Here is a 72089-nt window from a genome sequence, read left to right as displayed (position 1 = left end):
TCTAATTTGATTGTTTTTGTAAGCTGGTGGATTGTAAAAAGTCATGTAATGCTTGTTTTATGCTGGCATATATTAAAAAAAACAACCTTCTATCAAACCAACGAAGCATTTAAAGGCCTTTTAAGTTTTATTCTGTTTTTCCCCACAGAAACACAAGAAGCAGTTCAGACTAAACAGAATAAGAACATTTACAGAGTGGCAGTCATATTGTATGATAAAAGACTCTTGCAGCAAGATTTTCCTATTAGCTGTCAAATAATCCTAATTTCACTCATGAAAGGCCTTTTTACAAATCACTTTCTGGACTTTTATGCTGGTTGACAAAAGTGGTGATGAATGTGAAATATTAAAGTACAATCAACAATGCTAAACACAATAGCTTTATCTCTGTCATTAAATTGTTTCAGTGAATTTTTTTTATTTTTATTTGAATCAATAGCTGGTGTAATTTTTTAAATGATAATGTTAATTGAAATATAGTTTAATGCTTTTAGATTTCCCCAATGCTTAAACTATAATAGATCTTTCTCCTCTCAATTACTACATTTTGTTACATCTATTTCCCCCGCTGAGTTGTAATGACCTTGAATAGATTAAATGTTTAATAAAGGCTGACATATCCAATTATCCCTGAATTTTCAAATGTTGAAAAAGGTCCATTTGACAAAGTTCACTTCGATTTTATTCATACGGTACAAATTTGTGACTTGGGTCATTTCACAGCATTACGTAGAGTGAGGTCCAGACCTTACGACATTAACAATCCACTCCTGATCATGACAGTGAGAGACAGTAGGGTAAAAAAAAAACAAAAAAACAAATCCTGTGTAATCTCTAAACAGAAGTCAGCTGATGGTTGAAGTAGGCAGTGTTGAAATCAATCATCCAAAAAATATTGAGGCCCAAACTGTGAGATGATTAAAAAAAAAACAGTGAAGAAGTGGTGAAGGTGAAGAGAGGAAAGGAAAGGAGAGGTGCAAGAGAAGCTGATGTTCCTGGTCACACTCAAACAAAGTAAAACAAGAGTGAACAAAAACAAAAGCTGAACATATTTATCCACCAATCTTCTGTACTGTTTTATGTAACTTCAGGTCTTGACTATGGGTAAAGATGTGATCGCCCTGGAACAGGTCACCAGTCCATCACAGTGCAAAAGGAACTGAAACATACACCCACCCACATTCACACCTACAAGCATTTCTTTTCTTTTTTTTTTGTTTGTATCACAACTTGACTTCAAAAGCATGGTTTTGGACTGTGGGAGGAAACCGGTACACCCGTTGAAAACTGACACATGCACAATAAGAAAACTCTAACTGAGGCTGAAACAACGTCATCCAGACAACTGTGCAATTATCATATGTATATGCGTATTACATGTCATAGATACTATATTTACAGGAGTAAATCAGTGTCTGACGCTCAGTTGTATAATTTTCAACCTGGAGGATTTGTCTCCAGCACCTGGTTGGGCATGTCTCTGCGTGGAGTTTATAAAGAAATCATGCTTTATTATTATTATTTTTTAATCCCCAAGGAAATTACTTCTCTGAAATTAACCCTGAATATAACAGCGGCAATCTGTCGACAGAAGAATTTGAATGTGTAAAAACTTTCAGCATGCTTCCCCAAACTCTAGACCACCACAGCCTGTTGTCCCAGTGCGTATACAAGGTTCCTCTCACAGTCACATGGATTTGAGTTCGTCAGCCTCACCGTTTCCTGCCTTCACTCATAGCCTGCTGGACTCGTCTCCAGCCACCCTGTGACCTCGGACTGGGTAAAACAGTATAGAAGATGTTTTGTAACAAAACATCGCCATTGACGGTGTCACATGCTAAATTGGGATCAAGGATCGATTTCATTGCTTTTGTTTGAAACAAGTTATTAATAACAAAAGCTAAAGATGCAATTTTTAATCAATTCTACACCAATCATTCTACACGCATGCCTTTTTCAAGTATTTTATAAAATCTGGAGAGAAAAAAATTCCACAGCTGCGACTGTAATATTCAAATGTATTCAAATGTATAACATCTTTAAAAAAAACAAAAACATCTATACCTTTGAGGAGGCATGAAAGACTTTTAGAAGTTTGGTTGGATAGGATTTTCAGAAACACTTCAGAATGAGTATATTCAGGCTTTAATGGCTGGGTAAGTGCCAAGACTGGCAAATACCACTCCTGCTGTGTTCTTTGCACCCCGGTCACAGCTCTCAGAGGTATTCCCAGCCTGTTGAGCTTGTGAGGGAGCGAGAGAGGACCGAATGTGAGGAGAAGGTGGAGAGAGAGAACATATGATCTGTGAGCGAGAGTGGGTAAGGGAGAGAAATGGGAGGAACGGAAGTGTAAAACAAAGAGACGAGTGACGACGCGGGACACACCTTGTGTGTTTGCGGGAGCTTCAGCTTTTAGGTTGTATTTCTTAACCCCCTCCTCCTACAGCCATTAAATCATATGATTGTGTATGATGTAAAAAAAACAAACAAAAGTGACCCCCCCCACAGCAGAATGCCACTTATTTAGTGTGTGTGTGTCTGTGTTTCTGTGTGACTCAAAAAGGCCCCTAGATGATTAGAAGATGTTTTCACTCGTTTGTAATGCCTTGTGAAATTGTTATTATTGCTTTCAGATTACCAGCGATACTGATAACACTTTCTCACAAGAAGTGAAACTGAATTGTTAATTATTTTTTTGGGATACAAGTTCAGCAACAAAGGCATCACACTGTCAAACACTGCCAGTTTGCATGCACAACCAGACGCAATCAAACTTCACTCGCGCAGGTGGTAAGTTACATGTTTTGCCACCTGTGTGTTTTATAACTCCATGCGTACATGAGTACGACTTGAATCGTCACATTTCCTCGCTCTGAATCAAGATAATGCCTTGTATCGTCTTCTATAAACTTCTGTGAACTCTGACAAAGCGTTCTGGCTTTCCATTGTGTCACTGTGCTGAACTGTAACAAAGTTGAAGTGGCCCAAGCCAAGACTGGAGGCCTCAGCTGTGGCTGAGTAGAGCCAACGCATGGTGAAGGCCTTTGCTGGGGTGACAAGAGCAGGGTGCAGGGAGCCAGTGCACGTTAGCTAGCTTGAGCGTTTGGTAAAAGTGCAGACAGCTTGGGAGGTGCTAATGAATGCCGGGCATTGCTAACTGTACTGTACCCAGGCTCCGGGCGCAGCCTGGCAGCCTCCTGTCCCTCCTGCCCGTGCAAAATGTGAAAGATCAACCGGTTGGAGGGAGCAGACGGGAGCACACACACACACACACACGCACGCACACACACGCATGCACAAATGTGCACGAGTACACGCAGCCTTCCGCAGAAACCCACAGACACACTCGGATAGACTTGAATCCATGCACACAGCAGCTCCCACACTCACAGACACACTCAGGCCTGGCTCGCTGTGGTATCACATCACGAGGGCTCCAGCCAGGCCAAGCCATGAGGCCTCAGCTGAGATGATTCAAGGCTCCCCGCTGAGTCCCCACTCAATCAGCCAGGTGGAGCCGCACATGCAGAATGACAGCAGAACTCCAACAATCCTGCGACTTCGGCTGAGAGGAAATGCAACAGAGCCAATAAAATTTCATAGAAAGATGTATTTTTAACCCATAAGTCCAAGAGACATTTATACAGTTAACAGAGGCACATTTAAATGTTCTTATCTCGCATTGTCTTAGCTCTATAAATTATTGAGATGTGTGAAGAGAACAAACTTGTTTCTTAAACTATAGGATTTATTTCTGAAACATGTTAAGCAGACAAAAATGTAATCTCTTCAAAGAACTGACATGACCACTGATGCTTAGAGTCCCTATCTGATTGCAAGGTACCTAATAGTTAGGAAATATCAACATTTTCCACACTTCTTCTAACACTGCTGAGAGGCTAAAACGTATGTGATGACTTCTTTGTCAGACCCATAAATCCTTATCTCACACAGACTGTAAACAGAAATTCAAATGAAGCCGCACAGCTCACATTCATCGTGTAAAATAAAACTGTTATCTCTGCTTGCAAACTGTATAAAAGGAGAAGTTGAACAGTTCACAAAGTGTGTAGTGTCCAACACCTTCATGTAATTTGCTTTGAGAAGAGAAGCTTCAAATAAAGTGTTAAGTATATTACATCCTGCAGTGACCCGGCTCTGAAGGGGATCACCATGAAAGCTGTGAACTCTTATCAGTCATACGCCGAGATAATGGAGAGATCAGCAGCTCAAATGTGTAAGTACATGGTGAGTTTATTTTTTCTTTTTTTTCTCCTTGGTTTTGACAACCTGACAGGAAGGCTCTGTTCTATTCTACACATTACCTCAGTGAATAATACCCAGCTGTATAGGATGAATCATATTTACCATTTTCCCCTCATGTATATTCATCATGTAAAGCCTGCATATAGCTCATCTAAATAGAAATGGATGGCTGAGAATATCAAAAAAAAAATCGCAGTTATGGTCTATAGCCCACCATCTGCAGTGTCCCTCCACATTATAGATGGACAATTTTTTAAAAACTTTTTATTCAGTGTGAAAAGCACATATTATAATTAAGTGCACAGGCAACACTGAATATGTCTGTACATGAACACCTTTACAGCAGGTCATTGAATGTATTATGTTGTATTGCATTATCAAGTTTTAATATTCGACTCCCACCTGACTTCGGCGTTCAAGATGTAATACCTCCAATTTTCTTCCTTGACTTTCTTCCTCACAGTAACAGGCGTTCTGCAGTAAGTTGAGCCTCATTAAATGCTCTTTGTGAGTTGTCTGGAGATGTATCTATTCATTAGCTTCAAAAGGGTGTCATGTGTATGAATTATGCTAACAGGATCTAATTAGCAGATGCAAATGAGGTTAGTCAAAATTGTACTGAAAAGACAGAAGAAAAGCTCCATGGGATAGTTGGAGCTCGACAGCTCACCAACCGCCCCCACGCTGGGCACCAAATGTGATGGTTCGCCCCTGCTGCTGCTCTATACAGGAGACAGGACTGAACCATAAACACAGACACGGGGAAGACAGCTGTTCAGAGGTGTTTCTCATCAAAACCAGCATTGTGTTATCGCGCGTGAACCAGGTTTTCTTGAAACGTCTAACTCGGAAGTCGCTGGATTACTCTCTCGTGTTCATGTCACGGGTGCTGATGAATGTCCGCTCGCACTGCCCTGTTCAGAGCCAAAAGTTACCCCCCCCCCCCCCCCCACCCCTACTCCTCGCACCTCCTCTCCTCCTGAACACACAGACGACCAACTCTCTCCCCGTCCCGCAAGAAACAAGTTACACAACCAGCTGATGGAACTCCAGAATCTGGCGTGAAGAGGACTCACTAATAGCAGCCGCCCACAAGCTCCTGCCATTCTGACATCAGTGCCCCCAAACTGTGGAGGAGCTGGCAGGACTCAGGGAGCATGCCTTCTGGCCTCGGCAGGGAAGGAAGGCCAGCAGACTGCAGCATCGCACACATGCGCGACACACGTACTGTACGCACACTCCGTCCTGCGGTAGGAGTCATGGCTACACTACTTCACATGCCAGGCAGGGTCAGAGGTGGGAGGTGGAAACTTCTGACCGTGTTTAAGGTAGGAATCAGAAAGCGACAGAGTTAGGATCGGGGGTTGCGTTAATTGGTATGGGTCCTGATGCATCGTCTGCGGACCCTTATGTTGAACCCTGACTCCTGTCAGCCCTGCCAAGGTGGGCAGAATGTCACAAGAGAGCCGCACAATTAGGAACATAATCGTATTGTGATGAGCAGTTTGGTAACAAAATGTCTATGTCCCGCTGTGGGATCCTTTTCTTATGTCCTCAAAAATGCCGCATTCCTTTAGAATGTATACAATATTCCTTTTATAAAGACAGAATATTTCAACTCATTCCATTTTGACAGATTGTCTTGAAACGTTGCGTCTGGGAAAATAAATGTATATACATTTTAATGCTTCACATCCCACTTGACACTGTTTAAATTACAGCATGATATAAGGGACTGACAACAGCTCTTTTTGTCTGCTGCTGGGAATTATTGAGGTTCCCTGGATTTAAGTAACAACTCCAGTTTGAGCGGGCAGCTTGAGCTCAGAAAACATTGAATGACCAGGGTCATTGATGTTGAAGCAGGTGGAGACACGTTGGATAAGACAAGGGCTCAAAGGTCGACAGGTCGGGCTGAGAACTGAGGGATGTTCTAGTTGTTTATGTCTTCACACACTTAAAATCTCAAATATGTTGCGGAGGGATGGCAGATAATAGCGATATCATTTTTCTGGTGTATGTGCAGGCCTTTCTACTCTAATGAAGTCATCCAACTATCCTTAAACATGGGTTTTTGGACTGTGGTGGAAACTCTCACACTCACAGGGAGAACGTGCAAACTACACGGAAAGACGCCATGGCTACTGGACTCAAACTGAGGATCATCTTACTCTGAGGGGAGATCGTTGAATATTTCATAACCTTTGGTTTTATTGCACCAAATTTGCTCCTGGGTTTCTGAAGTTGCCACATTGAATTACATCTGTTGGCTGTGATCTTATAGAAGGACAGTGTTTTTACTGTAACTCATGCTAAAGTTCATTATCTGATATTCAGTCAAAATATATCGGCCATTTTAATTATTTACTGTCAAAATTAGAACTACAAATGTAATTGTTTCTGATGAGAAGGTAGATGCCGTCAAATCTGATAAAAAAAATGCAACTGAAAGTGGCTTTACCTCCAATTCACAAGCTTGGATGATCTGACTGAGTCACCGCCACCACACAGGTGAAGTATACCATAGTTTTGTTCATGATATGTTTAATTGTGATATTTAAGTTATCGGTGGTTTAAATACATGTTCTATATTCCATGTTCCAAAGCAAGAGACTCTCTTGTTTAGGTTTGTTGACAGAGCCCTTAATAGCCTGTGTACCGAAAGCCGGAACGTGCTTGTATGTGGCTACAAATGTTCTTTCATTGAAGAGGCCCTGCATATTTCTGATGTTTGACAATTAATAGCTCTCGAGACAGATGCAACTAAAAAAGTCTAACAATAAACATCCTTAATTGCAATTTCACAAGGCACAAAAACAAAGCAAAAGCAATTCTCTTCTTTGTTCATTTTGACTGCAGCAGATCCCCTGTCTTCACACCTCCCACATTGGTTAACGTGTTGCATTGTCCCCCACACAGCTATTCACGTACGTACACACACACACACACACACACACACACACACACACACACAGAAGAAACACAGGGACCCACACACACGTACTCCCTCTTGAATGTATATACGAAGACCACATCAGTCCGTGTCTCCCCTTTTGTCTGCCTCTGCACTAAAGGTGTGAACGCTCAGTGTGCAAAGTGAAGAGGTGGGGGACATTCTCTAACCCGGGGTGTAAGGCCTGGTGGGTCCTCCTTTGGCCGATCATATTTTGAATTGAGGGCTAACGCCTATCAGCGCTATGAAGAACAGTCATTGTTCAGGTTTCACCAGGCAAATGTGGTTCCTTGCTATGTTGTAGGCTTCAGTCTCGCTGATTACATTGTTGCATCCTAATTCAAAATTCATACAACAAAATAAAATTATGAAAGCACTGAAAGTAGTTCTGACTTAATCCAGACTCAATTTGTTTAACTTTTTTTTTAAGGGAATTCAGAATTTTGGACATTGTTTTCCCTCAGCAGCTGAGCGATGCAGTAGATATTCATGTACTGAATCAACCTGTGCAAATAAGACTCCATATTTTGCCAGGAAGATTTGCTTTACCTTTGGACCAACAACTCTCTCAAACTCCACTATAAGAAATCCAGTAGTTCATTTGGATTTCAGGTGTAATAAAAAAAAAAAACAGAGACAGTCATACGTGCTCACGTTCACGTCTGCAGGCAATTCTGAATGACCAAGTAGCCTCAAATGCCATTTTTTGAACCGGGTGAAGAAACCAAACCCAGAGTACCAAGAGAGAACTGGGTACTGGACAGAAATGCAAACTCTGCACGGAAAGGCCTCCAAAGACAACTCAACTTAAACCAGGGATCTACTTCCTATGAGGTAAGACTGCTTATCACTACTGTGGTGCCTCAAGAAAAATATGTGCAAAATAAAAGTTTCAAACTCTTCATGACTATTCTTCAGTGTCCCAACTATTCAAGACAGAAACATTTCAATATGATTACGGATGTGAACTTGATCTGTATGGGACAGGTGTCAAATTCATTTGGGGGATAAATCTTGATCGAGAATGGGTCAAACTATTAAAATGAAAAGCAAATCAAACTTTGAAAAAAAAAATTGTTGTCGTCAATGTTTTCGTTTCATTTATCAAAAAACTTTACTGAGTTAAAAATCTGGAACAAATAGAGGTGCCATTGTAATATGTCCTTTTTTGGTACAAAATACAGTGAAATATATATATATATATAAACCATGTCCTGCATGTTTTCACACATTCACCCCCATATAGCTTTCGCGCTAATGCTACATTGCCAGTAAGGTAAACAGATAGCGTTAATAATGCATCACTGATATCTTGGAAGGATGTTCTTTGTCTGCTCGTCTTACACTGCATTCGCAAATAAACGAATCACATGTATGTTACATTTTATGGACAAACCTGAGTGAGTTTAAATTCACTCTGAGAGAAAAATCTTTTTTTTTAGGAGGGGGGCGCGGGGGGGGGGGGGGGGGGGGGGGGGGAACATGGATGAATTGAAACAGAGTGAATTGGTTCACCTTGTTCCCACCGAAACATAAATTAGTATTTTTTTTTTGTTTCAAAAGCTTCTTTCATTTCTTCCCAAAACATAAACACTGTAATAGAGTGACTGAATGAATACATTTCCAAAACATATAAAACCAGCAATTTTTTCCAAAACTTTATAAACTCCACAGCATTCTTTTTCATTTCTGAAAATCACTCACAGTGTCCACAAATTAAATTGTCCCCTTTCTGCTCAGTCCAAGTTGAATCACCTAAATTGTGCAAAGCAAAAAAAAACCACCTTGTTTTATAATTGATTCATGATGACAGTCACTTAACTCCTTCAGACGTTTCCCTGATATTCATTTCGGACTGAGCGCGCATGCACAGAACAGAAAAAAAGAAAAAAGAGCTAAAAGTCAGACATTTTTCTCGTGGCTTTATTCACTTAACAGACACCAGATTTTGTTAAATGAAGTCTGGACTGTTAACACTGGGTATGGGTCCAGCCTGTCTCGGCTGGTCCGTTCTATCAAGGTCTACAACCATCAGATGAACCTCGAAACAAGCGCTCCCTGTCAGACAGAATGTTTGGTCCATGTGTCTAGACCTCCACCATATCTGACCCGCCAGCACAGAAGGACACACAAACACTCGACAGACGATCATAAGGAACAAATACAGGCAGGCTCCTTCCCACCACCATGTGACTTGGATATGCATGCTCACTGCTGTTCATAATTTCTTATCATTGACACCCACCCCTCCACATCCACATATACACTTGTCAAATATGACACCTCTACCCACAAGGAAGAGACCAGGTTCTTCATCCTCATGTAGGAAACCTGATTAAACTGTCCCATCCAGCCTCTTGTTTTGTTTTGTTTTTTCCCCCTCATGAAGCACACACACGAGTGGGCCTTCCATTAAATGGAACAGAAAAGACGTCTGCTTCGGTCGTTAGTTCAGGGACATGGAAAGCCTTTTCCTTCATCCTTTACATCTCTCTCCTGCTTTCCAGTAAGAGAAGGAGGCCAGTCCATGGACCACGTCCATGCTATGTGGGAGTCCCTGCTGTTTCAGTGGCTGCCAGGCAGGCAGCCTCTTCCCTCTTTCTCCGGAGCGTTTGGCTCCATAACCACGGGAGCCCATCTGATGTGGTCCCCCCCATCTGACAAGCAGCTCTCTTCCCCGGGCCCAGACGGCTGGAGGGACGGAGCAGACGAGAGGGGCCGCAGATTGTTGTAGACCATTTACATGTAAATACAGAGACCAGGCCTGGGTCTGGGTTCAATATTGAAGGTGTCCGCTGCACTGAGGTCCCTCTGTGTGTGCATATATGAGTGTGTGTGCATACACGCCGGCAAGCGTATATGATTGTGTGTCAGCGCGCACGAGCACGTCTGTGTGTGTTTTCATGTATGTGCATGGCATGATCCAGTACATCTAAATTATACAGCTGCCAAATTGCTGCAAATGTTTTAATACATGACCATTCTGTGGTCTCTAATTATATCTAATGGCTGCTGGATGCATTTCTCCAGAGCAAAAATAGGAGCCTTTTCACGGAATGATTTGGCATTTCATCAATCGGTTCAATGTAGTTATACAAAAGGCGTTGTTAAGAAATACCAGAGCTGGATTATATGTGATATGTAGTCTAATAAATTGGTCGTAAAGAGCCTAGAAATTATTTCATGTTTGACACAAAGTGGATCTGAGGACCCTCTGGCACTGTGAATGTAGCCCCTGCTCCCAGACAAGTTTGAAGATGCAGAGACAACATCCCTGTTTCACTCACTAGAGGTGCGGGGGGGGTCAACCTTAAACTGTTGTTCATGTCTGCATAACCTCCCTCCCAGTAGCATATGCCTCTGGTTGGTAGACAGTAAGTCAGTTAGGGCTTTCCTCTGTGTCGCTCTAGAAGCTTTCATGGAGAGAAGTGTTAAAACTCTACATTCTCACTTCTGACTCACTGATTTAACCACATTGAGGCAGGAGCAGCAGCAGAATACTCCTGTGGTGTAAATCTGTTGTGTTCCCTGTCCCCCCCAAAAAAAAAGCAGACATGAAAAAAAAAAAAAATACAGGGTCCTCCTGAAATGCAGTTTCTGAGTCAGGGCGGGCAATGTGATAAAAGCCCAGCTTGTTTGGCAGTAATAGTGCTATGGGAAAGGACAGAGAACCAGGGGTGAGCTGGGTATGGTTGCTGCTGTATCTTGGTGGGCTGGTTGATTGGTTGACGAGCTTGTGTCCCCCCCCCCCCCCCCCCCCCCCCCATACCCAGCCAACCCCCACCCAAGCACAACCCCCCCCCCACAACTCAGGCGAGTACGCCTGTTAGAGAGGGCGTGTTATCGTGAAGGCTTAATGCCGAGTCGATACAACTCCACCACCCTCCCTTACACCTCACGTTCCAGGGAACACATATATCCAGTCTACGCTGTCAAACTTTTAGCACCTGCTATTTTGCTCTGGTCCCTCATGTCACTTCCTCTGGTGTTTCAGGAGGATGGGCTCAGAGAAGTGGGTCAACAAAGGTTGATGCTAAAACGGGGATGAGGGTGAGACTCGGGCCAACGGACCGCCGTCCACTTTTCTGCCCAAGATGATAGTGAGTGAAAGTAAAAGGGTGGATGTGTCAAATGCAGTTCAGTGATTTGTAGTCAACCCACTGTTGAATGTAATTACAAAGATGGCATTAGTAGCACCCCTCCCCTTTGAAGGATGTTAGATTTTAAATTACACAGTGACGTGACAGTTTTAATTTCAATTTTGCAAATGTTTTAATAAATTAAACTAAATTTAAACAAAACTGAATTGTGTTGACAGTAATATCTAAATGTATTTGTATGGAATGCTGAAAAGTATGGTATGGTGAGAGCATGAATACCTGAAACTCCCGCTTTTCTGTACCTGCTGTTTTTTTCCCACAGGCTCTGGATGACACTTTCTATAATGCAGTAATCCAAAAATCATGTTATCATGCCTTAGGGAATCAAATATAGCACAGCAGCATCAATCCTATTTTCCTGAATGCAACCAGTCCACCTTATTTTTCAAAGATTTGTCTTAACACAGTGGATTATCATTTCCCCCTGAAAACCCTGTGCATCACAAACGCAATGGGCTTACATATCCCCAGATACATTTCTGTAATAATCCACCGCTCCTATACCAAGCCGGGCACACAAAGCAGGCAAGAAACATGCACTGCGCATCCAACGACATGCTGACGTTGAGACTTATCCGTTGATATGACGCAGGGCATCATACAATGGTTTAACGCAATCTACTTTAATGTATTTTGAGGAATTCAAACGTGCTGCATATACAGAGGGAAGTCCCGTGGGTCTCACTCCCTGACTGGCAGCAGACAGGGGGGAAAAAAAAAATAAAAAAATTCCCATTTCATGATGATTTGTTGTGTTGGAATGACATATGAAATAACCTACATTATATTCAACATGAATACACTTTACATATTCAATCTGATCCTGTTTGAGTATAGGCAAAAATGGCATTGTAACAAAAATGTGTTTCCCAATCTGGAGGGTGAACCGTGTGCTGTTTAAATCATGAGGGGAAACTGTGGAGACAAGGAAATAAGGCAAAGACAAAGTAATTGATGTACGCAATATGCAGCCAAACGGAAAATTGATGAAGCTGTCACCTTTGTATCTTTGAAGACAGCAGCATGTCTGTAACATAAGCCTCCTCATGTAAAGACGACTGCTTTGATTAAATGTTAGCGATCCCGGCGCACTGGAAAATATACTGGGGGACATCTTTGATAAACTTGCGAGATAAATTCTTTCCAATAAAAACGTTCTTGAGGATGATGATTTGCGGAGGAGCGCGGCGCTGGCACGGTGCACATTGCACTCGGTTCTTTTCCCAGCACCCCTCCCTCCAGGGGTCTCGGTGGCGAGGATCTCTAATGAGACTTGCGTTATTAATCCTTGCAATGGGGTACATGAATTCACTCCTGAGCAAAGGCTTCAGCAGCCACCTTGGCCCATAAAACCTGGAATGTATTCCTTTCATGTGATGTGTTGATGATCTACTCTGACAACAATATGGTGAGACTTCCCTTCCCCTGTCGCGCGGGCCCTGGCCTGGGGCCAAACAGGGTCATCTCAGACACACTTGGACTTTTATAGGTGGTCAAGAAACATGCTGACAGGTCACAAGCGGGAGCTCCTTTATGAGTGGGACCTACACATCCACCTCATTTGGAATTAGCTTATTTATAGGTGGCCTATAAATCATTTTTATTTTGTTTTCTGCATTTTTCCAAATGGCAGCCAAGTCTTGGGGTCGTTTAGGAAAACCAACATGCTCTAGGAGCACGGCCGTAAACCCGATAGCATTGCGGTTGTTTTACCAGACATTTCTCTCAATGGGCTTCAAATCGTCTATGAAATAAAGCTGTAAAGTGCAATGATCAGTTGTGGAAAATACAATAATGCAAATAGAAGTTTTTTGATGGATCGGGCCTGTGCCTCAAGAGCAAAAGTTCTACTTTTCAACAAAACTTATTTCATCATTAATTAGTCATTTGCTGATGGTGCACAGAACTCCTCAAATAGGAATGGCTACACCCGCAGTATTGTACTAATGAGGTGCTGACAGTTCAGGTGTGAAATGCTCATCTTTGGTTCAAATACAAAATGCAGTTCCCTTTGAACTATAAATTTACTCTTGAACTGTTGAACCAGTCTGCAGCAACTGTTGACAGTGAAAGACAATAGAACATTCGGAGTGTGTGTGCATGTGCAAGGATCCAGGTGATGCACATTTTCTGTCTTTTTAAACATTTGTGTTTTACAAAACATCATTTGCACTTGGGATTCGTGAAAAACACGCTTTCACAACAGTATCTCAATGAGCTGACTGACAGTAACCCTTTTTCATACCCCCCCCAAAAAGAATATATATATATATAATAAATTTTTTAATAAACAAAATGCTCCACTGGCATAATTTTACAGGTGTCCCCAGGGAATTTGTGTTTGTGCAAAGAGCATTAAAAGAAAAAAGATCTGTGAAAATCAAGATTTAGTTACGCTGCAGATAAGTGACACTATCGGGAAACAGGTCAAAAATGAATAATACATGCGGTTTTCAGATGATTCTAAAAAAAAAAGCTTGATCTCAGTTGTCAAATTGTTGGCGTTATTGCGCGCAATACTTGGGGAAGGGTCTCAATCTTGATTGACGGGCTGTGTTGCTGCCGCTCGGGTCCCCCGATGGCCCAATAGCCAACATTACTGTCCCATTTATGACACTAACCAATCTGCCTCCAGCCGAGACTCTCCCTCAGCTTTTCACAGATTTGTATCCCCACTTTCCCCAAATTCATCTCACCCCCTTACACCCCCCACCCCACCCCCATTTCCCTCCAGCTTTCTTTCTTTTTTTTTTTTTGAAGACTCGCGCGTGAGCTCCTGCTGCCCACCCTCTCGCGCACACGCGCGACGGCACCACGCAGCACGCGCGCGTGTGCAGATGCGAGATGAGGATGATGTAAAGTGAGAAACCGGTGGAAAAAAAGTGAGGGTTGACGGCCTGCATGCTGATCTCTTAAAGTGTTAAAAGTTACTCCCGGTGAACTGGGGTGGGTGGAAGAAGTTACCCGGTGTGCTGATCAGTCACTAGAGAGCGCTGTCCCCGTGTCACCGCACGCGCAATAATACCTCCATCACGTGCAGGCCTGGATGTGAAAGTTTCACCGCGTCTGATGTGCGACGGCTTTATTTGTATTATTCCTGGATTCAAACGCTTCTGAGGTTTTTCACTCCCCCCTTTTACTGGTGCGTGTAGTAATATATATGATGTGACAACTTATCACAGGAAATTAAATTGTCGGTTTTATTTTTTTAATGTATACAATACACATATTTTTTTCACTCCTGCAGTTTTGCCTCATCCTGTCCTGTAAAATTTAAATATTAGCGAGTGCAGAGACGTATGTGGTGTTAGAGCATCTTTTGTCGGATGTGCGTATAATTTTTATTGAAACTTGATATCTCCCTGCTTAAACAATATGTCAATAAAAAAATCACACTAAAATACATTAAATAAAAATACAAGCAGGGTTTGTTTTAAAATATCCTTATGTTTTATTAATTTTCCGAATTTTCAAGAAACGTTGTTTTAATTATAGCCTATTCCCTAAAAATACCGGATCAACCGTAGGTTTGCTTTATTACAGTTAAAACGGAAAGGTTACATTTTATGATTAAAGTAAATACTCTAGTATTCGTCAAAAAATGCATATGTGCCTTTTTTTTCTCATTTTAGAGGAGAAAAGAAACATGTCTGCAAATATAATTTGTTAAAACTGAAAAAGAATAGAAAACATTGGGTCTATTATATACTATTGAACATGACATGAATAAAATGTCTGTTTTTATTTAGCTGATTTTTTTTAATTATCGGCCAAAAAACTGAAAGACTCGATGTGGTGAAATTATTAAAAAATATGGTCAGAATGTGGAGGCTCTCCTTGTTTTGCGAGCTGTTTGCAGGAGGAAAGGCTCTCGGATTGCTTGCTGTTTTCTGAGGAGCGCCGGGAGAGCAAAAACAAACTTGCATGACACATCCCTGTGTGTATTTTGCATTTCCAGCAGCTCTCGGCCGAAAATAAGATCCTCCTGCGTGTTGCCATCGGAAATGCGCGATCGGTCGAAATCGTAAATTGTCGTTGAGGTGAATTGTGAAGAAAACCTCGCGCGTCTTAGTTTTTAGTTGAGGGGAAAGTTATTTCCAAGTATGACTTTATTTGTACACCCGACACGGATGATGGATTTCAGCCGCCTGAATGTTTAACCATTTTGGTGAATTCTCCGCCTGAATTAAGAAATAAACTTTGTCTTGGTATTATTCCTATCTCAGACTGTCTAATTGAATTAGAGCAGCTCAGCCATTGGCTGCAGGGAGGGCTGGTGCCCCCGCATGCCCCTCCTAAAGCTCCTCCCATCGCAGCCCGTCGGGGTTTGTGCAGAACTACATCATATAAGAGCTGAACGTCCCATGTCCAGCCCACTATCCGATCTGAGAAACGATAGGTAAGGAGAGGGTTCAACCTCCCATCATTTGTCAGGGAGGGAGGCTTCAGAGACAGACTCAAGCAAGGCGCCCGGTGGCACCTCCTTGGCCGACACTCACTCCTTGGACTGTTGACTTTCTGATTTATTGCGAGAGTTTAAAAAACAATGCAGCTAGAGAATATCCTTCCCAGCGCCAGCATCAGTTTACCCAAGACCTTCTACAACCTGTCCTCGTCGGACAGCGCCAACAACAGCCCGAGGCCGTCGTCGCAGCTTGAGTACCAAGACGTGGAGCGCACGGAGTCGGAGTCCAGCGCGCCGAAGAAGTACCTGAGCGGGGTGGGCACCGGGATGCTGGGCGAAGGAGAGCAGGACACTTTCACCAAGGCCGGCCCGGATGGGAGGAAAGGTTCTCCGGTGCTGGGCGAGGACGAGCTGACGAGCGGGCGGCGGTACAACATAGACGAACTCGGTTCTGACAGATACTTCATCTCGTCGTCCCAGACGAGCTCCGACATGGCGAGCCCGTGTTCCCTCTTCCCTTACGCGGGGCAGACCGGGTCAGTGTACACCGGGTCGAGCAGCTCCAGGTACCCGGCTTCTCTACATTACGGATCCGTCTTGCCGCCCACGGGCTTCTCCTCATCGTCCGTGTGCACCGGCCGGAGCCAGTTCGGCAGCGGAGGGTACCAGTTCAGCCAGGGCCCGGGGTGTTTGTACCCGTCCTATCCCGGGACGGGGACCGGGATTGGCTCCATGTCTCTACCGGGCTCCGCCGCAGGCGCACGGGCGCAGGTTTACCTGTGCAACCGGCCTCTATGGCTGAAATTCCATCGGCACCAAACCGAAATGATCATCACCAAACAGGGCAGGTAAGCTCACGCGCCGCTGGAGAATTTAAAGGCCCAAGTTGACACATGAAACCATCTAAAAAAGCAATTTAATTATTTATTTGCGTCTAATTCTATTTTTTTTTACCCACGAGAACATATTTACGCACGCATAAAATATATCATTTTGACTTGAAGGAATTTAGAAAAATTACTTTTCGTTTCTTTTAGTTTTAAAAAAAATACCCAAACTCTGCACATCATGTACGAAAATAGCGAGGTTTTGTCAAGTGCATTACAATTGTTTGAACTATTTCGTCTCAGGAGTGTCATTGATTTTCCTGTTTATTTGTTTCTGCTTGCAGACGGATGTTTCCATTCCTCAGTTTCAACATCACCGGACTCAACCTCACGGCCCATTACAATGTCTTTGTAGAAGTTGTTTTGGCTGACCCGAATCACTGGCGCTTTCAGGGAGGAAAGTGGGTCACTTGTGGGAAAGCAGACAATAATATGCAAGGTGCGTTAACAGGATGGCCGAACACATTTTTGTTATCTTTCAATCAAATAACAGTATTTTTTTGGTTTCTTCTAAATCGAGTCGAAGGACAAAATGTGTCGTAAAATTACACAGATGTTGTATTAAAGCTCCGTGGAAAACATTTACATGAAGTTTTATGTTTATATTAGTAATAACAAAATGTATTGACACTTGGACCGTTTTAATTTATTTCCTATGCGATTTTCTTTTAGATGTAGGTGTTGAAACTGGTTAAATATCCGATTTATTTCAAATAACTTAAACTTTACAAACAATTAAGTGAAATGAAATCTCATATTTTTGCAGCATGTTGAATATTTTAGAGAAGTTTTCATATTTCTTTCTTGATAAATCAATTTGAACATTATTCCATTCAATGAGAGAAAACATCAAATATCTAAGAAATCATCATCAACAACAACAACAATAATAATAATAATAATAATAATAATAATAATAATAATAATTTAAACATTTCTTTACAGATTATAATTTTCTGAGCTGCTTCATTGGATTATAAACTGTTATCAGAAAATGAAAAGCAGAATATTCATTTGTTTCTCAATTCAGACAAACATAGTTTGCACAGATAAATGATAATTGCTTACGATTGTCATGTTGCTTATATTATTTTTTTTTAATTGCAGGCAACAAAATGTATGTTCATCCTGAATCTCCAAACACTGGTGCTCACTGGATGAGGCAAGAAATATCTTTTGGCAAGTTGAAGCTGACCAACAATAAAGGGGCAAACAACAACAACACACAGGTGAGATATTGATTTCTGACAAGCTTGAATTCAATTTTGAAACACATCTGGTGTTTTTTTTTTTTTTTTTATAATTTCTACTTTCATCTAAGTTATTTATTTCATGAATCCCTTTTTAATATTAAAGTTTAATACATTATTTTCCATTTTTAAATATATTTATCCACAAGCTCTTCTTTTTTTCGCTGAATGGATGTGGCCTTTTGAAATTTACAGTACACTCATCCCGCATTCTCCATTTTTTTAGATGATAGTCTTGCAGTCGCTTCATAAATACCAGCCACGATTGCACATTGTGGAGGTGACAGAAGATGGCGTGGAGGACATGAGCAACGAGGCCAGGACTCAAACCTTCACCTTCCCAGAGAACCAGTTTATAGCTGTCACTGCTTATCAGAACACAGATGTAAGTGATTGATTATTGTCAGTTTGATTTTCATCTTTTTGCTTTATCTGGTAAATTTAAATGACTTTCTTGATTTTTCTGTATTGAAAAGTCATTTGAAATTATTGCTCACCTTGTGTAGTTTTTTTGTTTCATTTTAAAATTGTTTTTGTTTCAAAAGTGCACATTACTGATGCAGAACTCCTTCTCATTTCAGATTACACAGCTGAAGATAGACCACAACCCCTTTGCAAAAGGCTTCCGGGATAACTATGACTCGTAAGTGTCTTGCACTTGAAGCAAGTTTCAACTTCCTGTGGTATAGATTGTTGCACGTCGCACCACACTTTGTTATTGCAAATCATTTGACACATCATGTATTTTGTTTTATTAATCAGGATGTACACAGCACCAGAGAGTGACCGGCTGACTCCATCTCCTACAGACTCCCCTCGTTCTACCCAAATTGTGCCCGGAGCCCGCTACGCCATGCAACCTTTCTTTCAGGACCAGTTTGTCAACAACCTGCCTCAGAACCGATTCTACACTGGTGAACGGGCCGTCCCTCAAACCAACAGCCTCCTTTCTCCGCAGAGCGAGGACGTCAGTGCAGCTGCTTCTGCCCAGCGCTGGTTCGTCCCCCCCGTTCAGCAGCCGGGCTCCAACAAGCTGGATCTGTCATATGAGAATGACTATTCCACCAGTAGCCTGCTGTCTTACGGAATCAAACCCCTGTCCCTGCAGACATCCCACGCCCTCAGCTACTACCCAGACTCTGCCTTTGCTTCCATGGCTGCAGGCTGGGGCACTCGAAGCTCCTACCAGCGCAAAATGACCACAGGCCTGCCTTGGTCCCCTCGTCCGAGCCCCCCGGCCTTCCCCGAGGACCAGCTGGGGGCCACTAAAGAAAAGCTGCCCGAGGAGAGCGCGCCGCCACCGTCAACCTGGATCGAGACGTCTCACTCACTGAAATCAGTGGACTCTACCGATTCTGGTGTGTACTCCATGGTGTGTAAGAGGCGCAGGATGTCCCCGGGGGGCTCAAGCACAGAGAACTCCCCAACCATCAAGTGTGAGGACTTGACCACGGAGGAGTACAACAAGGACAACCCAAAAGGCATGGGTTATTATGCATTCTACACAAGCCCCTAAGACTGTATTTATTTAAGCTAATAATTATTTGGTTTATTATTGAGTGCTCTCCATTCCTTGTTAATGTCTTTTTTCTCTTTTCTCTAAAGGTGCCAAAGCTTAGTGTTCCCCCAAGCAAGCTGCACAAGGTTATTTTCCCAAGCCAGCCCCTCTCACATACCTGAGCAGAAACATGCATAGTGATTGTTGTTTTTCTTTAAAAAAAAAAAAAAAAAAAAAATAAATAAATAAATAAAAAGCATGTCCCTTATAATTTCTTTATTTCTGAAACTTATTTTATTTTGTAAGAGCTGTGACTTTGTTTTTCCCCCTGCGTATTTAAGTCATTTCTGTTGTACAGTATTCGTGCACTTTAGAATGTGATGTATCTTGTACAAATTGTCTTCATGGAGGTGGTATTAAATGGATAATAAAACGGCTTTTCATAAAGCATTGTCTGAATGTTTTTCTGAGTATACTTCATTTATACATCATGGTGATCTTATAAGTCGCCTGTGGCAGATCTTACATTTTGACCTGGTGGAGATAAAAAATATATATATGTCCACTTTGAATATATCAAACAATGGCTGCAGGAACTAGATCTGATACACTATACGTAAACCTAATACTTATTAACTTATTAAATCTTATTGACCATCATCTATATATATATATATATTTTAAAAAAATCTGTCAAAATCTTATGCAGCGCTAACACGGCTTAAAATTCGGACAATGAATAAAATTGTGTCTCAACAAGTAGGATAGCATTTTATTTCCACTCTCAATGAAGGGTGAGGTAAAAACGCAGGGCAAATTCATCTTTATATTGAATATAAATGTAGTTAGCAAGTTGAGAATAAATGCCGATGGTTTACAAAGCTTATTCCAGCATTATGACTGTTGCTGCGTATCAAAACGTTCACAGTTTATTGCATTGACAGGTTTAATGCTATAATATTTACGTACACGTGTATGTATGGGTGTCATTTCCTACAATCAACAGTTATGATTGCCATAATAATTACTGTAGCAAACGATACATAAGGACATGGATAAAAGTTATCTTAAGGTCACGGTGAAGAAGGTTATTTGTTCTTCTTATTTGCATCTGTAAACAGTAAACACTTGAAAAGGCGAGGACCCGTGTCATATCTGTATTAAAGCGCTGAGCAATTCCTCTCATCCTTCAAATAAGTGTCAAAAGGCAACAACACAGCTCACAATTCAAGTGAGCAACGTGTGATTTAAATATGAGATTTCCAAGTCTTACATGACATGATTCACAACACACAACCAATTAGGTATAAAAAAAGGACACAAAAGCAGAAAGTCCTACTATTCCCTCTGTTGTTGCCATGGTGTTTTCACACATTTTATCATTTACCTAAGTAATGCAAATACATGTGAGACATGTATACTTAGAAAAAAATGAAAACACACTAAATGAAAAGTGGTCCACCAGCAATCCAAGGGGCCAATGTTCATCTCAACACCTCTATTTATACTGCGTGTCTGTGGCCTATCCAAAAGTGGATTAGTGAAGATAAAATTCTCGAAAAGAGAAGTCATAATATTCACACAAACCGCTTGGCTCATGTCTTCAGCACCTGTTTTTCTTCGGTGAAAATACTTCATATCCTCCCCCATAAGGACCCCAATTTGAATTGATTTACATACTTGAATTCTAATTAATTCTGTTGTCAGACTCCTTGACAAAGTGAGGAGTCTGACTAACTCCAATTAACACCTCCTAACAAGGTAGAGTGCTTGATTGCCCCAGCCTCTCAGGAAAGCTGTAAGAAAAAGGCTCTTGGGGGGGGGGTTCGGGCATGGAGAATAAAAATGTTTGCACTTGTGCACGTCAGCAAATTGTATTTTCGAGCATCTGATGATGTTTTTCTTCTCCTTTTCAAGCTGTCCTGACCTCTGTTCATCAGTTGTCAGGAGGATAATAGCTGCCAGGAATATATATATATATATATGGATAACCACAACTTCCTCACAGAAAGCCACAGAGACACGCGAGGAGCTGATTCGCAGACAACCAAAGGAAAAGACAATATAAACCTGCAATGCAAAGTAAATAGTGGCTCTTAAATTTTCTGTATTTCATCCAGCCATTCCAGCCACAATCCCTGTAATAATTTTTGGGATGTTCTGAAACAAGCTTATGTTTGCTGCAATCACATTATTACGTTGAATCTCTTTCCTGATTATTTGATCAGAGACAATTATGATCATACTGAGGAGTTCAAACATTTGAATTCCCTGCAACCTTTACGTGACAATTGCAAGAAGAGAGCCACTCTGAGCACTACCACAGCTCATGAAGGTGGCTGTCTTCAACGCCTTGTGTCACACTGCATTGATGATATGTTGAAGCAGAGACACTGAACGTGAAGTTGCTCCCAAAGGTATATCAACCCTTGCATGGCAGCCATCCCCGTTGGTGAGGTTGTGTGCAAATTGGTGAATCTGATTGATCAAATAAAGTGTGTTGACGCTGTTTAAGTGGTAAATTACACTATAAAGTCTGTTTATAGCATCATCCTTTGTCTTTGTGTCAAAGGTATGTTGGCATTGTTGTCAAATGCTTTTTAAAAAAATTTTTTATTTGATATTAAGCAATAGTTTTACAGTTTAATAACAAGTCATTCTAGAGAGCTGACTGGAGAGCTGACAAAAAAAAAAAAACGTGCAACAAGTCGATAAATTGTCTTTCTCAACCATTCATGCAAGAAGCGGAGCAATCAATAGACACCTTTGCAGCATGCTTCCAGAAATCCAGCCCATGTTAACTTAAAAGATATATGCGCGTTGGGATGAGACCTGAAGAATTGACTATTGTGCTCGACAGTTGTTGACACTGCTGGATACAATCTCAGTAATTGACCGAGTGTTGTCGTCGTGTCAGTAATACAAGACCCTTGGAGAACCAGCCGTTTCTGAGAAGATATAGCACATCTGGATAGATAACATCTGTCTTATGAAGTTTTGACTTTCTTCTTCTTCTTTTTTTTTTTGTGGTTCATGTGTCCCAGAATGGCCACAACTTTGTGCCCTTCCCTCAGGCCGTCCTTTGGTGAGTATGATGAGAGCTCATGTAAGAAAGGCCAAGGAGGCTACGGAGAGATTGTAGCCAAGAAGGGATGACATCTAAACACAGATGAAAGCCTGAGGCCGTTTCCACACCTTCAGTCACACACTATTACTGCTCTCACTGACTAAATGCAGCCACAGGCAGACATGTGTCTGGGTCAAGATTTCCCCCCCCCCCCCCACCCCCACCCACCCTTATAAAAGGTAACAGGCATGACTGAGACAGTAGCAATTACGTTTCCTCTTCACACTATATTTTCTTTTTGGATGTGTTGATAAATGTCACCTCTGTTAAATGATCCTCAAAGCCAGTGAGGATTACGGAGAAACTCTTCCTCAGGGAGCATATGGCCACTTCCTTGTTATGTGATGTATTCACTCGTGATCTGGTTAATCACTTTTATTTTGCAACCGGGTTTTTTTTTTTTTTTGGTTTAAATATCTCGAGGTTAATGTCATTCGTCGACTTGAGTCAGAGCCAGTTGTTCTAATTGTATCTGAAAAGAGGCTTTCTTGCTGGCATGTGGACAGACACAAAGATCCACCAGGCTGCTACATCAAAAAGCTACACCAGGCTCCATACAATGCAATACAAAACTTTTCTGGTGCCAGTGCATGTCACGTGCATTTCTGTGGCATATATCATGAGCATATGGTCTTGCATCATTAAGTGGAGGTCATAGCTATCAGTTGTTTAATGATGCTGACAGAGGCTCTCCTTTTAGCTCACCCCAGGTGTTTATATACACACAACACAAAGCTTTATTTAGTTCACTGCCTCCTTTGGAACTGGACCATCAGCAGTGGATGGAGGGGGAAGTGGGTGGGAGCACTACAGTATGGGTGTAAAGCTCACAGGTCTGCCGGAGTGAGACCCTGGTGTGAGATGGGTCTCAACTTAGCGGGGCCACAACTGTTTGGAGAAGGGCTTTCGGTGTTGGCAGAATGCACGGAGGTGAGGGGAACCGGATGTGCAGAAGGGCCCGGCGTTGGTGCCCTCAGACGGCTCGTGCTGCACGCAGTCAGGGGCTTGACTCACTGGTGCATGGCTAATGTTGAAGAGAGTATCCCGCGGCTAAGCTGCACTTAACAGCACATTGATTTCAAACCCCCGTGTTCCCTCTGGAGGGCAGTGGAACACACCTCAACAGGCCAAAGCCCCTCTCCATTCCCCCGCTCCTCCTTTTCCTCCTTCCCACCTTCTCCTGATCACCACAACCATATACCGTGTCCACATCTCACCCCTCCCATCTGTCTACCCATCCCTGAGTTGATTTGGATACATCATGCTGGTCACTGGCCTCTGCCCCCCCCCCCCCACCACCATTCCTCCATGTCCCAGAGGAGGTGAACAGAATTCAGGGGCACGAATGCTCCCACAAGACCCTGGGCTTGAGAGCAATGTTTGGGGTAGGGCATGCAGAGGCAGCTGGGCGGAAAAGATCTGTGGTCAAAATCAATGCATTGGCACTTTGATGGAGCGCTCCAACAGATTTGGGAATTTCAGATTCTCTACTTATTCTCTTGGCACCCTCAGAAAACCTCACCGCTGGAGAAAAACAACATCCACTAACTCTACTGGGACAGAGAGGTTCTTCATTTCTACAGCTTCTGGGACAAAGTATGACACGGTCAATACTTATTGTGTGGCTTGTGGCTGACATGTTATGCTCTTTAATCTGTTAACCCTCGCAGTTAACAACATAATGGAAATATCAGCATCCCTAATGTGGGGTTCTTATTCTTTCACCACAGTAAAGTTCGGAGCGCTTCCCTTTCCCCCCCCTTTTTTTACTTTTCCAAATCTTTGGAAGACAAAACTTTATTCCTCATCATTACCACACAGTCTCTTTACACGAGTCCCCGGTGGATACCAGTGTGGTGCTTCTTTCACTTGTCTAACTTCTGACTCATCTCCCAGCTGCATTATAGCAATGCATGTTTCAGGAGCGGTACACAGCACACTTCTTTGTGCGCTAATGGGCTCTCAGCATCTTTAAGACTGAGGGGTACAATTAAGAGGTGAGAGTTTGATCTCCCACCTCACAGTTCTATTTCTGAGCTGCCGCGTGATTATGCTGGAGGTTGATGTGCGGGTGAGGAACAGGCTCTATTTTAAGGAAGGCAGCCACGAACTCTTCTGAAAGCACACAGTACTTTAGCTCGTTTGCACCTCGGATTTAATTTCTAAATGAATTGTACTCCACAGCAATTAAGTTACTGACAGATGATTATGTAATACTGCACATGACAGAAGGTGTTCATTATCAATTTAGTATCAGTAAGTCCTTATTTTTTGGTCTCTGTTGAACCTTGTAGCTCTGGTATAAAGGTTAATCCCAAATTATTGATAAATCATAGAAGCAATCGGAACCCTTGTTTGTATCAACTGCATATTTTTAAAGGTCTAGAATGAGAGATTTTAACATTTCAACGTGATTTAATAATGACAAACCATGCAGAAAAATAAAAATGAATAGATCAAAAGTGTTACTTCTAAACAGGTGAAGAAACAGCAACATCCTATCTTCCTTCCCTTCAGTCCTCCAGCACTGCAAACACGTGTTTGATGCAGCATTGCCATCTGCTGGTCAAATTGGATCATCACACAATTTGTGCATCTGCTTTTAATGAAGGAAATCCCCACAATGCAAGGCTGTTTATAGCAGAGATGGGCACTCTTGTTCCCGGAAGGCCACAGTTTTGCGTGGTTTCTACATGCCACTGCTACAACACATCTGACTATAATGAGTGGCTTATTATCAGGCTTTGTGCTGAGCTTCAGGATGACACATTCATTAGATTCAGGTGTGTTGCCACAGAGACGCATTGAAAACAGTCCGGATGCTACGCTTCTCAGTGTTTAGTACACTTGCAAAACGTCTCTCAGTTTGAGTCCAGGTTTTGACAGCTGATGTTTATTTGTATGGAGTCCACATGTTCTTCCCATGGTGTCTCCACTTTCCCTTAATAGAGGATCAACACTTATTCTAAAATTAATGTTTATCCCACCATTAGGGAGGGAATTCACTCCGATGTCTCACTTATCAATATCTTTAACAGCCCCATAGCCTTTGAAACCATGCATTTCCATGGATTAAGAGATAACGTGACAAGAAACAAGAATAACAATATTGGGAACAATTCTTTTAATATTTTGAGTTGTCTCTTAAACATTTTCCGAGAATAAAGTTAGAAACAAACAAGCACAACTGCTTACTTATGGATTTGCACAGTGTTGCGCAGTTATGTGGTAGAAAGAATTTCTGCCTCACTGTGAAAATATTCCTGGTATTGAGTCATAGCTTGAGGGGCCTTTCTGTGTAGCGTGCATGTTCTCTCAGTGCATGCATACGTCCGCACAAAAACATGTCTTTGCCATTAACAGGTGACTCTAAATTGCCTGAACTGTGAATGTGAGTTTTTCCCTTTATGTTTGTGTGATGACCTGTCCAAATGTACCTTTCCTTCCCCAGTAAGCCAGCTGGGGACAGCTCAGTTACTCTCAGTTGATTAAAGCAAAACAGAAGATGGGTGGACTTTGACCCTCTGTGGGCAGGAGTTCCCACCACCGGTTAACAAGCTTGTGCCAAGTTGTTTCCAGATAGGAAGAAAGATGAGGACTCAAGCTTGGCAGAATACTGGGCATTGCTTACTAATCGGGTTTCTAAAGCAACATAATCCTCGCTTTGGCTGAGACGCTAACACCCTTCCCACATTCACAATCACAGTTGAAACTTTTTTGTTTGATAAAGCTTATATTCATGACCGACCGAAATGACCCTGAAGTATTTCATTACATTTCTATTGGTTCAAGCTGCAGTGGGAGCTTCTTTAACACAGTTTCTCGGTTCTTGTTCCCTTCCAATTAATTCATTTACAAACACTTTGTGTTAGTAGGGATTATTTTTTCCTCTCCTTTGTGACTCATGCTTACTCATGGGGGAAGTGTACATACACATTATTTGTTCTATAGTTACTTGTAAGAGTTGGCCTTATGTTCCCCTCTTTGAGATGACAGTGTAATACCCGACACTAAATACATGTATACTTAAACAACATGTAGACAGTAGCTGTTTATCTTTTACAATACAGAAAATGTTGACAATGCAATGCAATGCCAATATATGAGCAGGTATTTTATCATTTTATATTTATGAGGCTTTTGTTCAGCACATGACTACTGCATGCCTTAAATTGAGTGTTCTCTTGCAGGCAATGTGACTCATCTTAATATTGTATAATTTAGACAACCAAATATATATAAATCGAAAAGAGTATTTAAGCTGTACCTGTCTTCACACTGAAACGTTTGAGGCTCAAACCATCACTTGCTTGAAGAAAAAAAAAAAACAACCTCTAAACTCTTGATCACATAAGGATCTAAATGCAGCTTCATAAGAAATGCTGAAAAAAAATGTTTATGTAACTGGCAATGAAACCTTTTTGAAATCTAATGTCATCAAGAGAAGTTACACTGAAGTTGTGTTAGTTTCTAGTAAAATTGTCATAAATTTACAAGACGTCAGCTACATTTACACTACTTTTGTTTGTCTTCCGTTCCATTCAGTATTCATATGTAGGTTAAGTTTTACTGTAAATGCCTCCTAATACAAAGTAATGAGGAGTTCAGTAGTGATGTCAGAAAAAAATTCCAGTGAGAATTTTGCTTGCATAAGCAAATCTTGATGAGTTTTATTGCTCCAGCCAAGCTGACTGATAGAGACAGCTGGCGTTTTTTTTTTTCTTTTTCCAAAATGTGCAGCTTCAGAAGGAAACTTGCAGTGTTTAATTTATGTTGGCCCTGGCCTTATTAATTTCAGAGGTGAGATGAGATTGAGACATAGTGGAGGTTGACCTGTTTCTATAAGTGCAACACAGGTTTTAATTTCAGACTTGACATGCCAGCACTTTGACACTTCAAAGGGACAAGCAAGTAAGAGGATTAGATACAATGTAATGCAGGGGTGTCAAAAATAAGGCCGGTGGGCCAAAACAAGACTGCAAGTGGCTCAAATCTGGCCCATCAAATCACTAAGCAAGTTGTCGAAATTTAACTTTTTAAATTTTATTTATTTATTGTTTTTAACAAATCCCTATAGCGCCCATAGCACTGAGGCGCGAGCTGAGATATCGGTGTTGTTGGCATGAAAGCGAGTTACACCATTGCTCAAAGACATCTTGTCAGGGTGAGTTTGTAAAAACATCCATAATGCAACAGCAATAGGAGAAGCTTTTAACTGCATTTTGGACCAGAAATATGTTGAGATTGTAGGAATTTTCGGTCGTAAATTGTTTGGTTTTGCAACATGTTTACCATGTATACTCAGACAGATAAAAAAAACTTCATGGTTTAAATTTCAAGGTTATTATGGCACTATATTACCGATCTGGCTCATTTAGGTTGAAACTGGGCAATATGTGATCTTTGAACTAACATGTATTTAGCACCTCTGACTTTTTTATTGTCTCATAAGTAATTTCACAACAGCAGATTTGTGTTTGAAGAAAATAAGACAGCAAAAGGGAAAACACACTTTGAAAACTCTTTTTTTCACAAATGATTACCGTGGTGTAATACATTATAAATGTCTCGGCAGTCTTTTACAGAGAAACCTGCGTTTCTTTTTATTCCGGGGGTGCTTAGACTTACCTTGTTTCCCAGCGGGGTAGAAAAAGCTGCACAAAAAAGCCCGCTTGGGAATTCTTGGGCGACATTGAATTAATACCCGCCCTAATCCTTACGTTTTCAAATCTGATTGGTGGAGAGGACCGGCGTTGAAAGTGGATTGGCCATCAGTCGCTGTCATTCATCTTAGAGGCGTGGCCTCGCCTTGTCGCCAGGAAAGGCAGAGACAGTGCTCCTCACTGTTAAACACAAGTGTCACCCAGCCCGGCGTTTCTACTGTACGCAAACCGGCGGAAAAGAAACACGCTATCGGGGGTGCTGTCGGCGAGTAAAATGGACGAACCGTTGGAGCAAATGAGACCCCTCTTGAGAACGGTGAGTACACAGCGGACCACGAGCCCCGCATCGTCACGACTGTACGGCTCTTTGTCCCTGTTTGCAGCTTCTTTGCCAAGCAGCTGTACAAGTACGAGGGATGCTTGGGAGTCAGATTCAGCGAGGCTCCATCCGGCGACTGCTATTGTTAGCCGGCTTTCCACTTCTGACACGTGTCACCGGGACAACTTGCTCAGTAGTCTCTCTGTAAAGTCGGCGAAAGCGATTTCTGCCTGGATGCGAACACCGAAGCGGCGAGTCTCCGTCCCCGGTCCGGGTTCCATCGCTAACGTTTTTTTTTTTTTTTTAAGTGTGTAGCATTTGCTAATGAATTAGCCGGGCACGAGACAAGCCGGTCCCGTTATTACAGGCGACAACTGTGACAAACTCTATGATTGAGTTAAAGTTTGGCTGAACGTTGTTGTTTGACCAAGTGTTTATTTACATCCAAATGTCTACACAATGCCTATGATGTACTGACTTGATTTTGGAGCCGTTTTAAAATACATGTGATTTATTCCCAGTGAAGTGAACAGACTCGAGGCTGCTGCATTTCCCTTCACATTCAACAGGTTTACTCATTTTACTTCAGTGTGTCAGCTCAGTCACTTGAAACGATCTACTGGTACATTTGTCGGAATAAAAAGCTCATTTACACATCAAACCCTGCTCAAAATAGAGCAGTTATGATATTCCCATCGCAGAATGTGTTTATCGTTTCACAGTGAGAGCACAGAAAACCTTTAGCTGAAGCTGAGGAAAATTATGTTGTACTTTGTTAAATGTCAGCCCTAACAGCCTATATGATATTTTTACCGATCTGTGGGTGAGAGAGAGAGATGAGGCCCACATCCTGTCTGTCGAGTGCAACTTGACTGTCATAGATTTGATCATGAGCATCAGACACAGCATCCCATAAAAGAGAAATTGGATGGTCCGAGCTTAAGTTTAAATGCACATACTCCACTATACTATGTTTGTATTCTGCGCCTTGGCATGCATGAACACGTGAACGCCTGTGAGGAAACTCAACCCTGAACTGCTCAATAAAGAAGGCTTGCGAGATCACTGTGAGCTCCTTCCACCAGACATGGGAGCCACAGCGTGTTTACTGTGACACAGATCCTTCAGGCAGTAACTTGGCTGTTTGATCTATAATGAAGAGGCCCTCTTATATCTTTACCAGTTTCATTAGAAAGTTAAAAGAACACGCCATTCTCAATCTCCAAGCAGCCATCTCGCTGTTGTGTACATGTTTTGAAAACATAATTATGGTTATAACAAGAAAGACTTACGTTTCAGATGACTCCAACCTAAATTATGCTGTCACACACAGAATGCGCACAGTCAGGCCTCGTTTTCACGTGAACCTGCATCGTGAGCACTGTTTTGCTGCCTCTCATGAGCATCTTAAGCTGTATTAGAGACACTCTGCCTTCATTTTTAAGTGTTCTTCAGTAGCCTCTGTGTTCACAATGAGTCTATCATCTCACAGGAAAATCTTTTTCTTGGCAAGTCTTTTCAGTGTGATATTTTTCTATGTTTTGGCCCACCATCCCATGAATCTTTTGGCTTTGAACTTGCGATTGAGTTAAAAGAACACAGTATCTTGCCCAGCCTACAGCTGCATTAAGGTTGCTGAGAGATATGATTAGATTGAGATAAAGTGCTATCTGGGTGAGTTTGGACATTGCCATGTTCCACAAGGGCAGTGGTGTCACATATAAAGGCTGTGGCCCAAACTTTGCTCACCAGTGGGTCCAGTCCAGCCCAAGGAAATGGAATTACAAAGCAAGACATGAAGAGCAGTTTTTCAAGAGAACTATTGGTAAATTGCCCATTGTAGGTCACCCTCTTTTAATAAACATAGCAGGACATAAGCCACCACTGAGACATAGAAAGGAACAGCTGAGTGGAGCAAAAGGTTTCAGGGAAAACTAGTGATCTTTTTGGTTTCTAATTTAATTGAGCATTACATTCATACTGTGTGGGTGAATTTGTGAAAACATGCTCATCGAAGGCTGTAAAATGTAGTGCATCCTTTGAAGCGACATACTTTTGCCAACATTATTCTGATGAATCACTGTACCAGGTAGGAGTTCAGATTGTATTATTATTTAAATCAATTTCAGCTTGTTGTTTGAATATAATAGTTAGTTGTTGTTTTTTTTAAATAAAACAAAAAAAGACTCATTTTCAGAATGTACTAATACTTCTCTGAACTAAAACTAAGCAAAAAGTGGTTGTTGTTTGACTGGACTGGCCCTTTGCAGATCAATCAGGAGTGTACTTGGCACCAGAACTGTCTTAAGTTCAACACCCCTGCATTAGAGGATAGACTCGTTGGTTTCAGTGGACTCAGTGTGGGCTCGATTACTTGGTCTTTAAATTGTTTCGAATGAGTAACTACAATGCTGGTGAATAGGGTCTGTTCTCATTTGCTATACTATTACAATAATGCGATAATAGGAATTAATGTCCACCGTTCCCAGCTATAGGCTAATTGGCATACACAACAGAAACTTCTTTGTTTATATTGACCTCGATCGACTTTCTAAGACCGGTCTGTAGTTTGAAAAATTAGTGTGCCTGTAAATAATACCAAAGGTCAGAGGATAATTAGGACCTTGAGAATGTAATGACAAACATCAGCTCAGGAGGTTTGAAATTTAAATGGCTATGTGTGTTCGCCCCCTATTTACATATACATGGTTTATTACCATTTACCACTCTCAGTGAATTTATATTTGGGACTCGCTACAGCCTTGGCCTCGGGGTTGCCAATATTAGCTGCCCATCATCATTAGCTGTGAATGGAAAGGAGTGTTTTTAATTTAGTTTAGCCACCTACGTTTTCCCCGGGGATTTAAAGCAGCAACATTTGATCACTTTTCATTCCGAAGCCTGTGGGTGTACAGAACGGTGAGGCAAAGTACAGAAAATCTGATCAAATGTGCCAAGATTATACGGCTCTAAATCACACACTGCCAATGTCTACCGTGTCCAGAGAAAAGGATCTGAAAGCTTATCAAGCAGCAGGGAAACTCAGAAAACTCATCAAGCCCATTATGCTGATTATTGTGGTCAGCATCTTTATGGTTCCACATAATGGGAGCTTGGTTTAAAACCGAACGGAAAAAACCCTCAGCTTAAAGGATTTCAGTTCAGAAACTCACTCTGTCTTTTTGAACCGTGATTTTAATGGACTGCCATTGGAAATTTTAAATTAAAGGATTGTGTTAACAGCTGCAGGGGTCCATAGACAGAAAAAGCATTGTCAAACTTGTTTTATGTTGGAATAGGAGGTGAACTCTCCATATCATTAGTTGGGTTTTTTGTTTTTTTTAATTTACTTAAATCTTTATTAAAACACAGTTCTAAAAATGTGTATTTTGATAAAGACGATTTAAGATTTGAACTCCTCCTATTCCTTCTTCAGCATGAATTATGGTAATACTTGTACTAACCATGCATGAGGAAGTAACAGCCAACCCCATCAAACTCCTTTAGTTCCTTGAAAACGCAGAATAAAAAAAAAATCAAAGTTGGCTCTCAGTGAAGGGCAGGAAAGAAAATGAGTCGATTGACAGAAAAATAAAAATGATTATAGTTTTAAAGACAATGTTACAACTCTTTAATTTGGATTAATGATTATGTCGAGAACTGAATCTTAGGGGGTTTAAATAAAAATGCAATAATCATTTTGATTGTTATCGAACACTTGCAGATGAGCTTTGACAGTTGACAGAAAATCGTTTTTTTCCCCAAAGCTATATATAGATATTGATGAATAATGTGTTCATTTCAACTTAACCTGATGCCTAAACTTAGCCCAGTTTCAGCCATTAGATGTCACTCTCAGTTCATGCAACCTGCATTTCGCTTATTAGGGTGCATCTTAATTTTAGGTTTGGCTTCACCTTTGCGTCTACGTGGCTGCAGCGTGCTTGGAACTGGCCAAGACTGTTATAGACGCTGTCTGGAGGGTGTCTTCTGGACACAGCCTAAAAAAATACACCCTTTGATTTCGGCTCGGGTTTCAGAAATGTGCTCATTTGCCCTACTTATACAAGAGCACTCGTTGCAGATGGGATACAAATGAGCTGCGCTCGTCCAGAATATTACAGCTTGCTGAAAGACACGTCCAACCTTGATGCCTTCATGAGGCTTGTGAATGTCAAAGTCAAAGGCACAGAGACATTTGGAATCAGAATGAATACTCGGCAATCTGTCCTTTTCCAATTCACCCTGTGAAGAATGCCGAGCCCACACGTGTGCTTGTTTCTATTTATCTGTGTTGGGGGGGGTGGCTCTTCATTTGTGACCTGAATACCTCAGCGGTTATGCATTCGTATGTCCTCTAAATGTGTGTGTGTGTGTGTGTGTGTCCTCTGTGCGGTGGTGTTTATGCGTGTGTGTTGTTCTTAAGCTCTTGGCTGGCTGAATAAAATATTCATGGTGGCATGGTGCGATTGGCTGCTGTGCAAAGAGCGGGCTGACAGGGGAGCGCAGAGCACCGTGTATTTTCTGAAGTAGCTCGCTCCCGCTCTCTCTCCCTCTGTATAAAGAGATGAGCTGAGGAAGAGGGAACAGACGAGTGCGACACTGTCACTGTTAGCGCAGAGCACACATACACACACACACAAATACACAGCTCCTCCAGCACGGACAACCGTCGGACAGAAGGAACTGGCCAACGTCCCTCGTGCCTGTTATATGTGGATGTCTTAGTCTAAATGGATCAGAGAGAAGGGGAACATGTGCTTGCGGTACGTCTCGTCTTGTGCGTGTTTTTGTACGTCTAACTGTGGGGGTCTACACTTGAACAGGATCCACTGGTCCTGTTGTGTGCTGCTTTAATCGTGTGTGTGTGTGTGTTTGTGTTTATATTCACACTGTGTTCCTGTGCAATACATTGGAGTGGTGGTTTCTGCTAATGAATGGGGCAGGTGGTCCGTATATTTGGCCAGATTGATGGAGGTGGGTTGTGGAGGAAAAGGGAAAAAGGATGGGAGGGGTGTCGAGCTGTTGCCCCATTGGACGTGCCTCTTGAAATGGAAACGTTTTCTATTTAATCTTTTGTGGCTTCCAGCAGCGGGAACCAGAGGAAATTGTCAAAGATGGTTATGGCTGCTCAAAGGAAGCAGGACAAGGAGAAAAGGAAGGATGACAGAGGAGAGCACTGTCAAAGAAAGGAGGCAGAATAGGTCCACTTTAGTGGTAGAAAGCAAACATGGAGCATGCTTGCAGGAGAGAGAATGTGTATTGAATAAAGTGGAATGAATTGTTTTCATTCAGGCTACTGAAAAGCACAAAACACAAGCAATCAGCAAAGAGACTGCACATACAGAAACATTAAAGCCATCCTGAATATTGATTATACCCACAGTAGAGATTATATGCTTCCATAGCATTTCTGCAGAGAACAAATATCATGCCAGCTTTTTAAAAGGCATCAATAACTTACTAATTCTTGAATTATGGAGCACAGTGGAGCCACAAGTTCATGTTCTTTGAAGAGCTAAAGGATTTATTAGCCAGTCTTGAAAAGTCAGCAACATAAAGCTGCCTGATTAAATACATGTATATGATTGTAAAAAGACTTTCTAAATAATTCGGGGTGTCATAGGATACAGTTCATGTTAGATTTATTGTCAACTGTTTGTGGTTAGCTTGTTGAGTGCATGGAAAGAATTTGCCGTTGGAAATATTGCAACAGTCTAATCACTATCTTAAGGCCATGGCCTTTGAGCATCTCTAATTACACAAGACTTGTGATGAGCTCCTTGGAAACTGCAGTGTCTATCTGCTGACAGACAAAAACAGTGACAGAGAGTTGGGGTGGGGGGTGGGGGGGTTTGCTCAGAACAAGTGGATTACGCTGGCTCCGATGTGCAGCTGAATGAATTAAGATGCTATGACTGTCTTGGTTCCAGATCCTAGAGTACCATCAGAGGCGCTACATTAGTTCAAACCAGGTGAGGTCGAGGCTATTTTAGTTTTCATACTCCAGAGTCCTATTCAGTTATGATGTTTTGGCATATAAGCACACGGAGCGTAACGTATCACTTCATAAGAAGCAGTCGTTGAGTGACAAAAATGTTACCGATGTATTGCAGAGCGGTGGCAAAATGTCAGCCAGTTACTATGGTGGTTTCAAGTTGAATTACCATGCTCAAAACTTCCAGTCAAACCTATCAACCATCAACAGGAGGTACAGTATTTGCTGATAAGGCACAGACAGTAGGTTTTTTTTAATTTCAGGGACAATGTGGTAGAATGCAAACTCTTTGTTTTACGTGGGATCGTGTTGTAATGAAAATGGCTGCCTTGTCTTCAGAAAGTGCAGGGGGTCCGACTTGGAGCATTTTGTGGTTCACTGCTGCCTTCGGTTCACTGTATTGATTACAAACGGAATCTTTGGCATTTCATTCACACTCAGTCACATTGCTTTTGACATTTGACCGTGTCGTGTACGGAGGACTGATTGTGCCATTAGATAAATAGGTACACCATTAAATAACTAATTAAATGTGCCATTATTTGATCAAAAATAGAACTAAACATATAAATGTGTCATTAATTGATTAAAATACCAATTTGTTTTATGTAAAAGACTATATATATATATATATATAATTATTTCACTATTTAATTAATTCTTTCATTGAATTCATAATTCATGAGATATTTAATGATGCATGACACATGTACATATTTAATTCAAATTATTTAATTCATTATTTAATGGTGTATATAATATTTCATTTTGGCACATTCAGTCTTCTATAGTCACTATTGTTGTGTTGGAGAAAAATGTTTGAAATATGTTGAAAAAGATGAATAATTCAACATAACAACACAACAATGTCAGTCACAATATTTGTAATAGAAAATGTACATCCCGAGTAAGTAATCCTTTCTAATTCCTGATTTCTGTTTTTATTGTCAGACATAACTTGATTGGTTCGCTAATGTATATTTTAACGTGGAAATGTGTTGACGGTCTCATCTGCTGTGCGCATTTGTGTATTTCACAGTGCAAGACGGAGATATTGGGTGAGCTCAAGAGACAGGTTTTCTCACTGCGTAACACCTCACCTCATTGCGTATTGATTGGACCAGGTCCCATCACAACAGGCCTGGCACAGAACTCCGATGAGATGGAAACAGGCCTGTTGGCGTGTTGAGTGGTCGGTCGTTTCATGCACTGGCTGGTTGGCTGAGGAGGTGTTTGGCAGCTGTGGTCTTATTTAATTCCCACGCAAGCGACTCGACAGAAGCGAGGTCGACCTACATGTTGTCGATGAATAATAACATTACTTTTAACGGGTAGAAAATGTAAAGCCGAAGTGAATTTGCTTACGGGAAGGAACACGGTTTTTTGCATTCACCTTTTGAGTCTTTGTTGAATCAAACAGCAAAATGTTCTGTGCTCTTCCCAACAGTGTGTAAACAGTGTAAAGATTTGACAAAACCGAACCAGAAATGTGCTTTTATAAGAGTTTCGTGTTTTAAATGTTCATTCATGTGGTGCGTTTCATGCTCAAACGTTGATTTAAACTTCTATTTGCTGTAAAAGGTTTGTATGAACTATAAATCCCCTTCGATGCATAAACCCCCACACATTGTTGCTTTTACCACCTAAGCTGCTGAAAAAGCCAGAGAAAATCCACATAGGTAGACATACTTAGAATAATAACAGCACCAGGCCTTTGTTCTTTAGAAATATTGAATGGAAAGTTTCAATTTTTAATTGATACGTGATTCACGCAGCGCACAATATGCCAGACTGTCTTTAATAGCAGCTTTATTAATTATTAAAGAAGGCTTTCTCTCCTGTGAGTTCTCTCACCAGTATTTGTTAGGTCTGATAAATATTGAATTCATAGAACAACAGTAGCCTATAGTGGAACGGCTCATTTTGACTTTAGCTAGTGTTCTCGCAAACCCAGGACAATTACCATTTCCCAGAATCATTAGAGTATTTGTATCCAGGTGACGCTTAGAGGCTTTAAGTCCACTGCTGTTGACATTTCTTCTGCCAGTGGTGGGTGCAGAACAATCGGAAGTGTTTTATGAGAATGGTTTCCCATCCTGTGCTACCACACCTTGTTCACTCTGATCCCTTAAGGCATCACTCACATTGTGACTAGTTTGTTGGTTTCACTTTGCATTTATTCATTCATACAACCTCTATAGTCAAGTTATCCAAGTTATTGCTCACAAGCTGAAGCCTATCCAAGCTGACATTTGGACCAGTCCAACATGGTTGTCAACAAGGACAGACAGACAGTCGCCCATTCTGACACACGGGGTATTTCGAGGCACCACTTAGCCTAACGAGCATGTTTTTGAATTGTGGGAGGAAGTTTTGGAGAACTCGTGCATTCAGATGAAAAGCAGAAAGGCCCTGCCGAGGACTGAACTCTCGCTGCTTCCATAGTGCTAACCTCGACGTAACCATAGCATGACCCTGCACACAATCACCCGCAAGGCAGATACGTTGAGGGACGCATCTGAATCATGTCAACATCACTCATCGATGGTAATATTTGGCAGCTTTTTAGACTCAGCTGGCTAATCATCTGCCCTAAATGCCTCCCCTGCTGACACTTCCCATTATGCCCACAAAACACAGCTGTGTTACAGGGAATGGAGTAATCACCCCCCCCATCTCCCCGGCCTGGGTGGCCACGGTGTTTGACAAACTGTAGTTTATTTTTGATAATGCCATGTGACGAGTTGCATCATGTGTTGAAGCGATGCAGGGTTGAGGGCATTGCAGACTTGAACACGTGCTTATGCTTCCCCGAAGGGATATGGCCGCAACCTGCACGAAAGGTATGATAATGGATGTTTGTGGAAAAATGTGTTTAAATTAAGAGATTTTGTTGAGTGGCATTTTAAGAAGCTTAATATTAAGGCGATACTCCAGGAGCGAGAATCGTTTCTCAGCAGCTTTGCGTGCTTTGCTTGTAAACATTGGCTCATGTGACTCCTGCAGAATGGGAACATAGGAGCTGGCTCGAGTATGTTCAAAAAATATGTCGCATAAAGGTTTCACAGAAGAATATACATTTAGATTTTTAAAAAATGATACTAAAAAAACAAGAATGGTAAAATATAACTGTCCATTGGAGTGTTTTATTTTGTTCAGACTGCAATGTCCAATTGAACATTATTAGGCCGAGCATTTGGGATAAAGAGACAGATAGAAAAGTATGACTTTCTAAAGGAATTATCTTTCTAAGTACATGTGGGCCTATTTTAGGTTTTGGGGTTGCAGGGTGAGGGAGAGTAAATGGCCTCGAAGTCTGTCAACAGAGAAGGAATTTCTTGCATCTTCTCCTCGCACTTAAATATTACTGTTCCTGATCAAGAGACTCAATCAGGGAGCTGTGTGGTTCATTATCATATAAATCCAGCAGCTATCCCTCCTTCCCACAGGCACATACAAACACAGTCACAGATGGCATCATCCATCATAGGTGGGGTGTTAACGGGAATGGGATTATAGTAAGATACTGTATGAGCAGAAATCTGAATGTCATTGAGGAGATATTCATAGTATAATGCCAGAAATCTTCCAGGGACAACAGACCTCAAGTATAATCATGTGAGATGAATGTTTGGAGCTGTTATATCCTCCTCATACCATGTGTCCTTTCAGCAGGTGGCTATCATCACCCTTTGTTTGCACTCACTCCTGCTTGGCCGCAGTGTCTCTGTTGGATTTGTTGAGTTCACCGAGTGGATCTTCCAATTGGAGATTGTGTAGCACTAAAGGGTTTGACCATCAGGCAGGAGAAACAAGGGATTTGTATGGTTAAATTTGACATGATTCTACATCGTAGATGAGAGACGCCTCTTTCAGGTGAAAAAGTTCCCATTTAAATGTGAATAGCACGTACCGCTCTGTAATCTGTCACCACTTCTTGACATACAAGCAGCAGAAAACAACATACTGTATGTGAGCCAATTATCAGCACTGATGTATCTCAGATTCATTTATGGACGCGTTTTATTGAGCCTGATTATATCAGCCTGGCAGTCAGAGCCAGGATTAGCTCACTGTCATACCGTTGCATGTCAAAAATAAACTTCCTTCCTGCTTACAATATGTTGTGTGTTGCTGAAATACCAATGAGCGGAGTCAGGCCTAGTTTAACTCTCTTGTGTCGTCGAGAAGCTTGGACTAAGACAACCAGGCCTGCACTGTGTCACAGGTGTATGGCGTCAGCTTTTGTTTTGGTGTTAAATTGGTGAAGGTGTGATGATACAGCATGAAACCTATGGATTGAGATTTTTTTTCAGGTTGTATGTAGTAATGGTGTTGGAGTGATAAAAGAACATTGTTGATTAAACTCATGGGGATTTCTCTTAACACTGCAGGGCCGGGAATCGGGACCCTTATCAAGGGTTATATAGAAACATTAAACGTGGGATGTGATGTTAAACTGTCTTTTGTGCTGATGCTCTGTGAACTGTGGTTTTTGTCCTGCCGCTATGCTTCAATCTACTGATTTGTCTGGTTGCTTCGTAAGAAGTACTGTTTTATCACTGGATAAATCAAACTGGACTTCAGTTAGTATTTTTTGTAGCTTTTATGACACATCTGTATTTCTTATATCTTGCATTCAGTCCAGATAAAATGAAAGTTTTAGGGCTGTTATTTTCACACAAGTATGACTGTGCATATATGTCAGCCGGGACTGCAATCTTTCTTTCAGGGAACTAATTTGATAAAGAATATTTATGGCATGCAGCTTGACACTGTGTTCTGGCAGTTTTATGTCTCCTCTAATTGGATCTTTCTGTCGCTTGATGTTTCCATGACACTAATGTCATGCTGATTATTTTCACAAGGTCATAACCTCTCATTTTAATAAGTGTATCCAGCCTCTTGATGCCGTTATGAGACTCGACCTTTATTGCTCGGACCGGAGTTATTTCCAAATTAGTTTGTGTAACATGCAATATAAATAAACCCTTGTGATTACCTTACTGGACAATGCAATACTCCCTTCAAATTAAACTTGTTTGATGTAGTTTTATGCATGCCATATTTCATAAAGGAGGTGAATCATCACCACCTACTAATTATTCGGGACACCAAATCAGTTATTTTGTTGAGATCTTGATGAGCTAAGTTGCTTTGGCGTGGTTACACATGGTAGCTTACAACCTGTTTCCAAACAAATCAGAGTTGTAACATGTTTTGATATCTAAACCACAATGATCTTTGTCTTTCTTATAAACATGTGGTTATCAACTCTAGAAACATAACCACTGCTCTTATTATTATCAAAATACAAAATCAAGTGGTGAATTCCTTCTTTGTTTAAAAAGAATGTTTCTAAAGTGGTGAAAAATGTGACACACAAGTGAGACGTAAGCAAAAAAAATGTTTTCACTCAATTACACCTGTTTCTTTGTCTTGTTAAAGTAACCAAACCAGGTAGTTCATGGCTGATGACCTACAGGTGACTGCATTGCCTATTGTGCACTCCAAGGAAGCTTCATGTCAGGATGTGAACCTTAGCTTCTGCAGAATAAAACAACAAAATATTGATGTTTTTGACCGAGCAGTGTTATAACCTGCATATGTATAGTAAAGTAAATGTTGTATTGACAAAAATAATAAATAAATAAAAGTTGTCATTTGTTTCTTCTCTTCTCAGGGTCTAGATGAGGAGGCAATAGTTGACCATGGAAAGTCCAGCTTCACCACACACACAAACTATGAAAGAGACGAATTGGAAAGTAAGTTGAAAGACATCAAAGGACAATTTTCTTGTCCCAATGTGCTTTTTTCAATAACGCATCCCAACAATCTGCCCACTGATCTCCAGTGGATCTACGACGCTATAATCATTTCAGTAACTTGTATGACACCTTTGTCCTGCTAAGATTTGTTTGTTTATTTTCTTCAACTTTTCAATCCACTGTCTTTTCTCCCTGTGTCTTCGCTCCATCTGTTAAACTCTCGCCCTCATGTCAGCCTCATAGATTCATTCCTCCTGGGATCTCAGTCAAATCAAAGAGAGATGACTCATCTGTGAAAAATGGATATTGGCAGAGAACGTCGGGTGAAAATGGGGCGTTTTCATTTCAGTGCAAGGTTCCTTTGTGGCAGTAACATAATGAGGGGAAGTAGATAAAACACTGAACAAAAAACAGAGGGGTGAAAAAGTTAAATGTTGTGCTTTGGTTTCTTTCATGTCGGTATTGCAGGACACTCAAGAAACGGAAGGAATTTTTTTGTCTGTTGTGGGGGATGTTAGTGTGTCGGTAACTATCATGTCTGATCCTTGAACTGCGATGCTGTTTTCATTGTGTTTCACTGTTAAAATTGAACTTTCATGATATTTTAAGGTATCTGCTACACCAAATAGAACACCGGTATATGCGATGGCAGCCCTATACAAAGAGGAGGAACGTCAATATTCTAACAGCATAGTTTCCAGTTCAAAACGGATTTTTATTAGGTTCATTATAAAACATGTCTATTGTACAGGGTGTCACTAGAACAAGCCAATTCAACGTGCACAGCTTATTTTTTCAAGCGAGTAACGATTGTGCACATAGAAACACTCACAGTTGTTTATGTACTTAGTAAAATGGCCCTACCAATTGATAAGACAATTAACTTTCATGGAATCAATTCTGCTTGTTTTCATGTCCTTTTATTAACAAGTCCTTTTTGTTTCCCCCCAGTTGTCATGGAACAAACTATACAGCTGTTATTTCTCTTTTCCAAGGCCACAGAGCGGTGTATGTCGGAGTCCACGTTCCTCTTGGAAGGGATAACAAGCGAAGGCATCGCCACCGAGGACACAGACATCACAGAAAGAAGAAAGAGAAAGACTCTGACGAAGGGAAAGAAGATGGCAGGGAATCCCCCACTTACGGTCGGGACTCATTCCTAATTTATTACTGAAGGAAATGTACTTATTGAGGTTGTGGAAACTGCTCGTAAATGTCTTTTCCAAGTTTGTGACTTTCCCAGGACTTAAGTAATGATTTGCTGGTGTCACAGAAATACACTTATGTTCTCGGGTGATTTAGAATCTTATCCCCCTTTAGCAATGCACAGATTTCCAGGCTCAGAGTGCCAAGTCGCCTAAGCTCTCTCTCTTGCTCTTTCCTTTACACAGTTGTGAATAAAACATCCATCTCTAAAAGGCATTAAAGGCCACTGTGAACCAGCATCTGACAGATTGAAGGCTTTGGCATTTTACGTGACGTGTGTGTTTGTGTGTGTGTTTTTGTGTGAAAGTTGCCGAGACGCCTGAAATGCAAAAGTAAAAAAAAAAAAAACAACAACCCCAAAACAATACTTGGAGCTGTTTCAAATGATTAAGCTGTCCTTCGTGACATCACCAGCAACTAATACTGTTGGCTGCGTGGTACAGTTTTATCATTCTTGGCGCTTACTGGCTTGCACAGAGATCATGATTTATGAGGCAAATAATCTGAAACAGCACTGTTCTCCTCTGCACATTCAGATTTTATACTGGCACCAAGGATGCACTCAGTCATCGTACCATTTACTCATGTGTGAATAATACACGGCAAATTGAAATGCAGTTTGCACGAAAGCGAAGGTTTTTTTTTTTTTTTTTTCTTGCTCTGTGTAATGTTTCTACTTCTAATCTCCCACATTTATTTCAGTGTGTCGCTGGGTGTAGATGTCCCCAGTATGTGTGCCGAAATCAGTCTGACGTCGAAAATGAGTGGATTAAACCTCAGATTCAACAATTCTCTCTTGCACACCAGCGATTTCTCAACAGAAAGACTAGAAATGTATTCGACTTTATGTTGTGGGAGGAAAATCAGCTTCTGTGACGTTTCCTGTGGACTCCACTCTGAAAAACAAGCAAAAAAAAAAAAAGATTCCTCAGGCTTTAGAAGGGATTAGAGTAGTTATACTCCCACACACAAATGCACACTCACAACCACACATGTATAAACATATTGCTTGTGATTTAGGCTCCCTCTTAAACATGCCACTTGGAGTTTTAAACATAAATTTAAAAATGACTGCAGATGTGTTGCCTTATTTCACCTTTCCCAACATACACTGACAGTGGGATGATTTCTTTAACAACCGTACTTCCACCTATTACATTAAACGTTAAAACGTCTAGGGTAGTAGCCTGGTTCAGTTTGAAATGGTTTTTCCTTGAAATACCAACACCACACACACTGAACAAATACTGTATGAAAGCAGAGTGTTACTGTTGTTTTCATATTTATTTATTTATTTTTGTGAACGTGTCCTCTGGCTGCAGACACACCATCCCAGAGGGTACAGTTCATCTTGGGTACAGAGGACGACGACCTGGAGCACGTCCCTCACGACCTCTTCACTGAGATGGACGAGCTTTCCTTCAGAGACGGCAGTGCCACTGAGTGGAAGGAGACTGCCAGGTTAGAAAAATACCAACCCAAATGAATCCACAGAAGAATAGCAGCATAAAGGTTACATGTTCTACCCCTGGCCTTTAGTCTCTGAATGAGATAGAGGTTATGGATACGGTGTTGTTAATTCTTTGGAAACAGTTGCATGTAATTCAGATACTTTATTTCAGAGGTACAAATAAAACAGAAGTCTAAATTTGGTGTCAATGGATTTATTTATTTTTTTGTCGTTGCCCTTGGCGTAATCCATTCAGTATTGGATATCTTCCTCAGAGACGTGTCTCATACTCAGCTGCACGTCACAAAACTTTAACAAGATTATTGTGTTCAAGACGCAGAGGTTTGAAATTGTTGCTGTGACTGAACTTGTGTGGCATGGTAGTGACCGTTCCATGACTGGTAGATCTTGTGTTCAATTAAGGGACAAATTTGGAGCATGATTCACTCATCTTCTGTTTCGCTGTGCACTTGGGAAAAAATTAGATTTGAGATCAACTGAGGATACAAGGAGTTTAATTATGTTGTATCAGTTTTGCTATTTCTGTGTGCATGTGGTGTTTTGTTTTGTTAACAATAAATCAACGACTTGTCCATGTGTTTGCGTGGCCTTGTCAATCAGGTGGCTGAAGTTTGAAGAGGATGTGGAGGACGGAGGGGAGAGGTGGAGTAAACCCTACGTGGCCACACTGTCACTACACAGCTTGTTTGAACTGCGGAGCTGCATACTTAATGGCACCGTCATGCTGGATATGAGAGCCAATAGCATCGAGGAGATTGCAGGCAAGTCTTCCAGTCTATACCGAAACAATTTTTCATGTTAATATCATTATCCTGCATTTCATATTACGTTGTAATTTTTTTCCTCAAATGTCAAATTCTGTTAGTTTTTTGTGAATTCATGTCCATCCTTCTGCCCCTCTGTGACTCAGACATGGTGATTGACAACATGGTGGCATCGGGCCAGCTGAAGGAGGATTTGCGCAACAAGGTTCGGGAAGCGATGCTGAAGAAGCACCACCATCAGAATGAGCGAAAGCTTAGCAATCGCATCCCTCTGGTGCGCTCCATTGCTGACATAGGCAAGAAACATTCTGACCCACTCTTGCTTGAAAGAAACGGTGAGATCCTTTTGGTGCACTCACATTTCTTTTTCTTCCATATTATCCATCACTGGGGAACTGTTATTAAAAATCCGATGTTCAAATCCCTCAATGCCAGCGTAGAAGGTGGATGGTAAAAGTGAGTAAAAATTTAGTGAGTAATCTGTTGAAGCACTCGGTCCCCCTACTGGAAGAGAAATTTGAGTGCTAATATATGTGCTAACCCGTATGGCTGGCCTGGCTTTGGGGTTTGAATTGATGATTGGTCGTTTTCACTCCTCAGGATGACATCCAGGAAATAATGCTTTACCCGCAATTAGCATCAGCATTGTGTTTTCTTCTGTTTTTTTGACTGGGCATGGCCACAGTGGTGTTGGAATATGGTGTGCATTTCGAGATCTTGGGCGTGCAGCCTGAAGTTTTAACAATGAATGAAATGTCACATTCTCCTCTTTCTATGCTTGTGGCTCTTGTGAAGGGTCAAAATGTCCTATGCCTCATTGAAGGTTGATGGTTGTGAGATTGCAGTGTGAAAGCTGTGTGTCCTGATGATTCATGTTTTGTGTCGGGTGGTCTGTTTGTAGTCAAGCACTCGTTTGCTTACAGCGCACATCATGCTAACTCCTATTGTCCTGCATGCAAGCCTTCAGAACGCACTATTTCCTGTATTAACTGAGAGTGTGACTGGTTTGTTTGGAATTGACTGTACCATGTTGTTTGGCCTGGGCAGACCAATCTACAAGCCTTACTAAGTCATTCTTGATGTCTTTTAGTATACACCCATGCTTTTTGCTCACGTTTATGCACGCACAAACCCCTTACTACACCTCTGCCACGCTCTGGCTGCCCACTCTTTCACCTTTTCCTTTTATGTCTTCTTCAATTGTCATCTCTGTGATGTACTTCTACTTCATATGTTTTTTCCTCTCTGCTCCATTTTTTATTCCTTTTCCTCCTTCTACTTTCCCCTCTTTGCTATTTCTTTTTTTTTTTTTGCTATTGTCTCCACTGTTAGGAGAGGGCTTGTCCTCTTCACGTCACTCTCTCCACAAGACGGGGTCAGGCCCATCTGTCTCCAACCTGCCCCAGAGACAAGAATCCAGAGTCTCCGTCCTGCTCAACCACCTGCTACCCTCTTCTTCCTCCAACTCTGGGCTTGCCCCAGGTTCCTCTCCTTTAAGCACACCGTCGTCTTTTCGCCGTTCCTCTCAGAGCACATCACGAACCCACGGCTCAGGCCACGGCCCTCAAGGCATCCCTGAGGTCGTGGTGTCCCCACCTGAGGATGACGACCCATCCAACTCTGCCGGAGAAGAGGCTGCATCACTACAGCTGGGCCAGCAAGCATCCGTGGCATCCGCGAACATTGAGCTGCTGCCCTTAGAAGGCAAATATCTGTGTAGCCTGCCAGTGTGAGTCACAGCTTGAACAGAGAACACTAGCACTAGCATGAAATCTCTGCTCCCCGTTAACTCCCAACCTTGCAGCCATCTCATGAATAACCCACAGCAAGGCTCACTCGCCAAGACACTGTAATTGTAATGCAGTTTTTTAAACTATTGTCCTCTCCGCCTCATGACCGCTGCTTCTGTCCTCTTTCCTTTCCGAAACCCCCGACTTTGCTTCGGTTCCTCTCTGAACTTTCAAAAGTCTCCGTGCACAACTTCTCACTCATTCCTCAACATTAATGCCTTGCTTGGCCATCCCCTCTTCCTCACACAGTTCACCGTGGTTGCATGGCTGATTCCCAACATGTCTGAGTGTTTCCCCCCCACACTGCATCACCTCTCCTAAGGAGTTTGATTTTGATTACTCCAGCTGTTTCATGTAAAACCTCATGGAACTGAAGTGCTTAGTTACTTATTTGACCTTGTGGAATCAAGCCCTCAGTTTGGTAACTAACACAACATGCAGGCATTGACAGTTTTACATCAAACTTAATAAAGCATGTCCATTCGGGTTAACAACTTCAATGACAAAGCATAACATGAATCACAGCCTTTTCACTTGAATATTTCAATATGGTGGTCTATATTCTTTAATGCACCTGAACTGTGGTTTTAGTTTGATAGTTTTTATATGGATAATGTTTATATCCCAGTTTATCAACTGGTGTCAGATTCATATCTTCCAATATGCCTTTAGATGTCCTTACTCCTTACAATGAATGTCTTCAGGATGACATACGATGCAAATCGTAATCCTTTTTCAGCCATCAATTCTTACCCTTAGGTGATGCTTCCATTTTGAGCGCACGCAGATATAAATGTCATCCAAACTTGTGCTTTTCTCATGGCATCATTTGGCACTCATTCTCTTCCCCATCATCAATTCTTAAAATAAAACATTCTTTTACCCGATTAAGAGTGTAGTGAGGACAATGTGCACCAGCAGCATGACCAAAAATAAGCCTGAGACCGGGCTTGGTGTGTCGGTGCTGTACGCACAGTACTGTCACACTGCCACCGACGGTGACTTTTTGTTCTTCCCTAATCAAGCCGTGTGAGTATATTATTAGAAGCTGCGTGCGTGCGTGTCTGTGGGTCTGTTTATTTCACTTGGGGAGTGGCTTGGTTTCAAAGTAGGGGTGGTTCCAATCAGAGCTCACTTGGCGGGAGCTGAAGTTGAAAGGTTGGCTCGTTCTTATTTTAGCTTCTGTAATTGCATCCGCCTCCAGGAACATACATAACGTAAAGAGGAAAGCATATTGAGTTATGTGTTGCGTGATTTCAGAGAAGGGTTTTAAATGATTAAAACATCCAATTTTTGCGGGTACCAATGTCCTCATAATTTGCCATTTAGTGTACCGGTAATTTATTAGTTGCAAATAAAAATCAGCAATCACATAAGGATATAAGAATAAAAAGGATAATGATCATACCAGGTTATCATAAGCTATTTTTCATATATTCATGCCATGGCTATAATGCTGTGTGTATCACAACTAATTGGAGCAGACAAGGGTCACATGCGGCACCACCCCCTATAATTTGAGTATCGTGATCATTTTAAGCTCATTTGAATCAGATATCGGTTAAACTAATTCCAAATTACGGAGTTTATTAAATATAAAAGAAATATAATCCAACTTATTGTTATTTGATCAAGAGCAACAATGAAATTAGTGTTTCAACTGTTAACTGCAGGGTAGTTATAGTTATCTGTGAGTTATTTATCATCATAAGGACTGGTTTTGATTGGTTTTGTGAAATTGAGGCCCTTTCAAGATAATTGCATATGAATACATATTGGAATTCCTGTCATCATTCTTCTCCCTCTATTTGGTGAATTAGCATACCAGTTCCACATATAAGTTTAAAAAAAAAAAAAGGTCTAATTTAATCTATCGATGCTACTCTTTTGCATATGAATGCAGTAGTACTGTGACGCCACTGTATGAAAGGCTGGTATGGGGGAGCATTCCATGGCTTAGCCTTCCTGAATGAAGTGTGTTGGCAGCGACAACATAAGATAATCCCTCCTCTATTCTGGGTATGTGAGCATTCGCGCTCCTGTTCAGCAGTCACAGCCCCCCAGTGCTCACTGGGGTCACTCTGGGGTGCAGTTCAAGGGTATGAGTTTGTGGCCAAATCCCGGGCTGGCAGAAATGTTACATTTTGGTTTGTATTATTTTTTTGCAGTAGTGCTATGCACTTGAGTACCTTTAAGTCTGTTATTCATTACATTAAGTTCGATTGATCAGAAAATAAGGAAAACCTGGTAAAAGAAGTGTTCTTTCAGAATTTCCGAGGATAGTGTGCAAATGCTATCCTTTGATTCAAATGCATTGCTCCCTCATCTCATCTCCTTCTTTCATGTCAGCTCGAGTGCTAGCGTTTCCTGTATCTGGTATGGCTCAAATCACACAAGCAATGTTGAAAGTGTGCAGCCAGTGCAGCCAAACACAGACGTTTCAAACACTTGAAGGTGCTGAAGCCTGAGGAAAGCTGAACTGTCAGGAAAACCAAGCACATCCACTCACCTTTACCTCAAGCTGACATTAATTCAAGCTAAACAGGACCGATTTAACCAGCAGAGCAACGAGCTTGATAGACAGGCAGCAATCTGGAACAGTGCGGTGTGAAATGTATCATTACAGAATTGCAGCTCTGTAACAAATCACATCCAGCAAGTAATGGTTTTGGTGAGAGAAGCTATTTCACTTGTAGCTGAAAATGAAATGTCACCATCACGCTGTGGAATTATAGGTTTTGCCTTTTATAAATCCCAAAAAGAGGTTTTCGAGCAACCCTTAATCAATTGTACCTATAGTTTTCATTTGTGCAAGTATATATTTGGTTAAATTTTGAGGGAATGTTTCAAATGTAGACATGTATAGGATAAAGTTCTTTATTTGGAAGAACATTTGATTTGTAGTACCAATCCCTAGAACCTAACCCTAACCCACCATTAAGTATACACGTTTTGAGTACTGTTAAAACAAATGAAGAATCCACAATACACACATTACCTGACTTTTGATGTCTAGTTTAGGTTATGTCCGACTTCTCTCAATAAATATTCAAATAGAAAGAAAATTAAACTGATAGAGATATAGAGGTATAGTACTTCACAAATGCATTTTTATGTTCTTTTCCTGTCAGGCCTTCCCAAGTACTTACCACATTGTCCATCACTGCTTTTTTTTCCCCCACCCCTTTTCCTTCCTCTTTTCTCTCTCCCAGGACCACTGGTGTCGCAAAACTCTCTCCCAAACAATCTGGATGGCAACAAGCCAGAGAGGAGGCCGTCCAAAGTTGGGGTCAGTAGAGAAAGCAGCAGTGTCGACTTCAGCAAGGTAACCCAATCACAGTACTGAGCACAGAAAACGTCCATCATGGTGGAATTGCCCATGATCAAGTGGCCCAGTGTTTTTTTTTTTCCACTTCTGCTGTTTCTGGACTGTCACGGACATTTCAGTGCTGAAAACAGTGAGAGCAAACATCACATACTACATGAGCCCTTTTTTTTCTGGGCCTATGTAAGGAACATTCTTTCATCATTGCTGCATCTATGAACTAAGAATCGATCATTAAAGTAAAAAAAAAAGAAAAGAAAAAAAGTGGTATTATGTAACTACTTTTTTTACTTTTTCAAATCCACCTCTGTTGCATGGCTTTTGTCCACGACTTCATCCATTAAATAAAATGACACACCACGCCACGAGTGGTTACCATTACACAACCATCCATTACTGGATGCCAAAAAAATAAGGTGCAGTGTTTATATGAGTCACTTCATACTAAAGAGGACTGGAGGAGCACTCTTTTCTTTGCAGGAATAAAGAAAAAAATGGTTCCCCGCTCTGATCAGTGTCTATTTTAAGAATTTAAATGAAGAAATGAATCACGACATGGGACAGTCTTTGCTCAGTACTATGTAGTTGTTAATGCTGTTGCCATCTCCCATTCATTAACGACCTGCTGTCATACATTACATGTTCATGTCTTCCTGTCTTCTTGCATGTCTATCTTGCTTCCAGTGCCCACGATACCATATATCCTCTTTGTCTACCCTTTTCCTCCATTGTTGGTGTTATTCGGCATGTTTTCAGATTTGGCCTTTTTTTTTTTTTGCTGATTTCAGGTTGACATGAATTTCATGAAGAAGATTCCTCCAGGTGCTGAAGCTTCCAATGTGCTGGTGGGAGAAGTGGACTTCCTGGAGAAACCTATAATTGCTTTTGTACGACTGTCGCCTGCAGTCCTCATCACGGGTCTCACTGAGGTGCCTGTGCCCACGAGGTACAACGGATCATATCTTAACTCAGACATTTAGTTCTGAAATGACATTTTTAACAAAAGCCTCCCACTTGGATAAATTATTACACCTGTGCGGCGATATGAAAACAACTGACAGAGTAAATGGTAGAAGCATCAACTGTGTGAGACTAAGATTGTTTGGGGATACTGACGGTAGTTTATCCTCATTTTCCACGACTAAAGTAATAAGACCAAAAGCCATCAGTATTTTTTAACGATTGTGTGTCATCTTCAAAGGTTTCTTTTTCTGCTGCTGGGCCCTCACGGTAAAGGACCGCAGTACCATGAAATTGGTCGATCCATGGCTACACTAATGACCGATGAGGTGAGATGAGTGTTTTACCTTGAGTAGTTCTGAAACTTTTCTAAAAAAAAACTATCGATCCACGGTTCAATCTTTGATCCAGACTCATGTTTTGAGAGTAAAAGTAATTGGACATTACAGGAAACAATTAAGTGTGTGATTATAGAGAAATAACTCCTATCAACATTTAATATCTAGATTTTCCATGATGTGGCGTACAAGGCAAAAGACCGAATTGATCTACTCTCTGGGATAGACGAGTTCCTTGATCAGGTGACCGTCTTGCCTCCTGGAGAATGGGATCCCACCATTCGGATTGAGCCCCCCAAGAATGTTCCCTCACAGGTCAGTGTTTGACCAATCGAAGATAACAGAGTTTACATAGTTAACAATGCATGCAAGGTATCACGTTTTTGTTTAAAGCTGCAAAATAAAACAGACATCTGTCTGCCACACTAACTGATATTAACTTTATCAGATTTGACTTACTGGATTGAAATCTGGTCCAGTAACTGTACATGTGATGATTACCTCCTCTTCAAGGACTTTTCTGTCTGTGTGATTCTGGATTGCACCTTTAATTGTATGCAGTTATAATCATGTTGAATGTTTAAGGATACTGAAATGCAAATCACTACATGGTATGAATAAATCCAAATGCCCTTGACCTGCAGATGAAGAGGAAGAGACCATCCCATCCTAATGGCAGTGCGTCTCCTGCTGGAGAGCTGGAAAAAGAAGAGGAACATCATGTCGGGCCTGAGCTGCAGAGGACTGGAAGGTCGAGTACAGTACATTTATGGCACTTGCTTCTTTTCTTTTAAACAACTCTTTCACTACTTTATCTCAGCGAGGTATGTCAGCAGCATGTCGTACTTCACATTTGACTGCAAAATCAAAATAATTGATATGAGAAGATGAGATTATCTAATGTATTTTCCCCTTAACTTCAAGTTGCTATATTACTTGATATAGAAGGAAATATAAAGTTGAAGTTTTGAATTGGGCTTTTGGATGTTCCTCACATATCATTAAAATAAAGAGGAAAATTTCCAAAATATGGAAATTGCTAGAGCCAATCACAGTTGACTCGTGCAAAGACAGGGTACATCGTGGAACTGTCGCCAATGTTCTGAATTGTGGGAGAAAACTGCAGGACCCAGGTTGAATTTCACGGGAAAAACATGCAAATTGAGGGCATGTCCCAAGTTTTCCAAGTTTAACCTAGACATAAACTGGGGACTGTCTTGTTATGAGTCCAGAGCTGACCACTGCTCTGCTCTTAAATGTGGACATTTATGGATAAGTGATGCTGTGTCTCTAGAGCCCAGACCAAACACTGAAGAGACTGTTTATTTGAAACCTCGGGTACACGCAAACACACAGCACAACTATTAGAAGCAACTGCAGTATTTACAGTTTCACTCACCTCTTCACAGCCGACATGAAAGGCCTATGTTATGAGGGAGTTCGGAAAGCGATCAAAAAAACATTATCTATAAGAAAAATACAGCAGGGGTGGTGGAGGCAAGCACTTGAGTTAGGGGGAGAGAAAACAGCTCTCCCAGCAGTGCCATTGGGCAGGTGTCAGTAGAAAGAGAAGAAAACGCGAGGTGAGAAATGGATTTCAAAAATAGAATCCCTCAAAGGCAAAGTAAAATGAGGTAGACACACAGACTCACTGAGGCTAAGTGAGTCACACATCTTTTCCAATGATATAAATGAAAACCAACCTTGTCCTCTCTTAAAGTAATTTGTTCTCTCGCAGTAAGATCAACCATAGAATGAAAATTGCATTATAATTACAATATGAATGGTTGATAATTTGCTTGGTTAAATATAATAAAGGATTTTAGCCATAGTAATTCACTTTGTTTTATATTTTACTACTACTTAGTGATAATAAATCAGGTGAGTTCACCATTCTCATAGCCTTTACCTAACATGCTTATGTTTATATGAATATTTTCACAGTGGTTTAGTTTTCTTGGAGATTGTGCATCTCCACTTGAAACAATGAACTCTTCTTCTCTCAACTTTCAGGATTTTTGGAGGTCTGATTATGGACATTAAGCGGAAGGCTCCATTCTACTGGAGTGACATTAGGGACTCATTCAGTCTGCAGTGTCTCGCCTCAATCCTCTTCTTGTACTGTGCCTGCATGTCCCCGGTCATCACATTCGGAGGTCTGCTTGGAGAAGCTACAAAAGGCAACATTGTGAGTCCCGAAGCTCAAACCGAAAACTTCAACTAAAACTCAGCTTTTGTGTATTTCATAGAAACGGGGGCAAAGAAAGTCCCGATCCTGTCGACCAGAGAAGCAGCTTCATGAACATTATTTTAATACGCTGTATTTTGTAAGGAGAGGAATGTGAATGCGTATAAAGACATGCATTAGATTGGTGCTATTGCTCTATTGTAGAAAACAAGATAAACATGTGGTGCCATAAGTGCCATTGTTCCTTATTGTGCATTGCTTACCACAAGTGGCATCTCTGTGTATTTACTCACTATCTCCATCTGCTTCTCTCTGCCTTCGATCCAGATGTCCTTACTAGGCCAGGGACTGTTGGCACAGTCATAGTCTGTGTGTGATGTGACTAAATAAACTCAGCCAGCAACGGCTACGCACAGATATGCTTCGGGAAAAGCCATCTGGGTGGAAACATTTGAAACGTTTATTTAGCCTCTCAAACGCAGTTCAGAGTGTCTGTTGTAATCAAAACTCTCCGTGTTCTGGCCGAGGGTCTCCTCTGTCTGTTTTTCCTCCAGCCTTTCCTTCTCTCTCCTCCTTTGTGTGGTTTTGCCTTTCCAGGGCACCCGTTTTTTATTCCCTCTCTCCATCCCTCTCCCCCGTCTCTATAGAGCGCCATAGAGTCTCTGTTTGGAGCGTCACTAACAGGAGTGGCGTACTCACTCTTTGCAGGCCAGCCCCTCACTATACTCGGCAGCACAGGGCCCGTATTAGTGTTTGAGAAAATCCTATTCAAATTTTGCACGTAAGTTGAAATTAGCCCTGGTGTACTGTACTTGTGCGTACTTCCTGTTCTGCCGGATGTGATCTATGATTCTTCTTTCCCAGTGACTACCACCTGTCCTACCTGTCGCTGCGGACCAGCATTGGTCTGTGGACGGCCTTCCTGTGTCTCGTCCTGGTGGCCACGGATGCCAGCTCATTGGTCTGCTACATCACTCGCTTCACAGAGGAGGCTTTCGCGGCGCTCATCTGCATCATCTTCATCTACGAGGCTCTGGAGAAGCTCTTTCACCTGGGAGAACACTACCCAGTCAACATGCACAACAGCTTGGACAACCTCACCCTTTATTCGTGAGCACTCAGATCAGGGTTACTCGGTTTGGGTGCCTTTTTTTTTTTTTTTGTAGTTTGCATGATCTTTCTGATTGCATGTGGGTTTGATATAGCAGTTTCCTCCTGCAGTCAACGTGAAATCAATGTGCACACTCTGCTTTGTGTTTCTTGTTCCCAGATGTCAATGCACCCCACCAGCCAATGTTTCAACTCAACTTCTGCAGCACTGGAACAAAACAGGCTACAGCGAAGACTCCATTCAATGGAGCGAGCTCAATGTTTCGGTGAGACTAGCAGACAGTGACATCTAGTGTAACAGGTAGTAATTACAGCTACAATCAGATTTGCAGGACATCAAGTAAATTTAATTAACCAGCCAATACTATATTTTGAACAAGAATCCCCATAGATTTAATAATTTATACAGAATTAGGCCTAAACATGGAATCCAATAGCTGCAGTGCCTCCATTGTTGACTAAGCTGTCATCTGTACAAACAGCGATAATAGTCAATTTCTTCTAATTAAAACCTCCATTACTGAAATATAATTACATCCTTTTTATTCTACAGATGTGTAAAGTCCTCCAAGGCGAATTTGTGGGTTCAGCCTGCGGTCATCACGGACCCTATATCCCAGACGTCCTCTTTTGGTCAATCATCCTCTTCTTCACCACCTTTTTTCTGTCTTCATTCCTAAAGCAGTTCAAAACAGAAAGATACTTTCCCACCAAGGTAAGATTTTTAGATTATATCAGGTACTTCTTGTTTACAGAAAATCCATACATCTCAAATATCTGGTAGTGTATGGAGACACATGCGCGTGTGGCCAGATCCAGCCAAAACCTCCTCATACTGTGTAAATATTTACATTGCATCAGTCATTAACATTCAGCAGTGCCCCTTTTGCTGAATGACAAGCTCTTGCATCCTCCTGCACAGTCCCAGCTAGTCAGTTATCACTGTGTGTAGGCAGGTGTTACTGTATTGTACTGTTGACCGAAGTGTAATATTACTTTGGTGTATTTTATTTATGACCAATGGTAAGAATATTGTAGTAGTGAGCAGCTTTTATTACTGATCCGGTATAGGAATACATTTAATAAGGGGTGACAAGTCTCGTGTGTTTTGTGTGTGTTGCCCAGGTGCGCTCAACTATTAGTGACTTTGCTGTATTCATAACCATCATGATCATGGTGTTGGTGGACTATCTGATGGGAATCCCTTCTCCTAAACTGAACGTTCCTGATCGCTTTGAGGTATTCCTCTAATTCATTGTGTTACTGTTAAGGTGACAATGCCAAATTAATCTCAAGTGTTTTCGGTTGTTTACGCAGTATGGTGATAATTTGTTTTTCTGCAGCCGACTTCAAAGAATCGAGGCTGGCTGATGGACCCATTGGGGGACAATCCCTGGTGGACGCTGCTGGTGGCAGCACTTCCTGCCCTGCTCTGCACCATCCTGATCTTTATGGATCAGCAGATCACTGCAGTCATCATTAACCGCAAAGAGCACAAACTTAAGGTCAGGCCCCACTGTGGAAATGGAGATGTGTTTTATGTTGCGGCTAATCTTATTTTCCGTCATTGTTTAGGAAGTGATGCATTATTAATGTATGGGTAGTTTAATATATTATCTGCTGAAACAAAATTTGAGATCCAATGTGAGAAGAACAAAACATAATTTCAACATTATGCCAGTTGTCAGGATGTCTTCTTATGGTAAATACGGAGAAATGTCCAAAGATCATTTCCTCCAGTTTTGACTTATATGTTTGGATTTAAATAAATCAAAAATTATAACTAATACTTTAAGTTCTCAAAAGTGGTCACCACATTGTTTCTCTTCAGATTAACTGAAGCAAAGCTTGCCCACTTTTTGGGGCACACTCTTTCTGCTGGCCTGCATATTTTTACTAAATCACTCACACAGGAAGGCTTTGGTGCTAATGCCGCTTCATTGTGCAATAAAGCAGCTTGGCTGTCTGTCTTGGGTTTGTCCACTTCTCCTACATCAAATTAATTAGTTACAATAATTTTTGTATTACTATTTTTTTCATAGTTTGTATTTTCCGACACTGTCCCAGGTCATCTTGTCGGCCTGATTTTCACCGTCTGACTGGCCGATTTCGGCCTGAAGGGCCCTATTCTAAACAACACAACCACTGTAACTCTCATCTTCCGCCAGTCCTCACACTTCCTATTTGTCATCCTTATTTATGGTAGAAGCCAACGTATCCTCTGCTGGGGTGGTTTCATGCTTTACTGGTGTAATTTTAAAATGGGCTCTCAGACTCTCAGACTGATTTGGCTCTTTTCGCTGTTCATTTACAGAAAGGCTGTGGTTATCACCTGGACTTGCTGCTTGTGTCCTTAATGCTGGGGGTGTGTTCCATGATGGGCCTGCCGTGGTTTGTGGCTGCTACCGTCCTCTCCATCTCCCACGTCAACAGCCTGAAGGTGGAGTCTGGCTGCTCCGCACCAGGAGAGCAGCCCAAGTTTCTGGGCATCCGAGAGCAGCGGGTCACTGGATTCATGATCTTTGTTCTTATGGGTTGTTCCGTTTTCATGACGTCCGTGCTCAAGGTGAGACGGGATCATTTCAGTCGTCACTGAGAGAAGAGTTATTTTGTCCTTCATTCGTTGATGCTGTAAATCTGTGATGTACATATCCGTGCAATGGATTACTGTGATTCCAAGAAAACAGATGAACGTATCCGTCAGCATTTGTTACCAGTCCTATACTCATAAAACATCCTAACGTTGTGCATTTCTGTACTCATTTCCTAATTTAAACTGCTGTGATTCTCCCAACAGTTCATTCCCATGCCCGTCCTGTATGGGGTCTTCCTCTACATGGGTGTCTCATCCCTCAAAGGCATTCAAGTAAGCCTCCGGTCTGCCCGTCTTTGAAGATAATCATCTCTTTTATTGAAATGAGCTGCGACTGATGATAAATTTGCCTCCTGCGGTTACAATCCTTTGATGGAAATTCAATATCTTTATGAGCTTTTCCTTTCCTAAATAATGTATTACATTTCTCCTCTCAGCCTTCCTCCTGCCTTTTATTCATGTAACTTTTTTTTTTTTTAACTCTCCCTTCTGTCTGCAGTTCTTTGATAGAATCAAACTGTTTGGCATGCCCTCCAAGCACCAGCCTGACCTGATCTACTTACGCTACGTGCCGCTGTGGAAAGTTCACATCTTCACCTCGGTGCAGCTCACTTGTTTGGTTCTGCTCTGGGTCATCAAGGCCTCCGCCGCCGCCGTGGTGTTTCCCATGATGGTAATGACTGTCATTTGATTTTGAAGCTGGACGGAGGTCTGGAATTATATGTTTTTCCTTCATCTCTGTCTTCAGGTCCTGGCGCTGGTGTTTATCCGAAAGCTTCTGGACTTGATCTTTACGAAGAGGGAGCTGAGTTGGCTCGACGACTTGATGCCAGAGAGCAAAAAGAAGAAAGAGGACGACAACAAGAAAAAAGCACGTGAAAAGCTGGTAGAGATTATTACATTTTCTTTACACTTTGTAATTAAAGTGTTCAGAGATTTTACCTGCTGTGATCATTGTAGTTTTTACAATAGCTGTGAGTCTACTTCAGACGGGCTTCGTGTCTGATTTTAAAACCTGCAAAAGTTTAACCTTGTGCTCAAATCAGCCAATCATAGATCATGACTGTCAACCAACAAAATGCCGTCATTGCAGTTACTGCTGCTTTGTGACGGATAATTTCAACCCCATGTCCCTCCAGGAAAAAGAGACCAGACTGCATGAGGACGAGGAGGAGGAGGAGGAAATGGGGCTGAAGGTGGACTTTGAAGATTCAAACCTTCTCAACATCCCAGTGAAAACACTCTCAGGGAGGTGCGTGTTGCGGCCAGTAAAGCACATTTAGATGAAATGCAGAAGTAGATGGTAAACATTCAGTGAAGTGTGAAGAGTATCCTTTGTCATAGTGTATCACACAAAAGCCTACTGAACATCATTACACTTTTTACATTTTTAGTTACAGTCTGGAGGCAAAACATTTAAATTTTACTTCCTAAAATTCCTTATGAACCCAAGTAAATGTAAATAACCTCGAAAAGATCCTAAACGTCCCTGATTGAAGCCTTCGATAGCAGATCCAGAGCCTTGAAAGCAAATGTAGATGTAAATAATCATGTTGTCATGTACAACTTTGCCACTGGTGGTCAGATTTGTGTTATTATGTCCATCTTGAACAGATCATACAGAATAGGAGTAGTGACCCACAGCCTCCCCATGGAAGAAGAGGTAGCAGGGCGTGTGTCTGATGCCAAACATCTGACCCACATGGCTGCAGATTAACTCAAATCACTGACACTCAGACAGTTACTGCATGGCCGGAGATCTCACTCATTAGCTCATCAAAATAACTGGCTCCTAAAGCACACCGCTTCATATGACGTTTTTCTTTATTTAGAATTTTATGATAAGATGTTTTTCTTGTTGAAGTAATTGTATTCTCATCCTACTAACAACGTCAGCACAATCCACTCAGCAAATACGTAAAAGTGCCCAAATAACACGACACACATTAACGTGGAGCATTCTTTTTTTGTGTCTGGTCAGCCGTTCTGTGCCGTCGATTTGTTTTAATCTCCGATGTACGTGCACGCTTGTGTCTGCTCGTTTTGAACTGTCCTGCACTGAACCTCTCCCACGATTTGACGTCTCCATGCCTGTCTTCTCTTTGTGTTTATGTTTGTGTGTGTGTGTTTTGCATTTTGGCATGTAGTTCTGATTCTGACCCCTTGGTTGTAAATATCTCTGATGAAATGGCCAAAACCGCAGTGTGGAAAGCAGTGAACTCGAGCGCAGAGTCTTGTGTCCAACCTGTGAAGAGTAGTGGAAGGTAGCTATGCCTTCTCCTGGAGCCTTCCAGAGCCTTCCCTCGTATCCGAATGCACAATAACATCATCTTTATGTTTGTTAATCACAGCACAGAAATACTGTTGCACAGTCAGGAAACAGGTTGAGGATAGAGTACTTGCAAACTGCTTGGGGGATTCAAAAGTCTGACGTACTAAATCATCAGGATGATGCTCTTTAAAAGCCCAGTGAGAATAAAGACTTCATTGTTCAGTGGAGAACAAAAAAAAAAAGAGTAAAGTGTTGAGCCGTTTTTGCTACAGAGCCATAACTACAATTTTAAGTCTTTTTGAAAATATTTGGTACTTGTTTTTAGTCATCTATTCACATTTTCACACACAGTACTGTGCAAAACTCCACACTGCCGAGTCAAAGTACATCAAGCACATTGCAATTGGTTGTATGTTCTGATTAAATGTAAGACAAGCCACAGTTATTGTTCATTAGTCCTGTTTTGTTGTTTTTAAGGGGATTTAGATTCACCACACTTTAACTGCATCCACAAAGGCTGGTGCATGTTATCAAAAAAAACCACACGACTCTGTAACAGCAGTGAGTGAATAACAGAAGCAGGATGGTGACTGGATGAACAGTGTGGTCAGGCTGCTGTGGCAGATCAGTGGGTTGATTGGTGAAATGAGGAGCAGATGGAATGCCCGGCATCTAAATCAGTGCACCTGCTTACACTCAGCTCACCCAGACCTGGAGGGGGGGGAAAAAACACGCAGAGAGAAAAATCAATACAAGTCATCTGAGAACTGTTGGCATGGCCTCGACAGAGCCCCGATCGAATACATCAAACTTGTCAAAAGTGAAGAATTTGTAAAAAAAAAATCTAACGATCTGTCTCCCCAGCTTCTTTATTGCTATATCTACTTAAACATTGTGGCTGGCTGGATTGATCGAGGATTAACACAGGAAGTCCAGTCTATGAAACTTTTGCACTGTACTGTATGTTGACAGTTTTTCCCACCACGGCTCAGTGTTTAGCCGCTATAATAATGTTAGTGTGCTTATTAGTGTCAGTAAAGCAGCACGAGCGCTCCATTACAAAGTCACACATCTACAGACACGCTCCACCCTCACCACCTTCACGAACCGATGCGAGCTCTCACCCCCGTCTCTCTCTGTCTTTTCTCCCCCCAAACAGCCAGGAAAAGGTGGCATGTGTTAGAGTGGACATCAGCCCGGACACACCCGGCAGAAGCTCCACCGCCGAGACCTTCCTGTGATCGAACCAGGAGAACGGAGGCCTCCGCTGCCGACACCTCCACCCCCCCCCCCCGCAAACCCTTTTGCCCACGCTGCCGATGAGCGCCGTCTCAGTGGGAACGAGGACGCTAAAGCGGAGCAGTGCAACCCGTCTACAGAACTCCCTCCTTCAGGGCAGGAAGACCACCTCCCTCCCTCCGCTTGCAAGTCCTCATTCACTCAAAGATTTGAAAGTCCGACATGTGTGCAGCGCACGCACAGATGATGCACTGATGAGCATACGTGTCCAAGCAATGAAGGAATTCTGCTTTTTACTGCCCACCGATTCTGTCGATCTTGCAATTTTCTTTTCACCTGTTTAAACCACAGATGCCAAAGGAAGGGGTCTCACTGGTGGGGATCTGAGACTGTGAGCTGATTGTTTCTTTTATGTCTTTGTTTAATTTGATCTCAATTTGAAAGTTTAGATTCTTTGCAGGTTTTTACTCGGAGTTGTCCTGCACTGTTGTTTTGTTTTGGGGTTTTTTTCTTTCTATGTATTTCAGGTCTATTCGGACCGTTCTCTACAAAACACCAGCTTCAAAACTCATTTGATGAAAGCCATTCAGGTACCGCCAGTGTCAGATATTTTATATTGGCTCTCGCATAGTAAACGACACAAAACCGGTACGCTCAAAGCACCACACTACTACTGCATACATCGTTGTTGAATTTGCTTACGATTTGCCTCTCCCGCCTCCGGGGGAAACACTCAGTGTTGATATTGCTGCTCAAAAGTTGGTCAGTTGTTTTCACTGTAATCGTCACTGTTCGTAGTGAATGTGATCTTAGAGGAAAAACATTCATTATATGTGGATTGTGCTGTTTTCATTTCAAATATAGCAGAAATCCTACTTTAGAGGCCATATGAAGTCTGTACTGTACAGTAAGCACTTTGCCATTATATAGTTTCTTACTGAAAATAAATTATAGTGTGTTAATATAAAGTTGTTGTTTTTTTTTCTCCTCTTCCCACAGTATTTAGAGAGCTGTTGTTCAAAAGTAAGTTTTAACATCTCAGGAGTCAAAAATGATTCTGTGATGCTGTGGTCACTTTGTCACAAGGCAGAGATAATTAACTGTCCACTGTATTTCTCTCATCGCTGACATCACAACTATTTTAATAAATGCTGTAAATCATAAATTATAGTAAAAAGGTGCATACGATGGAAAAGAGAATATTTGTACCCCCCAGTTAGTTGCACCTGATTTTATACTGCGTGTTTATTGTTAATAACTGTGTGTGTGAGTGTGGTGTAAAAGATTTGTTTATCTACCGTGTATATCGTTGCAAATCATTTTATGCAAAATATTTCTACTGTATATGTAAAAAAAAACTATTATATCCTAGGATTTTGTTCTTATTTTGCTAAGTGCAGTCCTGTTTTAGCAATAAGTATCCTATACTGTGCAACCGTACGGACACCTGAAACTTAAATATTATTCAGGCAAAGAGTCATTCGTGTAACGATCTGGGTGTCGTGTTTCTTGGATTCTGTCTGTGTGTAGCTGCAGCGTCTGTGCGGACAATAGCTTAATGTGCCTTGTTGGAGCTCTTTATGTGTATGTCTTGTACCGATGATTCATGTGTTCAGACCAGATGTACAGGTACACACGCTGGCACAGGAATGCCAAAGACAGACCATCTTTGTTTTGTGTGTTTTTTTTTTTTTTTTTTACCACCACCCCCCCTCCAGAGTGCACTCAGTGCTCCGGCGGCTGAGGCTCACTTCTGTTGTAGTGTTACTCCTCGTCTGTGTGCCAGTCGTAGCCTGAGCACTCGAAAAACTATTTATCTTCAATCTACAAACGCAACCCCTTGATCCTGTGTGCGTGGGCGTCACTGCTCGAGTATTTGCTCCTCGACATAAAATCTCTAAGAAATATTGAGGGGATGTTTTTTTTCTTTAATGAAGTATTGTGATATAAACGTCCAAAACTTCTAAAAAAGAAAAAATTTAATTCCCAACATATTTGTCAATTAATATTGACATTAACTTATGAATAAAGCATTTCTTTATAGTGACCACCCACTAAAAAAATATTGAATATTTTTGGTCTTACTTTATGAAAAAAAAGAAAGACTTCAGCAACATAAAGCAGTTTCTGGCCTCCTCTCTGATCCATAGATAACTTAAAGTGAAGCACACAATATCTTGTCGTTTGCTTGAATGATGACTCCTCTGTCATGACTGATTGTTGCAAAGCAATAAAAGTGAATACATGGTGATTCTCTACTGTCTTCATTTCATTAAAATCAGAGGTTGGAAAACAGTTGTGGGAGTTGATCTCTCGCCAAGGTAAAAAATGTGCTGAAGATACCTTAATTTTAATGGTTGTGTGTTCATGTGTCCCTAATATTAAAATACAGTAGTTAGTATAATTTTAACAAGCAATTGTTGCCCCTGAAACGGAGTGTTTTCTTGAAGAAAGAGGAGTAAAATATTAATAAGACATGATATTCTGAGCCAGTGGCTACAGTTCACAGTCTAGCCTGGAGATGGCAGCAGAGATCTATACCACAACCTGCTTCACCAACACACACACCGACCTGCAGGTGGCGCTGTAAAGGACTAGATTTCAAGGTTTACGTGGTGCGGTTTTTCCTTTCTCATCAGAGGGAAGCTCACAGATGGACAAACGACAGGACTCATCTACATACTGGAAGCAGGGAGACAACCAGGCACAGCTGGCAACACTCCAGGGTAACATGTTGGAGAGCGAGAGCAACAAGACAGTATCCACTCATCCCAGACATGAAGGCAGAATAGACTTTAAATGTGCTGAAGCATAAACTAAAATAGAATACACAAGAAAGCACTGGGATTTGAAACCGTGTTTCACGGGTTTATATACAGTCCCAAGCTTTGTTGATCACAGTTATATTATGACAACGGTGTTTAGAAGTAGAATTAAAGTTTTCAGCAGGCAGATTTTAAAGCCAGATATGCGCTCAAACTTAAAATAAAGACATACATTGTGACAGAGTACAATGGTCTTCATGAAACTATAAAGCTATTTGCGTGAAGAGGACAAACTGTGTATGTCATTTTAATCAAGGTGAGTGTTTGGAAGTCTGACCTGCATTACTGAGTTTATTTCAGGATACAAGTTTGCTCTTGTATCTACAGGCCAGTAGAGATGCTTGGTAATAGAAGGAAGGGCAAGTGAACAAATAAGCAATTCAAACTTCATGAGGATAACTCGAATTTACTTTTATGCACAAGAAAACAAAAATCACATTAAAACATGTGGTGATGGCTGCTGTTATCATTTGGATTTAATTCCGTCGATTCTCTTAATTGCTCAGGATTTTTCAGCAGCATGAGTACAAAAGATGTTTCACCACTGCCTTATGTCAGTGTGGTCTTAGCGCAGACTAAATGCTAATTTGATCCCAGGAAATCTCTGTTGTGCGAGTGGATTTAGTGGAAGTGCTGAAGTAATGACATCTAAGCTGATTTACCACAAGTATTAATTTTGTGACTAATTCAACGTAAAGAGACAACTGAATGTCTTCAAGTGTGTTTTATCAGTGACACATACAGTATTTGCAACGGACAAAATGTCAACAACACATGGAAGACCAAAGCAATAGACTCAGGAATGAAAGAAAACGACCATAAAACATTGCAATGAACATACTTTTAATATGAACATCATTATTAGTACACAACATGTTAAATGTAACAGCAGCAGTGCTTTTCAGAGACTTTCAGAGGTGTAGTTCGTCCTACCTGCCCTCTGCATCCCAGCGCTTCATCGAACTGTGGATTTATTTCATCAACCGCCAGCTTCAGTCCCAATGACGGTAATATTCTGTTAATGGTGACAAAGACCAGTGACTCTACATCAGTCAGCTCTTTGACACGGTCTGAAGGATTAGTTGTACATCGATTCACTTGTGAAGAAAAGAAAAAAAAAAAAAAAGATCACACGTCAGTAGCCAGCAATCACTTGAGCACAGTACAAACATTACACTGTTCATCAACTGTTTATCAACTCTCGGGGCAAAATTACTCATAGACTGGATTTAAACGCTGCATGTTTCACATTATCTTGATTGAATGTCATCTTCTGGATTAAAGTGGCTTTTTAAAAATGTTTTGTTTTGAAATGAACCACCAAAAACAAAAAAAAACAAAAAAGTCATTACAATTCAAGCAAAAGTATTCCAACAAATATTTCAGCCTCTTAAAGAGAAAACAATGAATTCGGGTTTGACTTGACTGTTTCCATGTTCACCGTCCTTCTACACTGCGGTTCATCTTCATCTCATATGACAGCTTGAATTCTTCTGGAAGAAGAAGAAAGAAAAACAAAACCCTCCATATAAAACAACCTGCGTTTCTTTTTTTTTCTTCAGGTTTAGACGAGTCTTTTGTGTTCCAGCTCAGAGTTTGATACACTGAGCGGACCTACTGGGGAAACCATAACACTGCGGGAGGGACGCCGGCGCTCCTCTTGAGAGAAACGACGTGCTGTGGTGGAGGAACGCGGCGGCGGCGCTCAGTTGGCAGCGTTGGGAGGCCCCTCCGGGATCAGCGACATGAAGAAGGTGATGATGAAGGACCACGTGGACGACAGGAAGCCCGCTTGAGGGCCGCTGTTCGGATCCTCCGCTGCTTCCTCGCCGCTTTCTCCTTCGTCGTCGGAGCCATCGTCCATCGCTCCGTCCTGCAACGGCGACATTGCGGAGAGAGAGAGAGAGAGAATCCATCTTAATACAGTTCTCAGAATTTGTGAGACATGTCACTTTTTTGGAAAATATCATGAAGAATCTTTGTATAGCGTAATCAACGACTGGGACTACGATTCCCTCGTCGCAGCTTTCTGTACCGCCGTCACACTGCAACTACGTTCAGGTCCAATACGTCGAAACTCGGGTAACTACAACCCGCCAGTCTGATCCGGCTGGGAGCAGCAGTTACCATTTCTTGTAGGTCGTGGTTCTGCAGTTCTCCCTCCATGTCGTCCTGATTGGCTCGGTCTCCTGGAAGCTGGAGCTCGTTCTCCAGGTTGAAGGGAAACCAGCCGGCCTGGTGCCTGAAGAGAGACGGGAGGGGAAAAAAAAACAACGAACATTGTCAAAGACTTGGCAAAAAAATGATCACAATCATCATTAAAACACAGTGATGCTCTAAATGAGGCTTTGGATTTTTTTCAGATTCTGTAACTGAAGTCTCCTTCAAATGTCGAACACCAATCATTCAACAGAAGAGCAAAGAAAAGCAGATCTGTAGTAGTGAGGTACTCTAAACTCATCTGTCTATCACGGAATAAACAAACCCTAAAAGACTAATCTTCGGTTGGCTGCTTTATCTCATCTTCTTCTTGTACAGTTGTATCAGTGCCGATCAGCTCAGGAGGCGAAAAATCCCCCCAATCAGAAAAGCAATTGACTGCCGAGACTTTCCTTTTATTCATGATTGATTCTAATGACATCCAATTTTCCCCAAAGTAAATCGTTTCTCCAGGGTATTGTCAAAAAGGCATAATGAAAGAGACTTTGGATGCGTTTACAAAAAAAGAAAGAAAGAAAAGCAAGTAATTCAAGGGTCATTTGAGCCCCGGCGATCACAGCAGAGCCTATATGAGAAAAGATGATTGTTTTTTCATTTTGCTTTATCAAAATTAAAGCTGAAATAACCTTTCCATTTAGACGGGGAAGCCATTACAACATGACTTCTTATTCTCTCAAGTGAAACATTCTGCTGTTTGGTTTCTAAATCGGTACATTAGAAGGAGCAATATTGTGGCAAACAGACATTTTGTATTATACGGACTGCGTGTCGAGGTAGAGGCCGTCCCAGAATCAGGGTGGGGCGGACTCACAGGTAGAGCACCAGCATGGCCATCATCACCATGACGAAGCGGCTAAAGGACGAGTAGAAGTAGACTATGCTGAGCAATATGGCGGCGCGGGAGAAGGTGTACACCCAGTCCAGCCAGTCCCGGTTCAGCTCCTCCTCGTTCAGGATCTCCCCTCCCTGGGCGTTCATCTGGACCTCCGGGTTGCCGTGGCGACCCACCTGCGGCCGCTGGCTCAGGGGGTCGGGCTGGTTGGGCTGAGCCGCGGCCTGTTCCGGCCGGAGCTGCTGAGCCGAGGCGGCCAGCAACTGACTGCATGCGGAAAGGAACAGAAGCCACGAGAATGTAGTTATTCTACTTCAACTCCAGTCGGCGGAGATGGAAGGAAGGACATGGCGACTCACTAATGCATGTAGTACTGCCTGGCGTACAGCTGCTGCCACCACATGAACGTCATGGGGCTGTAATAAGCAGGGGTGGTTGCAGGGGGCGTCGGCTGAGCGGAGTATTGATTCCAGCTGGAAAAGAGACAAGGTCGTTATCAAAACCGTGACATCGGATTCGACACAGGTCAGCGCTATCGCCTCACAGCAAAAAAAATACCATCCCTCTCTCTGCTTTTAGGTTTTATGCACCAATTATTTGAGTTTGAGCCGTCCTGCAGTTTTCAGGGAGTTTGTTTCAGAGTCATCCTGCATGAGATCTTTACTTTCTAAGCCAATTCTTACCTTGCCTTTTATAATTGCTTTGGCAACTGCACATTTATTGAAGCCTTTTGATTTTCATTGTTGAAATAAAGCTGCCCTGCCTTACAGATCACCACGCCATCTGCAATAACCATCATCGGACGTGCAAGTGCGTGTATACGTGCAATACTATCCCAACATGACACCAACTCCTTTTTGCCATACAAGATGTGTGTGAAGCCAAAATTAAAGTGGAAAGAAAATGTCAGGAGCACTCCTTTTAATCATCTGAATTGTGAATTCATAGACGGGATAAATGTCTTTCTCAGCATGTTTTTTTTTTTCCTGAAGAAAGTTTCACCACAGAAACAGCTTGCCTGTGTATAACCTGTGGATACATCTGGTGGTACGGGTACGGTACGGCTCGCTGTCGAAGTCCATCGGCGCCCTCGACTGGAGACGACCGGCCGTCCGGACGGGGGCTGCCGGAGCTCTGAGGCGCCTGTCGTCAAAAAAGTTGTGAAGAAAAAACGACGCGACGCTGGTTAATCCTCCGGGCGGCGCACATCACAGCAGTTGAGACGGATGATGAAAGGAGATGCGGCGGTGATGAAACACAAAGCAAGGTGCGAGGAGGACGCGGACGACCCACCGTGGGACTGGCTGCGCTCTCCTGGGGCTTGTTACTGCAGCTGCGGGGGGGCTTTGGGGAGCTGGGAGGGGTTCGTGAGGCACACACCAGATGGAGCATATGGTACTCGTCCTGCTGTAGAAGCCAAAAGACGGCTCATTAGTGGACGCTTGCACGTTCCACACGGCCAACACAAAAAACTGTTCGATATACTTGGAAAGATTTCATAATAATGTTAACTACGAATAATAAAGCACAGCCAAAATGTGCTAAACTAAAAACTTGAGAAACAAAACATGAAATCATGTGTTTCAACAGAGACCGGAGCTTTAGAATCAGGGTTTTAAATACTTGCAAACAAAGACCAACATGCTAAAAACAATCAACAGTCACCTGAGTGTCTCCAATGATCATACAGCCACTGGACATAGTTGTTAAAACTGTTCAGGAGCTTTTAAATGCTGCATCTGACATGATTTGGATGTCGTGAGCACGGCGGGAACGTTACAAGAAAGTGACATGAGCTGGAGTGAAACCAGCACAGCAGGAGATCTTGTGCGGGAAAATATATTGACAGACTGGAAGCTGTGCTGTGTAGAAAACTGTAAGTATGAAGGAAACGTCTGAGCCATTTGGAGAGGTTTACACCACGAAGTGTGTGTGAGCGCACCGTCGCTGGTTTTGTCTCGGGTTTGGATCGACGTGTTATTCAGCTTATTATTCCAATAAATACTCACTGAAGTGATGTGGAAACATACCTTCCTGAGCACGTCTTTCAAGGTGAAGTGATCCAAAAGCAGCTTTCCAGAATATACCAGCCTCTGGTCTTTGGAGCTCTAAAAATATAATGGCGTAACGACCATGAGGTCAACAATGGCAAGGGTGTCGGACACTTGATTCAACATGGAGTGAAGATGATAGGATTTGTATCAGAAATGTGTTCATACTTCCAGCCTTGGAAACACTGAAGTGTAAATGTTGGCTATGAGTGCTGCATCAGAAGGCAGACTCCCTGTGTGACGGAGTAATGAGGATGGGATCGTAGCAACCTCAGTCAGGATAAGTAGGTCTTAACTGTGGATTTAGCTGAAAGCAAACGAGGTCAGAGTGTGTCCTCTTACGTTCACGTTCACAGTACAGCCATTCAAGATTTTAGACATCGTTTTCAAACCTGGACTGACCCGCAACGCAAAATCTTTTTGGTCTGAACTCAAGTTGCCTCGCTGGTAAATGTGTCACTAACACAACAGCCATCCTTGGTGGGGTGGCGTGACAGCTTTACCAGGGAGCAGTTTGTCCCCGAGTGTTCGCAATGTTTACACTGATTGCATCAGAATAAGCACCAGGGGAAGAAAAGGAAAGTCAGATTAGAGGCACAATACAACCAGAGTCTTAATGCCTTCCATTCACTGTGACGTCAAATCTGTAGATTTCAAGGCTCTTTTCAGCAACAACAAATTTGAAAACTCCACTTCTTTCACTTCACAGTACACATCAAGGTTAATGATCCATGACATTCACTTGCGGTGTGCATCACAAGGGGGGATTCAGCAGAATCCTCACAGAGGAAGTACTGTGACAGAAAAGCATTTTTCTGTGTCTGGATGTAGTCATGCATCAATGGAGTCCACAGTAAAATCCTTTTTCTTATCCACTAGTCCCGAGTTAACAGAACTTCATGTTATGTACCAACATAAAGGTGTTTGTACGCTTTAAGCTGAATAAATGAAGAATTTGAGTTACGCGTGTGCTGCATTAGGAGGAATGCGTTTTTACTCCATGTAATATGTAAATAGATGAGGTGAAGGCATCCCTAATCAAAGGAACGAAGGTATCCCAAATTAAAAGAAATATATATAACTATATACTGTATATTTTCAACTAGCTCATGATGATGTTTAGTATTTAAGAACACTGATAGTTTGTCACAGGTGCTAGAAAAATACTTCCCACTGACTTGAAGACAATGTATGTGGGGGTCTTTGTAACTACATGGGCCAAACAATATCATCTCTTTAAATCGAGACGTTTTTAAAGTCCCCTCGCTTTTTCACCCATAATTTACTCCCATGCGTTTATGTTTTTGTACGCTTGAATGTCTCAAACTACAGGGAGCAAAAGAAAAGAAAACCTTCAACGAGTTGATGGATCAGATTTTGTGTGAAACAAAAGTGTATGGCAGAAGAAAGGGAAAATGTAGAAATGTGGATAGTAGCTTTATTTGGATTTGTCGGGTCGCATACAACAATAGTTTTGGCCAGATCAGAGTGAGATACTCACTGGTTTACTGGGATACACATCAGACAGGTGGGCTTTGAGTTTCTCCACGGTCCAGTTTTGGCAGCAGTTGATCGTCTGGTCATCGTACTTCTGGTTGGGAGCCCTGATGACCAGGGTGACAGGACCGTTCACAACACCTTGATCCATGACTCAAAACCATTTGTCTTCACTGGACGACAGAGACAGCACCGAGTGTCCTGGATTCACTCCCAATACTCTTCCACCATCCCCATGAGATAATCATGTAGGTTCATCCAAACTGAGCACAGCTGGAAAAGAAAATCAAGGCAGGAGGTTTTTAGGGACCACGTCAACATGTCACTGTCACAACAATAACACCAATGTAACGACACATTGTTATCGGAAAGCGCCTTGCGTTTCGACTTCCATTACAATTACGTAGTTATGGCATCACAGCGACTCGTTCTTCACGTCCTCGTAAAGCTGATAATAAGCGACTCGTATGCGGTCAAATAACATTCACTCATAAACAAAGTCGGATTGGTTCTCGGGGATCTTTAACTGGCTAGGCTAACGTTAGCTCCAGAGGCTTTTCTGCTCCAAATAACGATCAAGTCACGCGTAACAAGGCAGCACCTCGAATACTTAGGAAGCGGAAATAAATCGACCTCGCTGCGAAAAGTTGTTGATGTTAGATTAAGCAGGGAAAGCAGTGTTTTACCCACCTTATCCCCCCCACCAACTGTGACGGACTCTACCTCTAACTCACAGCCCTGCTAACCTGTGTGCTGTTCTTCGCCGGATTTTCAGCAGGCCGTCCACAACAAACAGTTCCGTTCATTACTGCCATCAAGTGGACACATATGTTCATTACAACCACTATAAGACAATACTATAATCAGCCATCTGAAAAATAGTATTTCAAGAAGTAGAAAATTCCAGAGGAAATTTTGTGCACCTGCCTCTCACTACCGACATATTTTGAGCTCAGCGTCTCCATGGCAAAGGACACTGATCTCTTTTGATCTCCTCCATGAGGTGCCTCTCGCGTCCACTTTGTATGGGAACCTTTTTACAATTTTTTGCAAATCATTCAGAAACTTATCTAAATAGCTAACAAAAAAGCATAGCATCCTATTCCCAAAGTTCCACGTGTTTTGATATGCTTTTTGCGCCCTTGCTCCCAATGGTGTGGGACTGGATACGTGCAGAAAAAAACTGCAGAAAAATAATACATTTAAAGAGCCACTTAAGAGAGTGGCCGAACACAAAGAGGGTGGAGCACATTTCACCGGAGCTTCAATCTCTGCACTGACTGCTTGTGTGACACAAGGTGGACTTCAAAAATCTAAAATTTTGTCCATCAAGCTTTGAATGGTCACCGGCCTAAATACATCTCAGACTTTTTAGTATAGAATATGAAAATTCCAGACACTCGAGGTCCTCAGGAAGAGCTTAACTCGGTTTTCCCGAGAAAAAAAAAGATTTAATTCCATATGAACCACAACTCAACAATGTCCATAATGTGCAACAGAGCTCATTTGTAAACGGAAATCCATATATTTAAATAAGCATAAATGTTTGTAGATAAATGAAATTATATGTGTATGAATGAAATATAGAAAGGGGTGGAAATCAGTCAACTTAAATTGGTCAAACTCATTGATGAAATGATCAGATGTGTAATGATTACGACAGTCGAAGAGATTCACGTTGACTGCCATCTGCTGGCGGAAGAGTATAAAACACTGTTTTGTAAATCATTTAAATAAAAATGGATACATAAGGGTAACTGAATTTGCAACTGATTCCAGTATGAAACATGGTTTAAATGACCTTCACCAACTGTAAATGGAAAAATTCAATGATTATTTAGAATTTGGCTTTCAGGCCACTGCAAAATAGGAACATGGGCCAAATGTTGGCTAACTGTTGCCTTTCTGTGGTGCAAACAATGCAATAAGAAAGTATGTATACAGCCATGATAAAAAAAACAAATAAATATGCACCCAAACACACAGAAAAATTGACAGATTCGTGCAAATGGTTTCAGGTTATTGCTTTTGTTATGATATGAGAGGGTGAAAAAGGGAAATTCAGGAGAGCAAGTAAAAGTTCATGTGGCTGTGAAAACCCTGCAGCACATTTATGTTTCCATTGAGAAACTGGCAGTGCAGCATACAGCCAGACTAAAGGCCATGTACTGATCATTGCAACAGGCAAAGTTGATTGAGATCTTTGTTACGCATACAAAGAGAAATACCGACACTCCAACCTCTCTCATCCATTCAATGCCCCTCATCCAGGGATGGGCAGAGGGGCATTACGAGGCTCAAGGCCCCGCTCGGGGACCCACACTGACCAGCCCCCCCCCCCCCCCCCCCCCGTTCACAAACCTACCACTCTGCTACTAGGTCAGGGCAGATGAATCATTGGAAATAGGAAATAAATATGTGCAAACGGAAAGCGTTCAGACAACAGCTTTGTGTTAAAACCCCGAGAACCTAAGCTGGCAGATTGCGACCTTCATTTATAGACGGAGAATAAATGTCCTCTGAAAATGTGCTATCCGACATCCGATTGAGTCATTCAACTCAGGAGACCCTGAACACCCCTGCAGCGCAGAACTTTCTATTATTTCCAGAGGTGAATGGGAGCGCTCCTTGTCGCCGTCTCAAACTTGTGGTTGTCAGAAATGGGACATTGATTTTATGTCAAACAATATTTGGGCCAAACAACGACCAACCGGCAACAAAAGAATTGTTGCATCCTCTATAAAGACATCTTTGATTAGTGGACTGCTTCCTGACCCAAATTCCTCTCACTTGTTCTAGTTTTTCATTTTTGCACAACCAGTCGCATGTAGGTGACCTGGAAAATCCCCCACTCGGTATTACTGGACATGTTTTTCAATCCTCTATGTTTCTCAAAGATTCAACCAGCTCTTGTCCACTTTGTGCTGTGATCGTCTCTGGAGCAGCAGATGGTAAACAGATGGTTTAAATATTTGACTTCTTATGCAATTAGTGCTTCTTGAGAATAAGAACCATTAATTCAAATGTGTCTTTAATTTTTTGAAGGGACTACTTGAAGGAAAAACTGTTATATCAAATAATTACTGAATGCATCATTTCCTGCTGGAGTGCTCC

General features: G+C 41.8%; 3 protein-coding genes across 5 annotated transcripts; 2 read left to right on the top strand and 1 right to left on the bottom strand.

Annotated features, from left to right (window-relative positions):
• Positions 1-15925: 15925 nt before the first annotated feature.
• eomesa (eomesodermin homolog a) lies at positions 15926-19437 on the top strand (the record flags this gene model as incomplete). The annotated part of the gene is made up of 6 exons (XM_080515730.1): positions 15926-16632; positions 16956-17110; positions 17779-17900; positions 18148-18306; positions 18503-18564; positions 18684-19437. The coding sequence occupies 6 exons, from the start codon at positions 15926-15928 to the stop codon at positions 19435-19437; spliced, it is 1959 nt and encodes a 652-aa protein (XP_080371856.1).
• Positions 19438-28414: 8977 nt separating this feature from the next.
• Positions 28415-61653, top strand: LOC308144626 (sodium bicarbonate cotransporter 3-like). Its single transcript, XM_080515793.1, is given in 27 exon segments — positions 28415-28525; positions 40210-40291; positions 41290-41439; positions 42823-42961; positions 43572-43732; positions 43882-44070; positions 45068-45439; positions 48738-48814; positions 49639-49796; positions 50052-50139; positions 50317-50463; positions 50793-50899; positions 52162-52336; positions 52984-53117; positions 53201-53446; positions 53607-53712; positions 54000-54161; positions 54572-54685; positions 54790-54951; positions 55761-56012; positions 56244-56312; positions 56539-56712; positions 56788-56925; positions 57179-57291; positions 58187-58303; positions 59471-59522; positions 59525-61653. Coding segments are annotated over 27 exon segments (3999 nt in total). The 5' UTR covers positions 28415-28483; the 3' UTR covers positions 59798-61653.
• Positions 61654-63196: 1543 nt separating this feature from the next.
• Positions 63197-69761, bottom strand: LOC308144519 (homocysteine-responsive endoplasmic reticulum-resident ubiquitin-like domain member 2 protein). Of its 3 annotated transcripts, none has more exons than XM_080515644.1 (9): positions 69666-69761; positions 68980-69248; positions 67458-67535; positions 66721-66834; positions 66446-66570; positions 65787-65900; positions 65407-65694; positions 64503-64617; positions 63197-64248 (listed from the first exon to the last, which is right to left on the bottom strand). In XM_080515644.1, exons 2-9 carry the CDS (start codon positions 69124-69126, stop codon positions 64081-64083), a joined length of 1149 nt encoding a protein of 382 aa, XP_080371770.1. In that variant the 5' UTR covers positions 69127-69248; positions 69666-69761; the 3' UTR covers positions 63197-64080. The 3 variants fall into 3 exon arrangements, with proteins under 3 accessions (XP_080371770.1, XP_080371771.1, XP_080371772.1); XM_080515645.1 differs by having other exon boundaries at positions 69722-69751; XM_080515646.1 differs by lacking the exon at positions 67458-67535.
• Between the last annotated feature and the right edge of the window lie 2328 nt (positions 69762-72089).

This window comes from Blennius ocellaris, assembly GCF_963422515.1.
Source record: "Blennius ocellaris genome assembly, chromosome: 20".
In the NCBI taxonomy this organism is placed as follows: Eukaryota; Metazoa; Chordata; class Actinopteri; order Blenniiformes; family Blenniidae; genus Blennius; species Blennius ocellaris.
This window is presented reverse-complemented; position numbering and strand designations above follow the sequence as displayed.

Coding starts and splice junctions, on each gene's coding strand:
- LOC308144519 (XM_080515644.1), bottom strand. CDS start 69,126: ATGGATCAAGGTGTTGTGAACGGTCCTGTCACCCTGGTCATCAGGGCT. Junction 65,901..66,445: donor TATCCACAGGTTATACACAG/GCAAGCTGTTTC, acceptor TCTCTTTTCCAG/CTGGAATCAATACTCCGCTC. Junction 64,618..65,406: donor GCCATGCTGGTGCTCTACCT/GTGAGTCCGCCC, acceptor GTCTCTCTTCAG/GCACCAGGCCGGCTGGTTTC.